General features: G+C 38.6%; 1 protein-coding gene across 6 annotated transcripts; it reads left to right on the plus strand.

Moving 5' to 3' along the window:
- The first annotated feature begins 9,922 nt into the window (after window positions 1-9,922).
- On the plus strand, window positions 9,923-59,523 carry MAP3K7 (mitogen-activated protein kinase kinase kinase 7). 6 transcript variants are annotated; one of them, XM_065681216.1, is made up of 17 exons: window positions 9,923-10,518; window positions 21,274-21,384; window positions 23,016-23,081; window positions 24,002-24,047; window positions 24,681-24,819; window positions 26,143-26,267; window positions 29,198-29,326; window positions 32,126-32,256; window positions 32,646-32,727; window positions 35,268-35,419; window positions 36,033-36,192; window positions 38,772-38,852; window positions 45,246-45,313; window positions 50,710-50,818; window positions 53,616-53,677; window positions 54,227-54,342; window positions 56,302-59,523. In XM_065681216.1, exons 1-17 carry the CDS (start codon window positions 10,429-10,431, stop codon window positions 56,480-56,482), a joined length of 1,848 nt encoding a protein of 615 aa, XP_065537288.1. In that variant the 5' UTR covers window positions 9,923-10,428; the 3' UTR covers window positions 56,483-59,523. The 6 variants fall into 6 exon arrangements, with proteins under 6 accessions (XP_065537288.1, XP_065537289.1, XP_065537290.1 ...); XM_065681217.1 differs by having other exon boundaries at window positions 45,249-45,313; XM_065681218.1 differs by lacking the exon at window positions 38,772-38,852.
- Window positions 59,524-72,089: the final 12,566 nt, after the last annotated feature.

Here is a 72,089-nt window from a genome sequence, read left to right on the forward strand (position 1 = left end):
TGCAATTTGGAAAATGTGATTTAAACTATAATGTACACGTGATGCCACAAGCCTCAGCAAAAGGATACCAAAAAGCCAGCTCAAGTCCTGTCATTAGTGGTGGCCTTAATCAGCAGCAGCAGCAGCAAATGTGGTCTTACTGCTAGGTAGCGTTCATATGCAGGAAGCAATGCCTCTGCACCCAGCTGCTCTTCTAGCATACCATGCTGTACAGACCCACCTTCCCTGCTCTATTCCCAACACAGGGAACATCTCTGTTCTCCAAACACATATTTCAGTTGGCAGAAAGACTTCAAAACTATTGCCTCCCTCTCACCAAGTTCTCCACCTGCATAAACCAATAACCTGAAGTCATAGCCTCCTTCACATTTCCCAAGTTCAGTCTCCACAGCCCTAGTCTTCATCAGGGTGGATCTGTCACACATCCCAAGAGTAGATATCATTCTACAAGAGCCATGGCTACTGCCATCACCTGGCACACACTTGCCTGCTGTGGCACTAGAGAACGTGATAGACATCTATGTATTTAATCTTTTTACAAAAATTTCCGTTCCTTCCTCTTCACAAGTAAGGGTCAATGGACACAGATTAAGATTCCCAAGAGGGCACAGGCCTCCAAGTCTCATCAAAGTAAATGAATTACGCAATTAAATGCCTTTGAGAATTTGATCTACCTGGATTCAGCAGAAAGTGATGCGGGCAGTGGTATCAGTTTGTATTTCAATGCAGACTCTTCCTGGATGCAAGAGAACAGCTGCAAAGCACCACGTAGCCAAGCAGTGGTGAAGTGGATTCACAGCTGCACCTCTAATTCTCCTTCTTCACACGACACGAGTCAGTACAAGCTTCTCAACTTGACAAATTAGCCACTGATCTGAAACATTTGCATGCCATATTATTTTCAGGGTTTTTAATTGCTCAGCTTTAATGTTCTGGTATATGGGTTTTTTGCAAGAAAATCAAACCAAATTCTGCGCTGGAATTACCAACAGCAGATGAAGAAAAGTATCACTGTTACAAGCTCTTATCTAATAGTTCAGTCACTGTGCAATAGACCATCATTCAAATTATTTCTCTGCCTGAGGGGGACTCAAACATTCATCAGACATTCATCTCCCAAAGATGTCATTAAATACCATTTTTAGTGCATTATGAATGGAGTGTTCTTCATTCTCTCTTGTTCCACTTTGTGTAAAAAAAAAAAAAAGTGAAAAATCAATTGAGTCAGGGAGTAACACCACATTCTCTGGGATCCTTCCCTTGCTTCAATAAACAGCAGATCATATGGGGTGGAAAAGCAAAAGGGGAATGACTGAGAGCACCTCCCATGTAAAACATTCAGTGTCTTTGGGGCTAGATTCTCCACTAGCAGGCAGCATCTGCAGGCTAAAATTCTCATGATTTTTAAAGAAATTGAGCCTTGTTGCAAGGAGTAAATTTATGGGCTACCAGGTATAAAAGAGAATAATAATTTTACATTCAGCAGCTTGACCTTCACTGAGAAGAAAAATCTCTCAAGTGTCGTTAACATCTAACCTACTGCTCTGATACCAAGTGATAGATAAATTTATGCTCACTGAAGAATTATATGTTTAGATACTAGAACTTGTTGAGGTTATGCCAAAAATTAGGTCTTAGCAAGTTAATTGGCTGAACACTTCTATCACATTGATCTGGCTGTTGAAGTAACGGCTACGGAAATGGCCTGAAGAATGACTGGCTTTATGAAACCGTCAGCTACTGACAGTGGACAAATACCACCTGACTGGAAGTTTCTAAAGAGGGAGGGGAAAAATTCTGGTGCTTTGTCACTTCCAGTTTTACTGTGACTTTTGCTCCTATCTGATCTCATTTAACTGGGAGCACCATGTGCCTTGTGCTCGCAGTAAATCAGAAGACAATGTCTGCTTTTCATTAACCAAACAAGAGATACAAGGATATAAACATCTTACTTTCTTCTTCTATGATCATATTCAATTTATTTTCCACTGGTGATAATATGTTATCTTGATTACAGATGATTTAGACTTACCATTTTTTAGGATACCTTCCAGAAACATATACCATCCTGGTGACATACAGGAAAGCACAGTAACTAGTACCTCTTTAAAAAGAGCCAGATCTTGGTGATTTTTATTTCACATTTCAAAACACTGACTTTTAGCATATTTGTTATATAACATGTGAATCAGATATCAATAAGAAATACAACTACTTGGTGGTGTCTTTGGGTCCTTTGTACACATACATAGACTGTATGTTTGCCAAAAACACATCCACAACTGATGAGCCCAGCCAGGCTGGAGCTGGTGGTCTGTGTTCTGCACTGGCACTACTGAGAACCACACAAGAATCAGGCTGCTTTCTGCAGAGATGTTTCTAGCCTGCTAGCACATTTCCTAGAAACATAGAACAGCCAAGGTTGGAAGGGACCTCAAAAGATCATGTGGTCCAACCCTGTGTGGGAAAGGGAGGCTAGATGAGATTATCAAGCACCCTGTCCAGCTGCCTTGAAAACATCCAGCAATGGGGATATCACCAAGCCCCTGGGGAGGTTGTTCCAGTGAGTGACTGCTCTCACTGTAAAAAATCTATTGAATCAAAATGAAACGTCTTCCAGCATTTGTACCCATTGCCCCTTTTCTTCTCCGTGTAGCTCTTCATGAAGAGAGACTCCATTCTCTTTCAGGCCACCCTTTAAGTACTCGAATAGTGTCATAAGATCCTCTCCTGAGAGTTCTCTTCCCCAGGGAGAAAAGAGCTAAATCCTTCAGACCTTCCTCACAGGGCATGTTCTCCACTTGACTTGCAGCTCTACAAGTTCCTCATTTCTGTCAGTTCCAGCTGGTATGAACCAGAAACTAAGCACACAGAGCAATTTAAACAGAATAATAGATTTTCCAAAATGTTAAAAATTTTAAGACAAGCTCTTCATCCACAGAAGCCTTAGTGTACATGCATTCGGCTACATTAGTCTTAATCATCATTACATGACGGAAGTCATCAACAGCCTTCCCCTCTGCTTCAAAGCCACTGCTTCCAGTGCTTTGTATACTCCACCCTTTTGGATGTCTTGCATAGAACATACAGGGCTGTCATCCTCCTTTTCTAATACTGCTTAAAAGTAATACCTGTCCTCACTCTGACTCTTGTGGTTTAAGCCCAGCCGGCAACTCAGAACCACGCAGCCGCTCGCTCACTCCCAGCCCTTCCTCTCCCACCCCCCAGGCCTCCCTGGCTCCCAGAGGGATGGGGAGCAAAATCAAAAGAATGTAACTCCCACGGGCTGAGATAAGAGCAGTCCAGTAACTAAGGTATAGCACAAATCACTGCTGCTGCCACCAATAATAATAATGATAAGGGAAATAACAAGGGAAGAGAATACAACTGCTCACCACGTGCCGACCGATACTCAGCCCAACTGAGCAGTGATCTAGCCCTTCTGGGTAACTGCCCCCAGTTTATATACAGGGCATGATGTGCTGTGGTATGGAATACCTCTTTGGTCAGTTTGGGTCAGGTGCCCCATCTCTGCTTCCCCCTGGCTTCCCCTCCTCCCTGGCAGAGCATGAGACTCAGAAAGTCCTTGGTCACAGTAAACATTACTGAGCAGCAACTAAAAACATCGGTGTTATCAGCTCTGTTCCCAGGCTGAAAGTCAGAAACACAGCTCTGCACCAGCTACTAAGGAGGAAAATGACTGCTACTGCTGAACCCAGGACACTCATGAGTGTGAAGCTTTAAAAGATAAAAATTACTAATATCCCTTCTCCAAGAAATAAGAGTAAAAATCCTCCCTTCCTCCAAACTTCACCTCCTACTTCAGGAAAAGGCCTTACTCACGTACTTCGATCAATATAATTTTTACTTCATCTTGAGAACCTACCAGTTCATTTCATTGTATACCCAGCTAAAGAAAGACCGTAAGAATTCACTGTATTACTCACACTTTTAATAGCACTTGTTTGGCCAACATACAATTGGAAGAGACCTCCTTAGGCAACAATTACAGTGCTCAGCTCTCACAGACAGTTACGACAGATAAATTATTTCACTGATCAGGCACCATGCAGTGAAACAACTTTTGCCCTGATGGCAAGAGACATTTTTCAGGTTTCCAATCAGCATGCCTCAGCAGAATTCTTGTGCCAAAAGAAGTTTCCTTTTGCTTGAACATCACTTTTCCATCAGTACTGTTCACCCAATATCTTTAACTTTCCAATCTCTTTAAAAAGAAGCAACATATATCCTCTCTTTGTTTTGCAGGATTAAGCATGCCAAGTTGTTTAATTTTCCCTTCTGTGGTAAGCCCTCTCTTATCCTGACCATCTTTGTCACTTTTCTCTGCAACTAGTGAGGTCTCAACTCATTTTCTTGGGGAAAAAAATAACCTGTGCTGTAGAGTCTTTCAAATGGGGTCTGCATAACCTTGTATTGCTTCACTGGATACATCATTCAGGGTATATAAGCTTGCACTTTTTTTAGGTGCATTATCTACAAGTCTTACAGTCCTCCTAAAACCAGTCAAAACATGCAAGTTGTATTCTTATTCATCTCTTCCCAAGACGTCTGTTACAAGATAGCAAGATCTTAGGAGTTCTCAAATGAATTCATGAACTTGCACTCTAAATACTAGCCATTTTATTTCTCTTGTCCTCCGAGTCATCTAATTTCTCCCATTTTGATATTCTTATCCTCCTTTCTATTAACTATGCTATCTAAACTCGTGTCACCAAAAATCACTGTCACTTTCCTAATTCTCTTATCAACATTGTTAATGAAATTATTAAGATTAGCAAGGCTGCTTTCAAAATTCAATCTTGACAGGAATCTATTAGTACCTTCATTTCAATACTTCCCTTTTGATGGTCCCTATCATCTTTTGACTACTCCCCTACTCTCTTTACCCACTTTCAGTTCTTTTAATGATTCTTATCATGTCCAGCTTAATTAATAATTTCCCACAGGGCAATATATCAAATACAATCAAGATAGTCATATCCATTCCCTTTGCCTAAAAATATCACAGAATTTATCAAAAATGATCTTTTGTTAATCTGAGATAATCTACTTTTGATTAAAAAGATGTGACATTTCATTCCATTTGCCTCCATGCTCTTTTTTTCTCCTAGACATTTCATTTTAGAGACTACTGAGAGCAGACCAACACAGATGCCTGGATCAGTTTTTGCACTTTTCTAGGACACATTTGCTACTTTATAGTTACCTGGTAACATTTCTGCCTTTCTCTAACACATCTTGTATCAGAAACTTCATTTACCATGTTTCAGACCTCCCAGTTGAAGATTAGCCAGTCTACTGCCATCTGTCTCCTTTCCTCTGTGCTAAAGTTTTATTATCTTTTCCCTCTAGTCACCTTGTCAATCAACCCCAGCTGCTGGTAGCTGCAATAGAGGAAACACGTCAGTTTGGTTTCAGGACTGTATCTAGATCATCTCTCACGTCTACTTTGTCCTTACTGCACAGTGGCTGCATTACTCCTCCTTCCTAGCTCTCTTGGTGGTTCAGGCTGCTGGAAAACTCTACCTCCTCATCTGCGGCATGTTATATCCCTCTAAGTAAGGTTCAGAAACACTTGCAACCATTTGAGCTCCTGTAACATTTATATAAGAGTATCATTTTTTTTCCTTTTAGCAAACTGAGTACAGTTCCTTGTATATGGCTGTGTGTGCTATTTACCAAAGCAGCTCATACATTTATTTTGCAAGGATTTTTTTTAACATGGACATTTTATTACAAATGATAAGGCACACCTAATTGAAGGAATTCATAGCCTTTTAGAAGACTTTACATAGCATGGAGAAGCCTTCCCAGAAAGGCAAGAAATAAATAAGAAAACACGAAGCATGTTGGGGCTTCTATCTCAGTGTATTTGGCATATGGCACCCTTGTGCTGCTTTGCAAGAGTTTGCAGACCACTAATGGAAGACAGAACTGGTGAAATCATTTGAGATTCATAGTGAAATCTGAAACACAAAATGTTGCAACTTGCTCTTGGGAAATCTTAAGAGCCAAAGGAGCTACATGAGAAGAGTGGATTAGGCAACAACTGTGCCATGCCGAGTAACAGCAATCTTTCAATATCACCATGGTGACTTGTCCTCATGAGATATTTTCATTGTATCTGCACTGGAACAAGAAGTGGGCTTCTCTGGGGTCAATCCTGGCTGGGACCTGAATTTGTGCAGCGCATGTGTTTTATGGTGTGCTCCATACTACTGGTCAGCAGGGACCTGCACTGGCCTCACACTCACAAGGCAGTGCACAAAACAGTTCACCCACCAGTTCTTGTCATTCAATCACCTAGAAGAATTCCTCTCCTTTTAATTTCTGCAGATTTCCTATGAACACTGTGCATTCAGACACTTTTCAACACAAAGGTGAGATGTGGCTGACCACTCACAATCAGTTCTACTGCTGGTGGCAAGGACTTCAAACACACAGGGTTCCCATGAACTGAAATGACATAACTTCATATTTACAAGACAATATTTAAGAAGAAAAAAATAGTCTTATCAGAAACCTGAACTGTTCCTATGCTGAGAACTGGAAGGGAAACTTTCTCATAAGTATGCCAGTTGCTGAGACCATCCAACATCGTCTACCACTGTTTTCTAGTATTAGTCTTCCATTCCTTCAAGTGAAATATTTTAACCAAGAGAAAAAAAAAAATAAAAAATTGCATATACTGAAAATACAACACAACCTGATTTATTTTTTTTCTAAATTAAGTTAGAGAAAAATAATGCTGGTTTGCTCTTCTAAAAAACTCCTACAACCGTTACACAGAATGATTTTAAGGGAGCTAGATAGAGGGTAGCCAGGATACTGTATCTGTACTTTTGTCAGTACTCATGAAAATGTATCCAAATTCTAAGCTGTAATATTCTGTATATGTTGGATAAATTTTAGCCAAGATACAACGATGCTAGGGCTGTCTCAGGTTTGTCAATCTCGCCATGTAGACTTACTTTATATTTTGCATAACATGTATGGCCTCATCTTCTGAAAAAAATATAGCCTGTAAACCCGCCCTATGACAGGAGCTACAAACAACTCCTCAGCAGTTATCTCAGGTTTCAATACTGCATGTGCTCTGACCATGGTATCCTGAGACTTCCAATAGTCTGTAAGTAGTCACCTTCCTGGCAGTGTAACCTCTTTCCACCGTTAAGAGACAGGTGACCGAAATCCAGAACATGGGTTTCCCAGGTTCCAGGGTTGTCTCCTAAACACAAAAGCAGATTTCCTCCAAACTGAACACAGTCTGTGGCAGAAGCAGCTTTTCTTTTCCTTGACCCTTCAAATGTGTTTAATAGATGTTTAAAATATTCTATATTGGAGGTGTATAAGTTATACCCAGTCTGTTTCAGTCAAAAAAAAACCCAAAAGAAGTAATACCAAAATTTCCACATCCTTAAAATCCCACCTCATCTTCATAAAAGTGACATTTTGATAATGATGACTCTGCCTTCACAAAAATAGAGCTCATTATTTTTGCGATACATATTTCTATATTAATTTCTGAAAGGAAATGAACCTTACAAGCAACTATAATTGGAATGCTCTCCTCTGCGCTCTTAATTCTCATGAACAAAAAAAAAGATAAAGGCAACAGAAAAATCTCACTACTAAAATAAAAAATAATACAACTGTCACTTGTCTGATGTATATTCCCAGGAAAGGTCTTTGAAACATAACAAAAAGCCAAATACTCAAGTTACTTTTACTAGAGATCACCAACTGCCACCTAAAGTACCACCACCCACCTGGCCATCTTTCTAAAAAGCACTGATGCAGTTCACCTTTCCCAATACGTAACGTGTCTAAAAAAGGAAAAAGAAGTTTTAAGTTCAGAATTCTGCCTGAAACCATGCTCAAGATTGCAACTAGGTATCAAGACCAGCAGTGACAGAATCTCACACGTCCTTTTTTTCTTTTCATTCACTCCTGTTCTTGGCTTCAGTTGACTTTATGTGTTGGCTTCCTTGAATATAAAAAGTGTTTCAAAAACTGAAACAATTCATAAAGCACTACAAATTTACCTAAGAAAAGTGTGGTTTTGGTCTGATCCACAGTTTCTCCATACCTCAGAAATCCATACTCTTAATCTTTCAAAAATCAGTGCATTGCACACTCAGCAGCTGAGACAGTAGCAACTGCTTACAGAGAAGAGATATGCTTTCCTTTAAGAATTCATCAGGCCCAGGTACAAACACAGCACTTTGTGACTCTGTCACAGAATGAGCAAGATGTGAACTAATGGTGGCTTTCATTAAGGTAAAACTCAACGCACCTTTAATAAGCAGGTGCTTCCAGAGACTCGAGAGCACCAGGGTCAGTATGACCATCCAAACTTATACAGAGCCTCTGGGAAACTAGGGGAGCCGAATAATCCCATTGCTAGATGAAGCAGGCATTAGCAGATTTCATGATACCTGGAACCTTCCCGTGTCTAACAGAAGCCTCTAGAGATATTTCCAGACCACATCTTATCAGGAAATCAGAAAGCAACAGGAACTCAACACATTCAGGACACGAGCCTGCTCCCCACGCACACAGACAGTTTGGGCAATGTAATTGCACCAACCCAACCTGTTCTGGAGACTAATTTCATCTTGCATGCAACAGAGTCAACTGGTACATGTACCACTACTGCTTGTCTGGGATTTCCAGATTGCCAGCCACCTGGAAATCCTAGTCAAATCACTGAAGCTGACAGAAAAAGGCAAGAGGGGAGCAAACACCCCCAGACAACAGCCTGTCAAATTGTAGTAGCTCTGATAGAGGCACTTTCACTTTAGCTTTTCTAATAGCAGCTTAGCCATCACAACAGGCCACTGCCCACGTTCATTCTGTGATCTTCTCTTTCCTCCTCAATTGCTTAAGCAGTTTTCTCAGGCTAGCTCTGTAAACCAGTTGTATCTCCCATTTACGATACTGCACTGGGAGGTACAGACTTTCACTAGCATTTTAGTGGAGAGAAAGCTAAGGAAGTTTACAGATCTACCAAAATGACATACTGTTAATAGCATTCTACAAAAAATAACTTTTTACATATAGCCCTACCTGAGGGTAAACATATCAGAATAAAGCATGGCTGTTTCACTGAAACACAGCAGCTGTATCTGCTTGCACCAGCACTGATTTCGCACCAAGGGCTACCCTTCAGGTGCTGGAAGAATGAGCTGAGATTCCCATTAACTGGTGACTGAAGAAGTGAAGCAGTTAAAGTTCATTCCCGAGTCCTAACCCCTCTGCTATGTGCCACTTGCTTAATTACCCTCAGCTTCCCCACCACCCTCCTACACACACTTCACCCCGACAAAGAGCCGCTCAAGAACACAGGTCACACAAGACTGCTCTGCTGCCTTCAGAGAAACCTTTTTCGCAGACGCGTGTTCCCCCACACGTATACTTTTCCCCTGGAGAAACACACTTAATACGCATTACGGAACGGTATATTCAGGACTGAGACGTGCGGCCCCACACCCGCACGGCGGTAACTCGCAGGGGGGGACGGTGGATCGGCCCGGCCGCTGCGTCGTGGGCCCGCCGGCCTCCTGCGGAGCGGAGGCACTGTGCGTCCTCGGGGAGGCCGCCGGCCTGCCAGCCTTTGGCCCTCCCGCCCGCCCCGGCGAAGACCCGCCGGCCGGGACGTCCTTCCTGCCTCCGGATCGGGCAACGCTGCCCGCCCCAGCGTCAGACACCGGCCGCCGGCAACTTCCAACCGGCCCCGGCACCAGCGAGCGCCGACCGGAGCGCAGACAGGAAGCGCGGCTGGGGAGGCGGCTGCGCCCCCTGGCGGCACCGGGCGGAGGGGCGGGGCGGGCCGGGGGGGGCGTGTCCGCCCCTGCCAGGCCGTGCCCGCCGCGGCCGCCGTCTCTGCTGCCCTGCTTCTCTTCCCGCCCCGTCCTGGCTGTTCCCTCCCCCGCCGGGGTAGCAGGAAGCGGCGCTGATGTCAGCGGCGGCGGCAGCCGCGGCGCGGCTCTGAGCGGCTCCTGTGCCCCCCCCGCCGCGGCCCCCCTGCCCGCTGCCGGGGCTGGCGGAGGTGGCCGGCTTCGGCCTCGGGGGCGCCCCTTTCTCCCCGCTGGCGACGCGACTCCTAGGCTCCACAGAGGCCGCGGCCTAGGGCGGCCGGCGCGGCGCTCCAGGGCGTGCGCGAGGGCGCGGGATGCGGAGCGGTGCCGCCGCCGGCGGGGCCTCTGCCCGCCGCCACTGAGGCCCGCGGCCGCCGCGGATGAGGCCTCGCCCCGCGCGGCGGCCCAGGCGGCGCCTCGGCCAGGCCCCCCCTGACCTGCGGCAGCGCCCCCCGCGTAGCCCCGGCCGAGGCCCTCGGCTGCCCGGCACCGAGCCCTCCGCCTGCAGCCGGCCCTGGCCTCTCCTTCCCCAGGTGAAAGAGGAGGGATGTCCGCTGCCGCCTCCGCTGAAATGATTGAAACCCCCCCGGTCCTCAACTTCGAAGAAATCGACTACAAAGAGATCGAGGTGGAAGAGGTGAGTGAGGGCCCCACGGCACGGCCGCCTCCCCCTGCTCCCCGGGCGCGGCCTGCTTGGTGGGCCGGAGGGGCCACGGCGTCCCCCGCTCAGCCCCTGGGATGGCCTTTCCCAGCGCCGGCCCCTGCTGCGGAAGGGGCCGTGGAGGCTTCCTGCATGTGTGGGGCTGTCGGGACACCCCTCAGTGTGCCTGCGTGGGGGTTCCCTTGTCCTCCGGATGCTACAGTACTTGACACCGGAGAACAAAGGCGGTATGTCTGGGAGCCGAGGTGCCAGCTTACTTTTGCTAACCCTGGTGCTGGGTTATGGGGGGTTGTTTAAGTGGGGTACATTTATTCGGGACTTTTAAGTTTTGAAGTTTCGCCTGCTGTTTGCCACCTACTTTAGTATGGGTGGCAAAAGCTCTTGCCAAACTCTGACTTAAGGGAGAACTGTTAATTCCGATACTTCTGGCTCTCTATTTCTGTATGCCCCTGCTTTCTCTTGCTACCACGTAACTGGACCACTGTATATATAATCATCATACCAGTGTTAATTATTTGTTAAATTAGAGGTCTCTTAGATGTAAGGCAATACAGATTTATTTTTTTTTTTATGATTTTTTTCTCAACATAGCCTCATGATATTTGCAGTCATGGATCTGTAACTTTTCATTTGTGACCTGTGCATGTTACCCAGGAAGTGACATTCAGTTGTCATATAACATAGCTAGAAGCAAGTATTTCTGATGTGGAAAGTTTCATAGTAAAGTTACTGTTTTAAATTCTTTGAGGCTGGAATGGGATTGGTAAAGTGCAGAATTTTGGATGTACCTCTCATCTGTCTGGATTTCCTGTGAAAGTAGCATGGGAGTGATGTAGGATAGCTTACATGCTTTACTACAAGGGCTCATTGGTATGCATATATCACAATGTTGTTTACCTCTCAGAATCACTAAAATAATTGCTGCTGTTGAATTTCTTCCTTCCCTGTTAAATTCTCTACAGGAATGATGTTGCTTCACACGGATCCTGATTTTGATGAAATCAAAAATCCACACTGAATTTGATGAGGCCAGCTTGTAGATGCTGGACCTAACAGACACCCAAGACTGCTGAAACTGTGTGCTTTTATTCATAGACTGACATAATTCTCTCTCATTATTAATTGCCCTCTTTTTCTTAAAAAGTTTATGTGGAAGTGAATTTAGTTTTGGGGTGTAGGTTTTGTAGGTATAACAAACAATGTCTCACATTTTTAAAAGGGTTTGCTAGACACTATTTGTTTGTCATTACTGTGCTGGGCTCACATGGCCTAGGGGAGTTTGCAGAACATAGAGTCTCCAATATTTTCATAGAACATAAGGGCACTTTGTTGTGTTCAAGTAGCGTTGCAGAAACTTTGAGTTTTCACCATAGCAGACACTGAAAGTTCTCAGAGGATGGTGTCTTCCAAAATATTGCCTTTTCCCCTCTCTATGATTATGGCAATCATTACAGTATCTGTTTCTAAGTCTAATCTTCCCTTTGTGCATTCAGCTGTTCTGAAGTGAGAAAATTTCACAGTGTTTGGGAACCGAAAGTGTTTTTGCGTTTGATGGTTTTGCAACACTTAGTAATGGACAGGGATCAAATCGCATGTTTTGAGAGAAATGGCCTTTCTTACCCAGAGAAGAAAACAAAGTTCATGTGAATTTATCCATCATAAGAAACGTGCCCTGTGATGGCTTGTAGAACAGAGTAGCACATGTAATATGTTAGGCATAGAACTTTGAATTAATAAAATGCTATACAAATCTTTAATCCTCATGACACCCTTGGGAAGGCTCTTAGCAAGGATTATATTGCCATTTTACATGCAGGAAATGTGGAGCTGTATAGTGTGTAATTGGTGTAACTAGAATTTATCATTCTCAGGCTTAGTGTTTGGAGCTTGTCTATGGCCTGCATACCTGTCTAGCACCCTCAAAGGCAGGGCTGTATGCACAAAAATGTATGTAGAGACAATGCCTAAACAGTAATTTGTGCTTTGTTTAATATGATTGTTGCATTATCCTCAAAGTAGTATTCTGTTGGAGATGACAAAACTCGTGGGATATAAGCAGGGGAGCTCTGATAAAGTGTGCTCTCCATGAGAAACTGATGACAGCTGATGTAGCATTTGAAGTTATACTCAGGGTACCTGTCCTACCAGAAATTCTTGTAGGCAATGGGGATATGGCAGTGCTGAACACAGTCTAAAAGTCATTGCACAGAGGAAAAAATATAAGATCTACTTTACAATAAAACAGGTGAATTAGAGACCATACTTAGACCCTGCTTTTCTCAACTGTGGGTTTTGACCTCTTATAATGCAGTTTCAGCACAAATAGTCAACTTCACAGTCATAACAAAACACATAGTTACTGAGGATTTTCTGTGCTCTCACTTGAGGCTTGGAAGTTTTCAATGACTTTTAAATGGCTGTAAGGACTCAAAATGGTCAGGTTTGATATGCTTGGAAAACTTCAGATATTTCAAAGCGGATTGTCAACAGACCTACACTGTTAAGAGCTGTAATGAATGCTTGTATAATTGTAGCTTTGCTGTTGTATTATCAAGGCTGTCTTGTCAGCAGATAGCAGTCCCACTCTGCCACTGGTTTATTAATAGATATTGAAGTTCTGGAATAGTTGCAAGCCCTGAGTACTTGCTAATAAATGTGAGATCTATAAGTGTGCTTTCGTTTAGGTTTGGTTGAACTCTGCTGGGTAAAACCAGGAACATACCATATTTCATTTTAGCTGCCATGCACATGACTAACTGTACCGTAGTGTTATTTCCCACTAGTCAAACATGTCTCCAACTTTAAGCTGCCTTTTCATTATTTAAGGTTGAAGTAAAATACAGAGAGAATTATTACGAACAACTTGGAGTCAAATCAAAATCAGTGTGACAGTGGGAGCATCTTCAAAACTAAAAGGAGAGAAACAGTATAAAACTTGTGTTCAACAGAAGCAAACCCTACTTTACTGTGGAAATTTTTGACTGTTACAATGTCGCCTCTGAAGTTTTCAGGTATTAGATAGACAAATCATTAGAAACTTCATAAATAAATTCTGCAGTTTTATCTGAAAACTTAATATCACTGAAATCAAGTTAACAGTCTGACAGCCCTATTTTAAAATCTCATATTTAAATCTAGGCTAAAAACTGTTGCCTTTTCCTCCCAGAGGAGCTTTCACATCTAAGCAATGAACAGACTATGGTTTTGGATTGTTCTGGCAACATGCTCCCTGCCACTCTTTCCTGAAAATTGCACAGCCTTTCCTCGGTCATGTAACTTGATAACAATCCCATACATGACCAAAACGCAGACCTCTTTATCACATGATATGTGTATGCCTTGGACTGTATGGCCAGAAGATACATGTCTGGTCATGTATGCTGTGGCCTTGCCCATGACTGTTTGATATCACCAGGTTGAAAACCATTGCCATATTTGTGTAATTGCAGGTTACTTTTGAACAGTCTGAAAGCACAAATTAGTTGAAACCTGTTAACGATCTACTGGTAGACTGTGGTATTCTGGTATACACTGAAATTTATTTCAGCAATCTAGTTGAACAGCACTAGTTAATTCTGCAGAGGTTTAGAGTAACTTTTTCTTTAAGATGAGCAGACAAACTTTCTAAATATTTTAGAAGCCCTACTTAAGGTGCCAGCAACTAAGGAAATGCAATTTATGGCATTTTAGAAACAGTTGAATAATTTCATTAGCTGTGCTGAGATCTGCATGTGTACCCTGCACTTACAGATCAGAGCAGTGCAGAGACAAGAGAATGAGGAATACGGTGAGACAACTGGTTTTTGCTCCCCTTTATAGTAGTTAATTTTTAAAAAGTTAATGAGATGCAGTGACTAATTAAGTTCGTTGCATTACAAAGTAGAGCAGATTTGCATTTGCTTAAGCTGTTGCTGAGCCTGGAGTTGTTACCACCTCCATTGTTTTTATGTCCTGGGGTATTGTGTCCAGTTGTAGAATACCAATCTTGAAGTTCGGATGAGAACCACAGGTGTGATTTGAGATCTGAACAATATTCTTGGATATCTGACATCAAATACAAAAGGCTTGGTTTTCAAGAGGAAAGGATGATGGTTAGGAATTCGTTTGAAGTCAGTCACCTCTAAAATTTCTCAGCCTTTTTCAGAAAATAAGCCTTCAAGATGCAAAGTTGGGCATCCAGGAGGGAAGGCAGAAAGTTAGTACATGGTGAAAATGTACTCCAGAATCCTCTGTGATTTTACTCTAAATACATTTCTGATTTAATTCAAATCACTGTTTAAATTTAGTTTAGTTATACCAGTCGAAGAGTCTCTTCATTCTTCTACAATGAAAAATAGCTGAAATGTCAGCTGGAATGTAAATTTATACTGGCGATTACACAACACCAATTTCATGTGGATGAAATTTAGTGTGCAGTAAGTGTTAGAAGATGGCTAATAAGCTTGTTAAACTGTTAACGTAAGACTTCACACTTATTTCTACATGTACAGATTTGTCCAATGAACCAGTCTGCATCCTATATAATAAACTTGTATTTTACTCTCATAAAGAATGTATGTGAAAGAAACCTCATAGGCTTTTCTATTATAGTGATGAAAATAAGATGTGTTATTTATGAGAAGGTCATAAAATGAAGTTCCATGTCTGATGCAGCAGCTAAGATCACAACCGAGTGACAGTGTAACTGCGATCAGAAACAGGAGTAGAAGGCCTTTTCCTAAGAAAAAACTAAAACAACAGAGCAAACTCTGTGTGTCCCTTATTTCTCCTACCCAGTGGATTCTAGCAGTATTGTAATGACTGACTGCAGAATGATTATTTGTTTTTCAAAGACCAGTATTTCCAGACTGTACCAGTCCAATAGGCTCAGCTGGTATCGAAGTCTTTCACCCTGAGTGCCTCGTAACCCAATATTTTGTGTCTTAAACTAGAATCTCTTGTCTGGGCTGCTGTAACAGAACAAATGGATTCATACTAGAACATGAGGCAAGTGTTGTATTAATGTTTTTAACTAAAGACAGATGTGTAAAAGGCTATCAGTATGTAAAAGCTGGAATGGAAGTATGACCTTGATAAATTGTTATCTTTGCTTGAGATGCATGCATTTCTTAGAATAACTAAACTATCAGTGCAAGGGGGATTGGTCGTGTGTTCAGAGCAAGCAAAAAATTTCTGGAAACACCCATAATTTTAGGAATATATGATGGTACTTTGATTCTCTATGACATGTTCTGAAGAAGTTGAAAAGAGAGCGATTTCTTAAAACATAACTACATTCAGATGACCGAGTTGCTAAATAATAACTATAGAGTGCTGTGCCCTAACAGATGATGCCCTAAACATGGACCAACTGTATTAGTTTGTGGCAAGCAGAAGTTATGTATATTTGTTGAGAATATAAGTTTCTTTTTAATAGCTGATTTTCATTCATTATATGGTGGGTTTTTTTTCCTATGGTCCTTTGTATAACTTTGAAGTTGAAACTTGGAAGCTCAATCTAAGTTATTTAGTTTACTTAAAGTTAATGGGATTGCTTATGGATTATGGGGGGATGACAGTCAATTTTGGGGTTTGGATTTTTCATTGCTGTATGAATCCCAGAAAGGGAAAGCAACATTTAGAAGCGTACAAATAAATCTAACAAGTCAAAGAACATAGCTGTAAGAATTGGCAGATCTGAACTCCTTCCTAAAAGTGCTGCCAGGGTATTGGCCACAGTCGTTTGTGGCATGGGGCCGATTTGTTTCAACCTGCTTAATAAAGCATAGCACACAAAGAGGAACCAAAGTTGGAATTTGAAGCTAGTTGAATAAATGGTAGAAAATGTAGGCATGTATTTTTAGGGGCTGTAAACGGTTGTTCATGGCTGCTTTTGGCACTTCTTTTATCTATATCCTTTCCATGTGTTATACAGGCAGATGTGTGAAAACCTGAAAATATTAGTATGCTATATTGGTACTGCTCGAACTGTGGTAGATGAAAAGAGTAGAAGCAACTAAGTTTAAAAATATGTTTCTGGTTTTGCAAAGCATTGTAGAACTTTGTATCTATTTACCTTTTTACTTACACGGAGTTCAGTTTGCATAAACCTTTCATCTGCAAGTATACCAAATGGACATTGATAATGAAGATAATTTAGAGACTGCTCTCTGTTGAGAAGCATGGGTTTTGTTTGGTTTGTGTTATGTTGGGATTTTTAACTCTGCTTGTCTTGCTTCTCAAAACTGTAAACAAACATGGCATGTGGGTACTGCAAATTATGAAGGTAATTCTCCAAAGAATCTGCTAACTAAGGAGCTACTATATTTTATTGCTGTCTTATATATCCAGCAAGGTTTTTTAAGACAGAAAAGTACTAGGTATCCAGCATGCAGAGCTAACTAGCATGGAAACTTCATGAACAGAGATGTAAACTTTGCATCTTCATATTTTTGAGTGAGTGCTAAACCTGTGCTCTTAATGCAAAGGTGAAATTAATTCTTCCTGTGTTTCAACATTTGGGAGGGGAATAGGGTACGTCTGAATAAACATATGTGGTTTTGTTGGGAGAAGGGGGGGGAGATGGTCACATCCCTTAGGACAAAATATGTCCTAAGATTGAAATGTATCTGCAGTCTTTCCTGCATTTCTAGTCAACATACTTACCAGTCAGTATAGTCTACATACTTGCAAGTCAGTATCATGTATCTTTGTTTATGTATAGCATTTGATACTATTTGTACACAGAGGCAGAGGTAATGTTGGTTCCAGGGCTCTTGTATGGTTCATATTCTTTAAATAAAACTCTAAATACATTATCTGGAAAACACACACTTTTCTTTCACTGTGTCACTTTGTTGCCCAGTGAAACATAGCTTTTTATTGGTATGAGTTTTATAGGGAGAAAAATAAATTTGTATATACTTTTCAATCTTCAAAGCTCTTTAAGCATTTTTGCCAATTTAAAATGTATCTGTTTCATGTACTAACTGAGTGGTTCTTGACAAACTTAATTCTGTTCTGTGGAAAAGTAGAAGCACTGGTGTTCTATTTCTAACTGTGTCATCTGCCCTGTATTTTTCTTTTTTCTCCTAGAAGATATTTAGAGGGCCAAAATCATTTACCAAAACATTGTGTTTATTTTTAGATCTTTTTCCAAACATACACAGTGCTACAGATCAACTGCTGTTTATTGATTTGTTGTGTCAATAATTCCATTAACTGTGCTTCATATAATTCAGAATATGCACTAGTGCCCAAACATATGGTGTGGCACCAACAGCAGGGGACAAGAAGGAATGAGTATGAAGAAACTAAAGTTCAGGCAGTGCCTCCCTCCTGTGCTATTAAATTACTTAGTTCCAGCACACGGTGTTGAAGTGTGCATAGTGTTTAAATTGTTCTGACAGATTCTAAGATTTTTAATTTTCAGGGCGTTAGTTCAGTGAAAACTTAAAAGGAAGAAAATAAGAAATCCACCATAAACTGCATTCTGTCAATTATAAGGGATGTTTTTATGATGAGTAAGGTACTTTTTCCAGATTAAGTAGGAAAGACATATTGGGCTTTCGCACATGGTAATCTCCAAGTTTGGATTGGATCCATCATTGCTTTTGACGGTTGCTCTTTTCGTATGCTGTCCAAGAGCTGAGCTGCTTTACTCAACAGCTCTTCTGTTTTCCCTGTATCCTAGGTAAATATTCAGTGCATTCGTGTCCTCTTCTCAAGTTCAGTCCTCCGCTTAAGCAGGCACCAAGTCACTGATAAATTGTTATGAAACCTTGACTGCATAGTCATTTATCAAGCTCTTTTCGCCAACTGTAAAATTTATATATCTGATGGTCTCTCACAACTTTCTGTTATGTAATTAAGATTTAGATTGCTTGGTAAGCTCTTCCTCTTGATGCCTGACATAGATAATTTTATTGTTGTTGTTGTTGTGTTTGTTATTTTTTTATTTTTATTATTATTATTGGTTTTATTTTCAGTCATCAGCATGACTTCATAAAGTGCATCTGATTGTTGCAATTTATTAAACTTTTCGACTAGAGCCCAAGTATTGTGACATTCATGGCACAATGTAGAACATTACATTGGAAGGTATACTCGTATATCTTAGTTTCTTTATTGAACAGAAATGTTATTTAAAAATGGATCAAAATTGGAAAATGACATTTTTCTCTAGTACATAAACTGGAAATACATGTATCATTTCTTGGTATTAAACTTGCAAATAGGGATACATCTTAAGGGGAACAGAATATAATTATATTGGCTTATGGGCTGAATTTTGAATTTGAGTAGAGAATCTTAAAACAATTTGGGTTGGAAGGGACCTCAAAGCTCATCTAGTTCCAACCCCACGGACACATCCTACTAGATCAGGTTGCTCAAAGGCCCATATAACCTGGCTTTGAACACTTCCAGGGATGGGGCATCCACCACTTCTCTGAGCAACCTATTCCAGTGCCCCACCATGCTCACAGTTAACAATTTCTTCCTAATATCTAATCTAGATCTCCCCTCTGTCAGTTTAAAGCTGTTACCCCTTGTCCCATCTCTGCATGCCCTTGTAAAAAGTCTGTCTCCAGATTTCTTGTAGGCCCCCTTTAGGCACTGGAAGGCTGCTATAAGGTCTCCCCATAGCCTTCTCTTCTCCAGGATGAAGAACCCCAGTTTTCAGCCTGTCTTCATAGGAGAACTTGTGACCCCTGATTTACCAAACCAGTGTCACTGGATTAAATGTAACCGAGCTGTATTCAGAACCCATGAAGAGTATGAGAAAAGGTACATTAAGAAATTGAGCCTTTAACAGGAGTCTCACTCAGCCTTGTACCATAAGGCCAGTTGTACCTAGCTAGGAGAAATCATTATATGCACACCTCCTTTTCCCAAAGGGGAGGGAAGAGTTTTTCACAGTTACTTGGTCAGTTTGGTTTCCTTCATATTGTAGGGGAGCAGCTTATCTTGGAACTGAATTGCTGGCAGTGCACTTTGTCCTACCAAGTTCCTCTGTGGCATCCTTCTCTTGTTAACTGTCTAGTCTTAGTACTTCCTAGGTGCGAGCAGAATGCTGTCTGAGTTATGTGTGCTTGCATGGTGGATGATTTCCATGTGGTCCGTATATCAGCGCTGCTGTGAATGGCAGACTTACAGCACAGACACAGAATGATGACATTTTTTCTTGAACTGTAGGTCTGGTCATTTTCTATGTGAGGTGGATAGAGGGCTTGTAATGGGCAGTTTTTGTGCTGGGGGCAGGAGGTTTGTCAAACCCAAGAGACTGGGCAATTTTATTCAAAATGTGGTCTGAGAGAGAAGAGGAAATACCAAGGGAGACTATTTGTACTTGGGACTTTTAGGTCTTCCAGTGACTCATTGTTTCCAATTTGTTTATATGTACTATTTTTGTAGGCTGCTTGACTGTCATTCATATGGCTTGGTGTTTCCAACCTCAGTTGTGGACTGCAAGAAAATAGTTGGTGTGTGTTATACAAGTGAAGAGTCGAGGCCCTCTACTGTAGGTGGGGGAGGAGGTTACACTCAGCAGGTGCCTTTTTACATGGGGCAGAATGGAACATGTTCTGTGGATCTGCTGCATATATCTTGTGGTAGACACAGTCTGTGAGCCCCTGTTGTGGGGAGTTAAGGTGAGAAGCCAAGAACTCCTGGAAGGCTAAGTGCATGCTGTAATGTAGAAGAGAAAATTTGTTATTCATGTGTAGTAAGGAAACCAGAAGGGGAAAATGCTGCTGATCACCATTGCTGGGCAGCGTCTCTCCTATCGTATGTAACACTTCAGAAATACTGAGCATACTTCCCCTTTTATAATCTGAGTGAAAATTCTTGATTATTTTTTCAGTTTTTCTTTTCATCCCTCTTCAGATTCGGCCCTTGACTGCAGGCTTTCTCGTATTCATCATGAAAGTTTAGCAGGTCTTGAGCTATGCACCTGCAGACTTTTCCACCCCATTCTCAAGGGAAATCAGCTTCGCTATTTATTTATTTATTCATTCATTAGGAAAGCATGTAGTGGGAACCTAACCCAAGCATGGTTTACATAAATGATAGTCAGTTTGCTTTGACATGGAGCTTTGACAAGTACAGTCTGGTGCTTGTACATTCCTAGCTACTGAGTTGGTTTCTCTGGATCAGCACTGTTAATTTATGGTCCAGATTATTACTATGTTGGGGGACATTAAAAATAAATTATTAAATATTATTCCCTCAAAGGATAAGCATTCAGGCAGCAGGCAGTTGGCATTGTTTTAGCATTGGAAATCTGTGGTCATTCACTACCTACAAATCACTTTTCTTTTAAGAAGCCATCCTGGTAAGGAGTGAATTCACCAGTAAGCCTATAAGAATAACTTTGATCACATTGAGCACCTCATCATGACTGTATCAGAGTCCTGTGCAATTGTTTGAATTCCTATAATTAGCAAGAATAGAAAAATACAGTATATAGGTGTAATTTCACTAGTGAAATCTATAAAACTAAATTTGCCATCATTCCCCTAATTTTCTCCTGAGCAAATCTTGTTTGAAATAATTAAGATCATCTTTTGCTGACATACTGTTACTGCGTGTTAATAAAATATTTGTGTGTTTTCCAATTCTTCTGTAAATGATCTCTGGAGGAAGCTTACCTAAGCGCTATTTCCAAGTTAAATTCTTTTCCGTCCCTGAAGTTCTGTGTAGCTAATTAAACCATTTCAAGTTATAACTCAAGTGTTTCATGTTTTGTTCTAGGTTGTTGGAAGAGGAGCCTTTGGTGTGGTCTGCAAGGCAAAATGGCGAGCTAAAGATGTAGCCATTAAACAAATAGAAAGTGAATCTGAAAGAAAAGCCTTTATTGTAGAGGTACAGTAAGTTTGCTGGAAAATACAAGGTTTGGTATTTTCTTAACTTCATGGGAGCATTCAGTACACCCACCTACAGACATTTATCTTGTCTATATTACAAGATAAATGCAGCCTGTAGTACCCAGTGTAAGCCTGGACCTCTTGTCTTGCAGAACAGGACACCTGTCAGAGCACATTGCAGCTCCTTTAGTTTGCTTCCCATAAAAACTGGAAAACAAGGGATGAGAGAGGAGGGCACACAGCTGGGGAAACACCAGTTCCTAGGTTATGTTGCAGTGCAGAGTCAGGGTGCAGCTGAAATACTCACCAAAATCTCAGAGCTGATTAACACTTCCAGGGGCTATAGCATGGGGTCTTCATACAACCAGGTCCATACTTAAAACTGTTTCTTTGTTTTGTCAACAGTTCTAATAATTTAATTCTTTTTTCTTATGTACAAGTTCATGAATGCATGTAATTCATTTAAGGACAATCACTCTTTTAATTCAATGTCTGCTTCTTCAGAAAGAACTTGAGTAGTTCAGATATAGTGATAGACTTTCCAAGATATGCAACATTTTCTGAAATCAAAAGTTAGACGTTTAATTTAAATGAGATATATTATGACCTACTGCTTGGTATTTAGTCAGTGAGGGTCTAGGATGCTCAATATATACAAAATATGTTTAAAAACAAATCTCAATTTTGGAACTAAGAATGTGAAGGGTTAAAGGAAGCATATTTGTAATAAGCCTTTGTGTAAATATTTATATGTTGTTCATTACCATGGAAAGTTTTTAATGTCACTGAGTCTAATTTAATACTGAGTAGATCTGATCAGTCTCTTACCATTTTTGTTAGAAAGAGATCTGGGAAGGTAATCCCAGAAATGCTTCAGTAGTTACTGGCATTCAGGATGCTGTACACAGTGCAAGATCAGTTGTACTACTCCACTCTGTTTTTTAAAACTTATGAAGTATACAGAAAAAAACAGCTCCCTAGACAACGAACAGCATTAGCTACCTCAGAAGTCTGTGTAAAGTGGCAGGGGGGGAATCCTTTTGATTTTTTTTTTTTTCCTGTCTACTACCTACTGGTAAAGAAAAATTCAGTGCAAAATAGATTGTCAATTAGTACAAGCAGTAGTAGGTTCTTGGAACTATGTCCCATTAGCATTAAATTGGCTGGCTTATTTTACAGGGGTTTGGTGGGGTGGTTCATTTTGTGGTTTGGTTTTTGTGGGTTTTTTTAGAACAGTATTCTGTATTGTGAATAAAGCCGATATGATTCAGATTTTTTCTGTAGTCAGGCGATCAGGATTCCAAAATTGGAGGTTCCAGGAAGAGCACAGAACTCAGAGAGGTCATAGATACACAGTGCTTATGACTTGGGTGGTTTTACTACACCATGAAAAAAATACTTTCTTTAAATTTAATTTCTTTGAATTTCTTTTCAAATACAGTTCCAGTTGGACACAACCCTAATCACACAAATTAAAATGCAGATAGTAATACCTAAAATCACCATCTAGGGTTATGTAAGTGTATAAAACTGTAATTGCTGTTGTGATGTTTGAATTACAAATGTGAAAATAAAGCGTTAGCCTTATTTTTTTCCATAGTTTGAAATTAAGTGTTATTTGTATTGCAGCTTCGACAATTGTCACGAGTAAACCATCCCAATATTGTCAAGTTATATGGAGCCTGTCTAAACCCAGTAAGTTGTATCTTTGTCAGTATGGCGAAGGTGACTAGTTCAATATATGCAAGCACCACTGAACAAGATGTGTATTCTATATACAAAAAATGTATATTGTGTATATATATACATATATATATATAGTATGTTTTAGCCATAATAAGGAAATATACAGATGCGTAGATTGGTTGATATTTTCAGGGGTTTATTTTTTTCTGTCCCCTGCTATAAGAAGTAAATTCTTTCAAGAAAACCCCACAGCTATTTTTAAGCACCAATTATACTTCAGTTTGTCGGAATGGCATCTGATGTATTAAATATGTAGTGTCATTCATATCTGCAGTCCTATTAATTGCAAATCAGCAATATGAAAATACATTTGCAACACATGATTCATAGCTTGTACATCAGTTCCTATTCTTACATATATAATTTTCAGGATTTGCTTTCTTTCTGCCACAGCTGAAAAAGTCCCACAAATTCTCAAAGCAGAAGAGCAAAGACTGTGACAGGCCAGATGTATCCTTAGCTATTCTAGTATGGGCGATTTAATTGGTTAAAGTAATGCTGCATCTCTCGTTAGTTGGTACTAGTGGTATTCTTTTGAAATAGTGTTTAAAGTCTATTGTAAACCACTAAAGTATAAACAAATGAATTGCCATTTGAAGGCAGTGTTTGCTTTTCAAGCCTGAGGAGAGGGAGGTCATTCTTTCTTAATTTACAGTGGGTACTAAATATAAAACTGATTTCTGTTTCTTATATGTAAATATGTACCATTCAAACTGACTCTTTATCCATAGATAAATTTTCCATTAGCTTAGATATGGATATTTTGCAGTTCCCCTTAGAGAACTTTTCCTTTCAGTTTACAAAAGCTGTTTTCTGCCCCTACATTTAGAACATTCCTTTTTTTTTTTTTTTTTGTCCCCCTCTCCAAGGTGTGTCTTGTTATGGAGTATGCTGAAGGAGGTTCTCTATACAATGGTGAGTATCATTTCAATGTAGTGACTTCTGCTAGTGTTAGGGCAAGCACGATCTAAAATATGTGTTATTTGATACATATGTCTCCATCCTTGGAGATACTCGGATGCCCCCTGGACACAACCTGGGAAACCAGCTGTAGGTGGCGTGCTTGATCCCGCTTGGTGCACCTCCAGAGGTCCTTTCCAACCCAAACCATTCTGTGGTTCTCTAAAATTCTTAAAATAATTTTAAGGAGATTGGAGTCCACCGATTTGTTTCTTGATACTACTTTGTTATATTTTATGCAACTCATTTAAGGTTTTCCAGTGGAACATCTGAAAAGATTCCTCCTTAATTTGTAAAGCCCTGAGCATTTGCTTAATATCAACTTTACCAGGGGTAGCTGAGAGCAAGCAACTCCTTTCATACTGAATTTTAACATAAATGAATATGAATAACATACTAAAAAATTGAAAATGTTTTTAATACTTCTATTGTTTTAACAGTCTGCAGAAGGATATTTTCAGCTTCAGTACTGAGGCATTGATAATTACTTAGATCCCGTAGAACTTTCTGACTGGTATGTTGTTAACTCCATTGTATCTGTTGTAATATGCAATAAAGTTCTTTTTAGTTTGTGCCTTTGTTTTGCAGTGCTGCATGGTGCTGAACCTCTGCCTCATTACACTGCTGCACATGCCATGAGTTGGTGTTTACAATGTTCCCAAGGAGTGGCATATCTCCACAGTATGAAACCAAAGGCTCTAATTCACAGAGACCTGAAACCACCAAAGTAGGTTTATGTCTCATATTTCATATTTTCTTACAATTGGAATTTAAGATCATTTATAATAATTTCATTGCATTTGAAAGAAATACCATTTTTTTTGGATGTACTGTATGTATGTGGGAGTGATGAGGCACTGGAACAGGTTGCTCAGAGAAGTGGTGGATGTCCCATCCCTGGCAGTGTTCAAGGCCAGGCTGGATGGGGCTTCCAAGGCTCCAGGGCCCTTGGAGCAACCTGCGCTAGTGGGAGTTATCCCTGCCCATGGTGGGGGGATTGGAACTAGATAATCTTAAGGTCCTTTCCAACTCTAACCATTCTATGATTCTATATTCTAAATGAAAGCCGTGCGTTTGAAACTTCAGTTACAGAATGATGGTGCACACTACAGGAAATGAACTGTACTGTTCTTTTCTGTTAAAACAGGAAAATCATCCTGCTTTTGCCCTGCATCATGGAAGAAGATTTTGATAGGGGTAGGGCTTCAAATCAGAGGCATTTGAAATGCCCAAAATTTACAGTGGCCTGTGGTGTTCCATGTTAGGTGGGGGCAGTTGTTTGGTTTCTTGGCTTTGACATTATATTTAATCAGATATATTAGAGCTGTTTCCCCACATGACATCCTTTTCAGTGCTCTCTGTCAGCCTGTTCCACTGCCCCTGCCAGAATCTGCCATCATTTTCTACGGAAACAAAAATAAATAGTTTTGTGCCCAGGCAGTTTGCTGATCTGATTCATTTTACAGCTTCAGATCTGGTTCCACTGATTAGGTGGAAACAGATTTGGGGATCAGCAGGGTCATTCCCATTTGGTGGTAGCCTGCAGATATTACCAGCTAAAATTACAATGTGAAGCCACCCTTTAATTCTTTTCTGGATTCCCAGTTTTGATTTAGAGAGCTGTTAACATGTAACTTCAAGTGATTTCATTTAAATAAATAGCTACATTAACTGATGTTAATGGGAGTCTTGATTGCACGTCTTTTAGTAAAACTGTTGCAGCACTTGTTTTGCAATCTCTGGCATCAGAAAGACTAATTTTGTCAATTTAGCTTAGTGATTTATTGTGTCTAAAGATGCTTATTGAAAAATCTAGCATGTAGAAATATTAATAAAGTACAACATATTTGATTATTTTAAAATGTCATCTGTTCATATTAGTCACAAGTGACCCTACTTATTTCTCAGATTGTGAAGCTAAGCACTGAGAAGCAAAGCCATAGATATTCAATTGTATTAAAATTATAATCGTTGGGATAAAGAAATTTGGTTTACTACCAGATTATTTAATCCAATGATTAAAACTTTATTTATTATTTTTCTTTGACAGTTTGCTCTTGGTAGCTGGGGGGACAGTTCTAAAAATCTGTGACTTTGGTACAGCCTGTGATATTCAAACACACATGACCAACAATAAGGGAAGTGCTGCTTGGATGGCACCTGAAGTTTTTGAAGGTAACAATAATCTACAGTGTCAATATTATGTGTTCTTTCTAGGGATGCAACTATAAATTAATTTGGTGCAGGAAATAAGTTCATCGTGTAATCTTCCTTGCTTTCCATCAGTGTATTAAAGTTTGAGGTAACAGCTGAAAGAGTCTTGGCAGAATTTATTTACAAATCAGTATGATTGTGTATTGCCAAATCATGATGCAGAGTTTTGAAGAGCAGCACTGAATTGACTCTATCATTTTAGTTAATTACATGAACATTGTGTTATTGCTGAGATTTACATAAGGAACACCTTTAGACAGCAGCTTTTGTTTTATAAGTAAGTAAAACATAGCCAGAGGGCTATTTCCCCATGATTATGCTATTTCCGAGATTCTTCAGTAATTTCAAACTCTTCTGACATTTAAATATACTGTCATTACTTTAACTCCCTATTCTGATCAGCTTTCATCATTAGAATTTTCCTGTTAGTGTCTCTAAATTGAACATAATTGACTTCATTATCAGTCCTCTACTTTCTTGTAATTCCATCTTCTTTTTGTGTAATCTAGAGATTTGATGTGCTTCCTTTTTCCTGAATACTGAGGAACTTGGATGTTAACAGTTAATTTAGTTAAGTAGGAAAATAAGTTATTTCTTGGAGTGTAGCTGGGGAAAACCGATGACACTTGATAATTAGATAGGTGTAATTGCTGCATGATTATCAGAGAAAAAATCTAGTCAATATTAGATTGCAAATTAAACACCTTTTAGCCAGTCAATGCCTTAAATTACCACTGCAATTAGCAGAGTGGCCTGGAGAAGTCATCTTCCTGCTTTAGGAAGCAGGTGTCCTGGCTTTGATATAATATTTGGCAAGTGCCTCTGTGCAGAAATGGTTTCCCAGATTCTGGATCTAAGTGGCCTCTTTTACTGTCCTTATTCTGAAGAGGAGCAGCAAGTTATATATGTCCATACACGGTTGTAGGAGGTGTTTTCTCCAGGACACCACCTTTTGAATTCAGTAAGGCAGAACAATGAATTCTTTTATTGCAAATTTATTGTTGGACAGAGCATAAGCCTTCAGTTTACAGTTGGGTTTATGTACTTTTATCTGAAAGCTTTTACTGATAGTGACACAAATCTTTACACAAGAACAAGAAAGAAGCGAATTTAGTAGCTTCTGTGAGGTAGCATATCAAATTACTCTTGAAACAGTCATTAAACTACTACAATAATCACGCCAAATATCAAAATTGTTAAAATTTGTTTGTTTGTGCTACTGCATCAGTATTCAACAATGGAATAAATGGTAATATTTTAGTACTGTTCTAGTACTGACATTTTTAGATAAGAATAATAAAGGCACAAGAAGTATTGTTTGTAGGTGGTAAAGGGTTCATTGAAGTAGTTGCCCTAATACTAATATTTGTTCCCCTCCACCTACCCCCCGAGCCCTCCTCCTCCCCCCCTATATTAAATATTAGGGCACCTAAAGCTTTGTGCAGATCAAGCAATCTAAATTAAAATAATATTTAGATCAGGATAAAGTGAAAGAGAACAAGTGTCCAATCTGGGAATTCCATTTAGAAAAACTATTTAAAAATGACTGGGATAATAAGATAAATCGAGGATTGACTGTGTCACTGTGTCTATCCTACCTTAGTCCGTTACATAATGAAACAATACAGAATACTCTTTCACTTCTTTTGGACTCAGTTTTCAGAATTAATTCAAGGCTTCTCATCAGCAAAATAAATTTCATTGCTTAAATAGGAGAATAACATTTCACACATTCATCTACTTTGATAAAGGTGTAAGGGGTTTTGGTGATGCCAAGTTCTTAAATGATTTTGTAAAAGCACTAGCTGTGAGAAGTACAAATAAATGCTTTAGAATTTGTGATTTATGCTGCAGCCCATCTCTCCTGTCTGCCTTGAAACTGGCTGGTCTGCAAGAACTGGCCTGAGAACATGCTGCTTTCCTTGCACAGTTTGTCAGAGGTATGGGGGCAGAGGAAGATGGCTTACAGGTAGAGCGCAGGCTGTTGCAACTGTATGCTGTATGGTGCATATCCACATGAAATTAGGCTTCTTTAATTCTGCTATTTATTAAATTGTCTTGATGCTTTCTGATTACATATTAACAAAAATATCTCCTGGCCATTTGATGCTAATTTGATCCTTGTTTGAAGATAGATGAACAAATCTCTATCACATTCACACATTTATTATCCTGTCATTATTCATTCACATTTCTTTTTAGTATGTGCATAAGTTACGGTTACAGAGCATACATTCTTTCTTTGCAGTGTCTGAACATTTTTATTCATTATTCTATATACCTACATGTCTTCTGCGTCTTCAGTGGGAGTCTTAGAAATATTGTACTTTTTGTTGGAAGAACTTTTAGTAATGACATGACAAAAAGAGTAAGAGTAATAAATAGGGAGGAAATAAGATGGTGAGGAATTGAGGAGTCTGCCAGTTTGTGCATATGGTAACTTGCTAGTTCTGCTAAAGACTTGTAATAAAGAGCAGTGGATATGACAGAGATGTTATTGGCTGGCGTATTGTGACTAACATGGAAGAAGTGAGTTGAAGAATACTTAGAAGAAGCAAGCATAGTCAATTATCTTTGAAGAGATCTTTGAAACTTAATAAATGTTATAAATATGATATAAGAAAACTGACACATTTTATCATTTCAGGATGAGTCCAAGTGAAGAGGATTGATTTCCAAATTTCCAGAGAGAAGCATTCTTAATGATCCTATGGTTAAATGATTTCAGATTTAAGTTAGCATGAATCAGCCATCTTTAAAAAACTGGTTTTTCTCAGCAAAACAAATGAGAAGTGAAAGGAAGCATATATAGAGCTATTTATCAGCTCAAACTGTTATTTTTAATGTGTTATATAAAAAAGAGACAAATTATATTAATGGCTTTCTTCCAGGTAGCAATTACAGTGAAAAATGTGACGTTTTCAGTTGGGGTATAATTCTCTGGGAGGTAATAACCCGTAGGAAACCTTTTGATGAGATTGGTGGTCCAGCTTTCCGCATAATGTGGGCAGTTCACAATGGTAAGTTGAAAATACCTAATTGCATTTGAACTTGTGTATTTGACCTATACATTTGCTAAACACTCTTAACTGTGTAGCTTTAAATCACTAGGTATTCTATTTTATGCTTAAAATACGCATTTTTCTCATAAAGACTTAATGGTTAGATACCACTATTTTTGTGTCAGTGTGGTGTTTATGTTATTTGGCTGCTACAATGCTTGCATTTCCTGCCCCTGTAACTAGTGTGTGAACAAACAAGCAAAACGAGCATTGTTCTTCTTTTAATGATGCTACATTTTAAAAGTGATCTGAATCATATGCTAAGAAATACCCCCACAACTCCTCTGTTTGGATGAAAATTTTAGTAGCCAAGTTGTCTGCTCTTTTTCTTTTTTCCTTTTGTTTTTCTAATTGGCCATCTGCAGTAAATGTGTGAGTTTAGGTAACTTGACCTGTCTTTAGAAATGCTAGAAAATGTCAAACTTCTGCAGGACTGGTAGGCATTGAAAATGTTACTTTGTTTTTCATCTGTTTTTATCTTTGTCCTGCTGTTTGAATTGTTTTACCTTTTTATCTAGGTACCTGCAATCATGGAGCAGGACTCTACTGTGCTAGGTATTATACAGAACAGATGCTCATAAGCTTAGAATATAAACAGGAGACAATTGTTGGAGTAAAATGGACAATAGAAAGCTATCTTCATGCTAGTGGTGTAACTTTCTTAATAGTGTGGTGTTAGGTACCATGGCAAAGCAGTTTTCAGAAAAGTAATGATAGTGAAGTAGTTCAGTAAATGTCTGCAAAGAGTTTCTGCCATTTGTGAAATCAACATCAAAGAAAGCACAGACTTGTTTGAAAGATGTAATGAACAAACAAGTAGTGAGGGCCTGTACTCTGCCTGTCATTGCTTCAGTACTAAATGATAAAAGCATAAGGTGAGCACATGCATCCTGTTTGATGTAGAAGAGAAAGGAGCAGTGTTGCAGATGGAATGATGCACTTCACTCATAAGAGAGAAATAGCATTATGTTTATTGATATAACCAGTTTATTTAACAAAGTTTGATATTAAATACAGCAGTGGTTTAACAAGATTCACTTGCAAAGTACACTCAATTACTTACTGCATAGAGGGACAGTCAGAAAAAATTGTCAAGGAGATATTCCATTGAATCATGAGGTTCAGAAAGGATCTCCTTGCATTCTAAACTACTTCTCAGAGGTGAGTTTAGGTGTGGCTGAATCCAGACTTGGTCAATGGTTTGTGTCTAAAAGATTATATGTGCGCAATCAGTCCTTTATATCACTTAGCTAAGATTTCAAAAGTTTTGGCACACTTATTCCCAATTCATCTTTTCAAGTATCTGACATAAGGATTCTCTCAACCTCAAGGAGTAACCTTGAGAGACATCCCTACTCAAGGGGAGATCCTGGCACGCAGCCCTCTGCCATGCAAGAGAGCTCAGTGAGCCCTGTTCTGTCCACTACTTACGGAGTAAGATGGTTGACTCGTAGTGATATTTGCATACTGACTACAGACGTTGGTTTCTTCCAAACTTGGAACTTCAGTTGCACCTTGACCAACACTCTGGTTAGGTGGGTGCATTGCTTAAATTAGCCCTTGGCTCTTGTGGTGTTACCAGTCTCCCTTGAATCCACTTTGAGTCAGCTGCAGTCATCATGACCAGACACATCCAGTATGTCCGCTGCTGTTGGTTATCACTTTAGTGGAGTTACAGGAAATAAAGGTTAGGTTGGCGAGGGATCACACAATCACAGGCAGACAGTGATAGGTTGGATGAGCATTATAGTTGTAATAATAAACAAAGATAGATGTTTGCAAATGACATTTCTGAATGAAGGAACCGATTCTCCATTTCACTGAGTCATTGAGGTTAAGAGTGATGAACGCCTTGCATAAAAGCATTACCTGTGCAAGGGAGCATAAATGTAGTTAGTAGTCATAAATTGGAAAGCTTTGGTAAGGTGTGGGAGTATCCTTTAGGGGAAGACAAATTACCTGTCTGTCCTTATTTTTGCTTTAAAAAATTATCTCTCTTTTTTTACCCCTCCTGCAACTTTTTTTTCCTTTCTGTATTACTTGTTATGGTTAATACATTTCTAAATACTCACTGTTTTCTATGCAAAATGTCACTACATCTCATGTGTTGAACACAACTGGATATCTACTAATTGTAATTGTACTCATTGTTGAAATAGTAAAAAGAGTAGAAACTTGAACCAAAACACAGCTGAAAGTATTTTACGTTAAGCACTGTGTAACAAAACTAAAAATATGTATAGGCTGTGAAAAAGTCACCTGAAATTGGTACTTCCAGTGCTTAATAATTTTTCAGGAAATTCTTAAGAACAAAATCACCCCTTAAAAATACATACACCCTCTTTTTTCTTTTTTTTTTTTTTCTTTTTTTTTTTCTGTATGGCATTAGGAACCAAGTTGCTACTTGATTCCTAGTTTGGTCTAAAGCTTTATTCTTTAGAAAATAATAACTTATTCATTAGCCATGGTAATATGTTGTATTTGGTCAGGTCTTGAATTTATTCAAAACATTACTGAAGGAAAATTTGATTTTCCTACTGTTTGTTTGTAGTAATTGTAACTTGTATGAAATACAAAGGAACTTGTGTGAGGTTTTTTGTTTGTAAGAGAGAAAATCAAGTACAGGCCAATTCTTTGAGACTACAATTAACTATTTGTTTTTCTATATTTATTTATCAAAATACCAGAGAGGGATCAGTCACTGTCAGTCATCTTATAGTCTGTTTAACAAATTTTTTGTTCTAATTTAACTTACAGGTACTCGACCACCACTGATCAAAAACTTACCTAAACCAATTGAGAGTCTAATGACCCGTTGCTGGTCCAAGGATCCCTCACAACGACCATCCATGGAGGAAATTGTGAAAATAATGACACACTTGATGCGGGTATAAAAATTTTAGTATCTTAATTTCTTAATCTATGAAGTTTGAAAGTTGAATTATAAAGGGCATGCCTTTTATCACACTCAAAAAGTGGGCTTACATATTTTCTTTCTCCTATCTTTTTGATAGAGATTATCAAGTTACTACAATAAAAAAGGGAAATCATTCCTCTGTTTATGGGAGAAGTATACTAAATCATAACAGATTTGGGGAAATTAATAAAAAGAGTCATAGATGTATTTAAATGCATTACTAAAAATAAGTAAATTTCTTTCTCTTCTAAATAAATTAAGATGTAATTTATATTAACAAATTTTATAAGTTACTATTTAAATAATTTCAAAACAATTGTTAATTACTTTTTTTATCAAATCATTGCTGGTTTTTCACAGTACTTTCCAGGAGCTGATGAACCTCTGCAGTATCCTTGCCAGTATTCAGATGAAGGCCAAAGCAACTCTGCCACTAGTACAGGTACGCTTGTATAAATAAAAGAACAACAACATGAAATTATGCAGATGGATTATAACGCACATTCTCATGCTGATTGTGAACTCAAACAGGGAAAGGTAACCTTTCCAAAAACTTAAGCATTGGCAAAAATCTGCTGTTTTTGAAGACCTCATGCCACATCATATTTAGTGTTCTCAGCCAAGTAGTTTGATGAAGTGTACCTTTACTGGAGAATTGACAGCTTGGCTTTGCGAGCGAAGATTTAGGAACGGCTTTACCCACACTTACTACAAGCATGGTGACCAAGGGCATGTGGAATAGGCAAGTCTGTTTGGAAAAAAGGCTGCGTAGGCAATCAGGAAGTTTCCGACCAGGACTGTCATCTGCTGAGGCAATCTCGAGCAACCAAAGTCCTGATCCGCCCACATGCAAGGTTGGATCTGCAGCTTACAATGCACTTTGTCACCTGCCGTTTCAACCCTCTCCTGTCACTACAGACAAATGAGAGTAAACCCTTCCAGCCTACGCAGTGGATTTTTTAGGTGAGGCACAGCATGCGCAGAACTGGCCCCACCCTTTACACCTGAGGTTTAACTGCCACAGCCTAGTGAGCTAGGATGGTGACAGCAAAGTCCTCAGGTCATAGGTTTTGTAAGAGTGTCCTCTTAGATGGAAGACCTTACAAGGCTAGATGAGCTCCATCTGCCTGGGTTTGAAGTTAGGAGTTTTCCCTCTTCTATGAGGATGGCTTGTCTTTGCTAACGAAGATTCAGGAAGGGCTTTACCCGCGCATTCTGAGCAAGACTGTCATCTCCTGGGTCAATCTTGAGCAGCCAATGGTGCAACAGCACAACATCAAACGTCTAAGCGCGATTCTGACTTAGAGGCATTCAGTCATAAGCCTGCAGGTGCAACAGGACATTGTGGGCAGCTGCCTGAGCTGGCAGGAATTGGTGGCAAGGGTGGCTTTGGAGGATATACGCTTCAAATGCTGTGCTTTGGTTGTTCTGGCAAGCTCATGACTAAATCTGCTCTAAACTGCATTTTTTTTGTGCAAATTGAAAAAGCTGGGGGTTTTGATTAGGGAGATGATAGTTAAAGCTGGAGCCAGGCTGCAGTGCGAGATTAAACAAAGCAACAGTGTTTTTACCCACACGCTGTGGCTGTGGAAGTCAGTTTTGGGCTGATCCTGCAGAAGTAGGTCATTCACTTTTCCCAGGGTGAGCCTGTCTGAGGTCGGTGTCACCTGTGGTACTGAGCCCCCTCACTGCTATGTCTCCATTACTGGAGAATACACATATAATAAAAGCTGTCTCTGAATGTCCAGGTCCTCCTTTTTTATTTCCCCCCCCATGAAGGTTGCTAGCAGTTGACACAATTTCATTCACATGCAGTGTTTAGGAGCTGGCATTTTTAAATTTTTTGCCATTTTTGAAAACTGCACCTGCTTTCAATTATGTTCTCCCCAATTTAAACTTGCAGTCGTTTTATGTTCAGATGCAGGAAATGCAGTAATTTAAATATAAGTGCAAGGAAATCCCTAGAAAGGAACAAATTGCAGGATAGATTTTTTGGGTAGTCTTGCCCTCAGAGGAATTCTTTTAATAATAGAAAATAAAAATTATTTGATCTTCTCACTTTTTTAGAGTACAGTTTTCTCACTTCAGTTGTTTTTAATCATAAGTGTCTTTACCTTCCACTGCTTGGCTGTGCTTTTTTTTATTTTTTTTTTTTTTTTCCATCTCCAGACAGATTGCTGTTATTTTGGTTGATTTGGCTAGGAGGGTAAAATTCTGTCTGGGGGGGGGGGGGGGGGGGGGGGGGGATGTTGAACTCATTCGGTGGTGGTATCGTATTCTCTTGTTATTTTCTCTTATCATTATTATCATTGGTGGCAGCAGCAGTGATTTGTGTTATACCTTAGTTACTGGGCTGTTCTTATCCCAACCCGTGGGAGTTACATTCTCTTGATTCTCCTCCCCATCCCTCCGGGAGCGGGGAGGGTCGGGGGGTGGGGGGGTGGTGAGTGGAGGAGCTGTGTGGATCGGTTTAAACCAGGACAGTTCTTTTTGCAACTATTTTGCAACATAGTGGCCTATATATTTCAAAATCTTTTCATCAGTAACATTGTACTGACTCTGCTAGCTGTTCTCCAGCCCTCAGCACGTGACTTCACGATACAATTTATCACTTGAAATTGTGAATATGTATTACCTGGTATTTTTCAGGTATTTGTGCTCCCTTATGGTTAACGGTGGGCGTTGTTGTTAATTGTGAATTAGATTGCTGGCTGTGTTGTTACTATAGCATCTACCAAAACAATTTGAGAGCAAGCTAAAGATTGACTTTGGAATGTCATTATAGTACTTACTCATGTATTCTTTTTCATTCCTTTTACATTAATGGATCTGTTGCAGTCTTGCAGCTTGCCTTTCATTAAAAGTCTTCAAAAGCCGTGCTTTAAAGCAGAGTTAGGCTTCTGAGAATGCTCAAGTGAAGAGATGTACTTTGGTATTTTTAATGGAAATTCTCAAATATTTTTCCATATTACTGATTTTTAGGTTCATTCATGGACATCACTTCTACAAACACAAGTAACAAGAGTGATGCTAACATGGAACCAAGTGACTTCCAAGGAGCTTCTACAAATGATACTATTAAACGTTTGGAGTCAAAATTGGCACAACAAATGAAAAATACAGCTAAGCAGCCGGTAAGCCAACATGTGCAGTTTTGAACTATAAAGATGGACAAAAGTGCTGTAACATCTTTCAAAAATACTACAAAATTGGAGCCAGTTAGTTATAAGAAAAGAACATGAAAAGTGATGAAAAGTAGTGAATGATTTCAGAAAGGTAAGCTGGAAGTCTCTAACATCATCTCAAATGAAATAAAAAAACCCAGCTAATTTTAAAGGGATTCCTTAGGTTAAAAATATATAATATATGTTTGAAAATTACTGCCTTAATTTAGAGTGAAAGTATTAGTATAATATGAAAGGATTAAAGTTTTGTGAATTTTGAAAATACTATATTTTGTTTTCAAGTAGGATGAAAAAATACAAAGATTCTCTTGTGACAATACCAGCCTAATTCTACGCTGGTTTTATCTGCATAAAGTTAGATTTTTATGAGCATTGCAGATATTTGGTTCCTGCAACTAGTAGTTATATTATTACCATTTATTGAATTATAAATGTTAAATCTTGTCACTTTTAACCAGCATATTATAGAAATAGATTTTAACCTACATACTGTGCATATCATGGAGGGGCTTCTGCAAGTTTGGGGTTTTTTTTTCTTTTTAAAATGTGACTTTTGAAACAGGGTGATGCTGGCCGCTTGAGTTTACCCCCATCTCGTGGGAGCAGTGTGGAGAGCTTGTCAGATGTTCGTGCACGACCACAGTCATCCCTTGTTTCAGGAGAAGCCAAAAGGATGAGTGCTGACATGTCTGAAATAGAAGCAAGAATAGCTTCCATCACAGGTAAAATTAAAGGATTTGGGGGATAGACTAAGGAACTGGAAGGAGGGAAATGAGACAGGAAGATGTAGACTGTGCATAGTCATAGAGAATGTTCATACCATTCACTTTTCATGTTGTCTTTACTGTCCTTTATTAATTGTGGGGAAAAATGACTTCATTCATGGTTGTGTGGTTGACAAGGTTGAGTATTGTAGTTGAATACTTCCAAGATTGTGGAAGAGATTACTTTTGCTGAATTAGACTTTCAGCTTTTAAAAAAAATCATTATAAGACTTCTAAGTATCAGTCCTATTTCAAATGCAAAACTTTCTCCTTTGTGTCTGAAATCATGTTATACCATTTCTGCTAGGGTAAATTATTTCTAAAGTAACATTTCCTTCAAGGTTATTCCTATAATATTTTGAAATTGAGGTGGGTTTAAAGTTCAGCGTGTTTCCAGATAAGTTTTAAAATTCACTTTGACAGATTTCAGGAAAAGAAACACAGTTAAAATTTTAGTGGTCAGATTAACAAAGCATTGGTATCTTTTGTTTAAAAACAAAACAAAAGCTACAGGTGTTTTGCCAGGTTTGTTTCAGATATTTATAAACTGTTGTGTCTAAACATTGAATCCTTGAGTGAATTGGAATTGATGTGTAAGTATAAATACATACTTTTATGGTGAAAACAATCTTTATTCTTCCCAGAAGAGCAAGTTAATAAAAATGTGTATACTTGGCAAACACTTTCTTGTCTCTTTTCTTCCTCAAATACATTGTTTGTTAATTTATGCAAACTCCAGGTGACAAATTTCTTTTATGAAGCTTTTTTTTTGTTATGGTATGTAACCACAGAATATGAAACAAAATTTCTTTGGTTATTCCCAGGTTATTTAGCTGTTCTAGTATTTTCCTACCAATCTGAAAATTATGGTAATCAAGGAGCAGTAATAAGGGAATTTACATCATATTCTGGCTTTCTTGTGCACCACAACTGTTTTATTTTTGTCATTGGTTGTATTATGATTACTCCAGAATCTTGTTTTACTAAATACTGGTTACTCATTAAATAATATTTATCTTAGCCTAAAAACACTTTTTACTTTTATGTTATTATTTTAAAGCCTTATTTCAAGGTTTTTCTTTTGTATTGTCAGTCTTTGACTGGGTGATTGTGTAGCACATCTCACCGTGAATATCTCTAAGGGTTTCCTAACACAGAAGGCAGCTGTGTACTTACGTGATAATAACAACATGCTGATTTTATTTTCAAATATGTCAGGACTCACTTTGGTCACTGACACTCTAAAGTCAATATAAGTTTTTTACCTTAGTGGAGTTAACCTAGCCCTCCGTTGTGTGAGTTTTTAATTTTCCTGGTTTGTCTTCCTTAAGTACATTGTCCTGAATAGTAATTATCATCTCAGAATATGCTAAGGTTTGTTTATTTATTTTAATTACTGTAGGGTTTCCTTTTCTTGAAGCAAAATTATATACTGAGCATACTAAATTGAGGGTTTTTCTGTGGGGTTTTTTTAAGAAATCACTTCAGGCCTTAGTGGACTACTAGAAATGAGGTCAAACCCATCTGACTAACATTTTCAAAAAGAGCTGAAACAGCACTCTAATGATTTTCCTTTGGGTTTTTTTTTAATTCTTGTTAACTGTGTAACAGAAATAATATGCTGCAAAACTGAAAAAAAAACCCAGTTGTGTGGTTAGGAGAGTAATGAGCTGTTGTTAAGAGTAAATCAGATCAAAAATTATTTAGTCTTCCTGTTCCATCTATTGCTAAGTGTAAAAGTAAATTAGATAATGCACATCACCTTTACTTAAGTTTGAGGTGGATACACTGCAACATTCTAAATTTGGGAGATATATTAAGACTTTTCTCTAAATGGGAACTATTTATCTTAATCTATACAAGTAGTAAAACAAATAAAAAATTTATTATTAGATTTTATTAAGAGTAGATGATGTTTCTTGAGCATCATTCAGAAATTAAAAGGTTGCTAGTGATACCCAGTTTGAAAAACAAAACTTCACTAGTAAGTCAAAAGAATGGAAGGCAGGAATTATTATCAGATGTAATTATAGAGTATGCACTTTTGCAGAGACGGATAAGATCTCATTTGAAATGAGGAAATCTAAAGAAACAGAAGTACCCAACTATTAATACTGTTTATCAAATAGTTTGTACCCAACACTAAATAGAAAATGTTAAATAAATTCAGGCAATCAAGAATTTATTCTGAATATGCAGGTGATCTGAAATAATTCAGTATGTTCTCTTTTTGGATAGTTACATTTGGTTTTCCCTTCCTTATTGCCATGCTGCTTTCTGTGTTTGACTTTTGTGTTGCTAACTATAACTAATTACACAGTGTTGTAATGATGGCTAGTTCTGCATTTTTTGCTTTTTAACAGTTGCTTTACTATGCGTAAGCATGAGTGGAAGGCAATGCAGTTTATTCTGCATGACATTTTTGCATGACCTATAGTTTAACCAAGTTTATGAAAAATGCAGTATTAGGAATTTAATAATTTTGCTATTGCTATTTTAGTGTTTTGCATGTGTATTGTATATGTGTATTTTTTCAGCCTATTCCAAACCTAAACGAGGCCATCGTAAAACTGCTTCATTTGGCAACATACTGGATGTCCCTGAGATCATCATACCAGGTATCGCAGACCAGGTGAACGGGTCAATTGGTTAAGATGCCGGAATAATGATCAGACTGCTAAAATACTTCTTGCTCCAGTTGCTCTAGGACAGAACTAGGAATTATCCCACTAATTTTTTTCAATAATGTCTCTATGAAGAGGAGCATGATATTTCACTATAAATCTACTTTTATCAGTAAAGGATTCAATCTTCTAGTTCAGATTTACTTGTATTGATGAATGATTTTTTCCTTTCTGATCTCGTCAGAGTCATCTTGCAGAGCAAAACTATACATGCAGTCTTTTATTACAATACCACAGTTGGTGAAAACAGACTTAGGTTGAAAATTGCCTCTCTGGGTAATTATCTTGCCCTGATTTTTGTTGTGTTTAAGCACCCATTTTTAACCAAATACTAATAGAACAAAAAATTTAAATACATTACGTATAGAACTTCAAATTCACAGGATACTTGTGATTAAATAAATTAAATCGTGAGACCTGTAATTCTTATATTTTACTACAGTTTTCTACAGCTAAAATGTGGTTGCTGAGGTATTACTGTTGTGTTTAAGTTAATGCAAACTAGAATTATTAGGAGAGGCTTCTGTCAGGAAGAAAATCAGTATAATGAGACACCCTAATTGATAATTTAAGTTGGGGCATAAATGAATAATTCTTATATATCCCAAGTCTATATTTAGTTAGCAGCATATCATTTTCCTTTTGCATTCTTTCTTTTTATTATTTTTTATTTTTACTATTAAAGTGGATTTATTTCCTTCAAACCCTTGAAATTAAGTATAACCAGTCCAAAACTGGTATACCATTAGCAGTATGCAAGTTGCTTCAGAATTGTCAGAGGCAGGAGATGCAAGTGATACTATCTACCACTAGTCTAGAGATACATTCAAAGCTGTAGAAACCCTATTCTGAATTTGTGTCATCTGAGGAAGTTTCCTTGTAAATCTTGACATTCTTTGGTATTTTAAAGTAGAATGCAGAAGATAATTTTTTACAAAAGTTTATTTTGTAAAACAATTTTATTTTGTAAATAACTTTATTGAAGTTTACATATAAAGACACAGAATGTAAAAAAAAAAAGGAAACAAAACAGATTCCAAAGAACAGTAGTACTACCCATGAAAAGAAAACTGACTTGGCATTAAGGCTAACAAATCAGTTAGAAAGTTTACTAACGTACTAGTTTACAGTGTAGCTTTCCACTGTAATTTTCAAACAGTTCTGGCCTGCCATGACGTAAAGAAGATCCTAAGAGAGCAAGTGAAGAGATCCATCAAGTTTTGCAGCGTCAACATTTGAGAGCCTCGTAAATAAACTCTAGAAGCTGAGTGCCTCTGGTCTATGCACAGTCTGCTGCATGTAACAGCACTGAGGCTTCCAATAAACCTTGAAACTTTCAGAAAATAATTAGTGAAATGGAATGCCATGTTGTTTTACTTACTTAGGCAGAGAAAGTCAATTAGATATTCTTTACCTGGGTTATTTTAATTGAATTTGACAAGATGGGAATTCCAAGGTGAATTTGGGAAAAGATACAAGAGAAATAGCAACCTGTAGAAATGAAAGAAGGTATAGGATTGGAGCAAGTATAATAATGAATTTTCTCAAAATTTGCTCTTAAAGTATTTAATTCTTATGTAAGTAAGAATGAAATTTAATGTTAATGCTTTATCAGAAGCAGCTATTCATAAAGAGGAGGACTTCTAGTATCGCATAGAGTAAATTTTGTTGTGACTGGGGAGAAAAAATAGAAATAGGGTAAAATCCAGGGTCATGCACTGTGGGTCATAGACTAGCAGCAGTTTCTTTTAATAAGATAAACATGGGACCTTAGCAGATGTATGCAGGTTAATCCCAGGTAGTATAAGCTACTAATGCAATACAGCTATGAAAAACTGAAATCTTACAGTTCATTTCCAGGAAAGTTAAGGAAGTCTTAATGCTATTTACAGGCTGTTGTTGAGGTTTCATCATAAATTCAACATACTGTTCTGAGCAGCCATATGAAAGAAACGTGTGCTCTGAAATACTAGCAAGAAGAGCTACTAGGATGGTATGGACAGTAAAAAGAAGAATGTGAAGGCATAGCTTTTTCAGCCCACAGAATGAAACCTGAGAAATGAATAATTATTTTCTATAGATGAATTTGCAGCCAGAGACTAGGAAGAGAGAGCTACATAGGCTAAGAGACAGTACTGGCACTACAGAAAAGAAAAAAAATGTAAATTGTCTGCAGATAAGTGTGGGCTGTATATTTAGTTTTCTGGTTGTCAGAATAGCTTTTCCATAAGAATCCCAAGGCCAGAAAAAAAAGAGGTTAATAGTTATGTGGCAGGGATGTGATCATCAGCCCATTAAATTATATTTTTCTATATACTTAAAGCAGTTATCCATTAGTACATTGCTCAGTTATTCTTTCAGAGACAGTATAGTGTTGCTAATTTCTCACTTCTCCTTTCCTTACTCTCTCAGCACAAGGCTGTCAGCCTTGAGCTTTTTAACATGCTTTTTTCCCCTTTTAGTTATACTTCCAAGACCCCCAGAGAAGTACCTCCATCTCAATCCCACCCCATTATGTTCCTTAGCACTACTGCCACATACCCAGCTCCCCTTATCTTCCCTGGGTATGTCTATTAGTGAAGCAAGCAACTTATCTTCCTCCTTGGAGCAGCACAAGAGCCGACCTAATAGTCTCTGCTGCTGCCTGAAGTTCTGCTGAGCACATGGTAAAGCAGCTGCTTCCCAGGGAGGGGAGGCACCACACAGGCATGTTACCATGAGTCAGCTGCTTTGGGGCAGGGCTATTTTAGAAGTATGAGTACTACATCTGCTATCATTGGGGTTTTTCGTAATGTGTTGCCTCAGCTGCTTTTCATCCATGAACTGATAGGCTACCAAGGTCATAAAATGCAAATTTTGATCAGTTGAAGGTAAAATATTGGCAGAACTAGACTTTTTTTAAAATATTTGATCTTTTTTCTGTTCACCCTTACTTAACCTTCCGTTCATTCAAGATGCTATTTTATGTTACTAGCATGCGAAAGTTAGAAACTGAAAAAGGGATCAACTAATTCTGTTTTGGTGTAACAACTTGGCAAATGAGTTTTTAGTCGTGGTATTCTACAACCAGATGGTAAAGTGAAGTATCATCATTTAGTTGGCTGGTTTTCAATTTATAATATATAAAATATGTAGTATAGATAATAAGAACCAACATTTATATATATAATATACATATATATATGAAAAATAAAAACCCTAGTAAGTACAGAAGGCTTAAATAGGTATATGCTTAAAGAAACAGAAAAAAATCTAAGTATAATTTGTAATATGGTCAAGAAAAATAATCAGAGCACCTTTTTGATACAAAGCAATTAAGCAGCATCTTGCAAATACACCTTCAAGTACAGCCTTTTCTTCACTGGCAACATCAGACATCTCATGCATATAGCATGCATTTGCCGTTGTAATTTTGTCATCTGAAGCTGTGCTACAGCATTAAAATTTTTATAGCATTGACACTGCATAAATGATTACTCAGAATAGACACATTTTGTTGAGTGTCCTTAGAAAGTGGATAGGAATTACAGATACTTTAGGTCTGTAAATTTTCTGTCTACTTTTAAAATCAATAAAAGCCAGAAATCCCACCTTTGTCTCCCCAGATCACTTCATTCTTCTGAAATTCAGACCCATGTTTTAACTTTAAAATGTCTTCTGGCACTGTTATGTTCCTTGATCATCCTGCACTGTGAGAGAAGTTTGGGTCTTGTAGGTGCATAAGGAAGAGAGAGTACTGTGCACAAACAGGAAGGTGTAAAAGGAGACGCAAGTATCTGCTAAAGGGCAGGGAGAAGAGTTCTTGGCTGGTCTGAATATTTGGCAGGGGGAGTGATCAGAAGCCTTAAGAAGTCATAGAATTTGGTTTCTCTGGAGTACATAGGGCAAGGCAAGGTAGAATTTTCCTGTTCCTTTTGAAATTCGTTGTAGAAAATAAACAACAGTATGTGAAATGCATTTGGTTGTTGGGTTTGGGGTTTTTTTTTTGAGGCCATGAAGTATGTTTATGATGTTTGATCATCTTTTTTTTTGTTATCTTAAACTCCTGTAAACCACTGAAATCCTGACACAGTGCATCAAGCTACCGTATCGTCACTTCTGTGCATTTGCAAATCTCTTAGTTTATATAATGAGAAAAAAAATGATTTTAAGGAGACATAGAGGTAAAAACAAAATCAAAACTGTGAAAGGAGAGCATAGATAAATAGCAGTGATCATTTCTAGAATTCTGTGATTTCAAATAAAAATGATGTATTGTATAATGTTGCAATTGAAATTTGCCTTGAATCTGGAGCAATAAGTATTCGTTGATTCGTAGTCTGTTTCTGCTTTGTCTAAGCTATTTGCCAGATGTCTGCAGTAGTTATACTAATTAAAATGGCATTGCCTAGTAGAGCTTGCTGTTCTCTCATGCTACTAATATGAAGATATTTCATTTAAAGGTATTCATTTATTACAACACAGTAATTTTGGCCCCTCTTTCCCTCACCTCCCCTCCCCTGCCCCCAGAGCATTTCCTTTTCTTTCTTGCACCCCACCCTGATTATTTTAACTTTTTGGCAGCCATGTCTAATATTTCAGCAGCACATGTCCTGGGTTCTTTAAATTCACAAATGTTGCTAATCTGAAATGAGAATTTCAGATATTTTTGCAAGCCTATTTCAGCTGAGCTAATTTTGTAACACTGTTGTTGAATGAAATGTGCACATAATTTTGTATCAGTCATGGGTGGATCACCCGTATCTTGAATATTGAAATGAGCTGTGGCAGCCAGATGAAGTATCCACAGCACAGAATTCTATTAAATGTATAGTCTTGTTTGCTAAATGATAATGAAAAAGTTCACCGCAAGTGAACAAGTTCAGAAATTTTTATGTAGATTTGTCATTCAGACGATCTCCAATATCAAAGTATTATACGTAATATAGACATTGTTGCTTAGGTAAGTATATACTTAGCCTGAATTTCAAAAGCAAAAGATCAAGACCACAGAGAAGTTGCAATTCAGGTTTATTTGTAGTCAGAGCAAAGAAATATATTCCTGTTCTAGAATGCTTTTTGATTGTCTCATATGCTTGTTTCTGATAGTACTCTTTAATTTTAGACTACAAAATGTCACCACAAATTGTTAAAGTGACACTGAGAATTTTGTATTGCTGGTTTGTGGTAATGTGTTCCTGCATGTAACAGTATCTGTATTTAAAAATTTAAAGTATGATGACATTAAATGTATTGATTGCTATTAAATAGGCTTACATTTTAGTAGTAACTGTTGCAAATCAAAACACCTGTCATGATAGGCTGTGGAGTCATATGGAAGTGATTCCAGATAGGAAGTATCTAAAAGGTTAAAAATGAGATGCCTGTTAGAGCTGGGTTGTTTGCTGCATGCAGGGTCGCTGGGCAAGGGGCTGCCATGGCTGCAGTACATGTTTCGGATGCTCCCCTCCAGCAGAAAAGTTATGTAATGCAGAGCTAAGAGCAAGAATTTTGAGCATTGTCAGCTGTTACTCAGAACGTTTTGGTGTTTCCTTTTGGACAGCTGACCTGCTCGCAAGAGGCACTATAAACAATCACCGTAATAAAAATCAAAGTAGCAAGGGGGATTCTGTTGCATAATCTCCTTTTATTTTTAAGGAGACTGTTTCCTGGAAATGCCTTTGATTGCGTGTCAGTGTGAAAATTTAAACTGTTTTATGTAGCTGTCACTGGTGGATAATTGCTAACAGGTGGAAGGGAAAAAGGAAAAGATTACAGCATTGTGCTCAGTAGGTTGATGGTGAGATGTGATTAAGCCAAGCAGTCCCCTTTTCACATTTCTTGGAGCATGAATATAGGACGTAGAAGGGAGCAAAGACCAGAAAGGAACCGTTTTCGCTGCTTGATTTTTGTGAGGGGAACGGCACATGGGCAGAAGTCGTTGCTGTGTTCCTTTAGCATGCCAAAGAGCAACAGGTTAAAGCTAGCAGCCTGTTATCTTTGCGGTCTAGGTTTTAGAAATCCCCATAACGTAACGCACTTGAAATAGATGTCGTCATCAGCTCCTGCCCTGAGTACTAAGCCTGACCAAATACATGTGACAGAAGATGGTGGAGTAGAGTGCAGCAGCTATTCATGTGGTAGGAGTGGTTATTGTATTAGGGTATACTTTTTGTTGACAGGCCAGCATGTTTTGAGTTAAAATTCTGCAGCTGTCTCTCTCTCCCCCTCTCTCACTTTCTCTCCGTGGATTTGTACAAATTCCAAGCTCCTCTGCAACAGTCGCACCCTTCTTATTTTGTTCTGAATAGATTTCACTGGTTTGTTTTTGTTTTGTTTTTTTCCCAGCAGGAAACGGACAGCAGAGGCGTAGATCCATTCAAGATCTTAGTGTTGCTGGAACAGAGTCCAGTCAGGTAACACCTTTCTTGTCTCTTATCTTTCAGTAAAGTCAGCACTGAATCTGTACAGGGAGATTGGTCTGGAAATCTTCACCTTTGATGCTTTCGTAGAAATGATGTGGAAGCTTGGCAGACTGCAACGTTGTTTGTATTGTATTTAAATGAGATTCCATGAGGATAATCTAATGAATGAGCTTCAGATGAGAAGTGTTTTCTGTATAGCTCTTACTTTTTTATGTATACATAGCTTTTGTCTAACAGTTAATTTGGTGAAGGGCAGATGTTATGCAGGAAAGCCTCTTCACCTCTCTCCATGTAGGAAACAATTGTAATTGCTACTTACAGTTTTCTGAAGCAGTTATACATACATGAGACTCACTTTTTTCATAAAAATAAAACACATGTACATCATTATTATAAATGTTTTTATTATCAGTCTCTGAACCCTGAATTGTAACTTACAGTATATCTCTCCATTTCTTGTGAAAGGTTTACAGGATGCTGTCACAAAGTTTTGTTTAAAAAAAGACCTTCTCAGTAGGATATTTTATAACAACATAACTTCTTATCTGGTATTGTAACTGCCATGGTAACAGACACAGTGGTACAGTTCATAAAATCAAAATTAAACTAAGAACAATTGAACTAAGAAAACTTTAGATGAGAAAAGTACATCTAATGCTTCATTCCGATGTGTTTATTTTGTGGGGGTTTTTTTAATTGCTTTGTTGTCTGTTGCAGTAGTTCACAGAGGCTATTTGGTCGTTAGTATGAATTGGCGATTTTGAGATACCTACTGTTACTTAGATGTAGAAAACCAGAGCTTAGAATATTCATCAGGTTATTCAGGTTTCCATGTTAAGCAACCTTCTGCAGTAATCTAAAATACCTGATAATTTTGGGGTAAAATACATGTAGTTATCAGGAGATCAACATTTGATCCTCCTTTATTTCTGTTGAGTGTGGTGCCGCAAAAACCTCATCAATTCCCCAGGTATTATTAGAATTTACAATGTACAGCTATCAGAAAATAAAGAATTTGTCCTAAACACATTTTAATATCTTCAGAGGATACAGGTTTGTTAGAAAGAAATGCAACTGCAAAATTAGGTCGGATAGGTTAGCCTATTCAGTTAATTGTAGCACTAAAATTACGGAAGACATAAGAAAAAAAATATGTGACAGTGCATCAGTTATACCAAATGTCACTGATTGATGTATGAATACATTTAATGATAGCTTTTTTATTCTAAATGTTTCATACTGTTAATTTTAATGAATAGTTAATATTTTAAATATATAATATCAGCATTTACTTTCGATTTAATAACTATTATCATACTCTTTATTTGAAAGCTATTCTACTGCTTGTCTAGATGTTCTAGCTAAATTGTTCTTGTGACTAGGAGGATGCAGAAAAGGTTTTGTGTTTACCTCACTGAGTTCTGTTGAGGGTCTGTAGAAGTACTAGCATCACATTCTGTTTTCTTGCTTCTGATGTGTACATATTGGAGATCTAAGCATAGGAATTACAGTTATATGCTTCTATCTTGCAGGTTTTGAAACATTCTGATAAAATCTAGAAAACGTAATATTTTAACAGGCATGAAAAATGCTGTTGGGAAGAAATTTTTGCACTGTCCCTGTAAACAAATAATATATTTTCATCCCCTTTTTAGTGTGAGAAGAAATAGAAAAGTCTGCTGAAACTAGTGCTCACTTTTGATGTACATAGGTTTGTATATTAAAAAAAAAAATTGGAAAAAAAATGAAAAAAGCAAGCATGATGTAATTGTGGCAAAAGACTTAAGATGACACTTTATGGGTTTTTGTAGCTCTGAACTGCATTGCCTTGAATTTATTAAAAGTCTTGAAATGCCATCCATATACGCAATCTACTAGCCAGAGCAGAAAAAAATGTGAGTAGTGTAGCTCTGGTGAGTTTATCCTGTCTCCCCATACACACCAGACCATATATAGGTTATCCTATCTAATGTGAATATCCTCTTCCCCTTCCCTCCCTTCATTGCAAACATCCTTCTTCCCTGTACTACGTGCCTCCACTCCCACACGCAAGCCTTGTAAGCCCCTATCATGCTCAACATTAAAGGACTGCAGTGGTGCCACTTTTCTTTTTTTTTTAAACTATTTGATTGACACGCAAAAGCTGATCAGAAATCTTTTTATTAAATGTTATTTTCCTGAAAATTGCTGATGTGTTGATAGAGAATGATTCTGTGGCAACTAATTTAATTTATTTTTTTTATCAGGAAGATTTTTCCAGTTTGGAATGCATTTTTTTTTTTTTTTTTTAAGGCAGATTAAAGCACCTCTTCGTAATGATACCAGTAATATACTGCTAATAATAAATATACCATAGTTTGGATTGCTTACCTGAAAGGGTAGACCAAGACTCTCGTCTCCCTACTTAACTGCTGGTCTGTTTTAATCTGACCTTCTTGTATGTTTTCTGATAGTGTGTGTATTTTATTTCTGTGTACTGTTAGAAGAAATTTTTTTGGGGGGGTTTTGTGGCTGGTTATTACTGGGTTTTATGCTGTTGAGACACTTAAGGCATTTTCCACCATTGCTCTTACTCATGTTATCAAGTGCAGACAGTAATAGTGCTTTGCAGATGTTTTTACTACTCCACTGAGCCTTTTACATCAACAGTTTGGATAGGAAAATACGTGAAGCCAAAGGTTTTCTGTCACTGGATCAGCTTTTGGCGTGGTTTAGTGTTGAGAGCATGTTTAATTCTGATTTTTCAGACTTCTCTAGTGCTTGATGACCTTAGACTGTAAGTTACTCCAGGTGACATTAAGCAGCATTGACTCCAGATGACAGCAGCACTGATGCAACTGTCTCTGTCCAGTCAAATGCTACATTTCCATTTGTTTCAATCCATGTGTTTTTCTATTCATTTTTTTCCATCAAAATTGTTTTTTTGCACTGAATTATTTCTTCCGCGTTTGTTTCCCTGTACGTGCATTTTAAAACATTGTGTTGTGCCGCCTGTCCAGCACTACTGCTCCTGCCTAAACACCTTTGTAACACAGATGTGCAGATGCTGAACTGCAGCCATAAAAACCTTTTGGGGCTTGAAGGAACACAGGAAACTGCTATTTACTCTGAATAGAGTCTTTACAGGATTTGGTATTTTATACAGGTACTGAGATTATTTGGCATAATTACTCAAGGACTGCAGGTTATGGTCAGGTGTCTAGTAAGGTATCCATGTCCTTGCCTGTGAATCTTTTATTGGGTTAGTTGTTTTGGTACATCTTCCTTCAGAGCACTACAGTTAATACCAAACTATCTCCTCTTTCATGTTTTTTTTTTAGTAACTGTTGCTGGGCCTTCATAACTCTTACAGTTTACTTTGAAGTGGAATAAAAATATATTTAAAAAAAACACATACTTTATTGAACAGTTGAGAAGCAAGCTTAGAATGCACATGCCCACATGCATGCAGCCTAAGTGTGATATTTTAGGGGATCTGATATTATGCAGATGAATCATTCTGTCTGCATCATTTTCAGAACTGGTCACAGATACACTTTTTTTTTCTTCCCCTTTCACAGTGAGATAAAATCCTAGCTGAGGAGAGCTAGTAACAGTGATTTCTTTAAATTGGGTTGCCCATTTAAATTAAACTGGGGCAAGATTATTCCTCAAAGTGTGGCAGCTTTTCAGGACTGGAAGTCTGAGAAATGGAAGCTAACGATGTCATGTGGGTTTGGCCACCTGGCAAAAATTACTTGAGAATACCTGAAAACAAGTCTGTTTGAGTGTATTGAGACACCTGGAGGAAGCAAGGGTGAAAGAATACCCGTAAAATTGTAGCAGAAGCTGGTGGCTGAAGAACAGGCTCTGGTTTACCTGTCAGAGGGGCTGGTGTCTAGGAGGCCTTAAAGCAGCTCATTTAACACACGCTTCAACGCTGTAATCTAACAGGTGTTCACTTTGGGCAACTTCCTTTGAATTTTGCAATGCTTTTTATATATGCTTCAGATACCAGTTTTTTGTACCTATCTCTAGTAATTTTGTCTAAATAATGTTATCAAGGAAAAGGGTTTTTCTCCTGTTGATGAACAAAGACTCCAAGACAAAAGCTTTTTGAAAATGTCTGATGCCATCATCCTGATAATATCATCCATTGGAATATTTCTACAATAGCTTGTAGCCCTTTTTCTGGCTGCTGACATAAAACACTGAATGGTTAATAAGAATTACAGGACAAGCATAATGCAGTTGAAATAATGGGTATTTCGGTGTGTAAAATCTTTTTATTCTTTGGATTGTTAGTTGCCTGAAATCCTGACTTTTAGAAGTCAAATTAAGATAGGATATTAAGAAATCAGAGTCATGAAGAAATATGGTTTCTAGGTAATGTATATTTGAGTGGTTCTATTAAAAAATAGGATCTTTAATCATTTGATGATAAAAACACCATATTGAAAATAGTTATATTTTAATAGCATCTTTTTACTTCCTCTTTTTCTGTAAGACTCACTGGGGTTTGTAGTCTAAATTCCTTTACTGTGTTACTTTTGTGTCAGTGAAGGGGGTATGTGAAATACAAGAAACTGTAACTAATAATTCTGAAAAAGCAGCTCAGTAGAATAGTGAACACTTCATGATAGGTTTTTGCACTTTTGGTAAATGAAAGGTTTAGAGAAGTCAAGCTGTTATATAAAGGAACTTCTTACATAATTTTATTTTAGTTCTTGATTTGCTTTCTGAGAGATAATGTACTTATTTTCTAATTGCTTTGATTTCTTGATCCTTGTTGGTTAAATACTGTTTTTCATGTTTTCTGGGGATGAATCACATAATCCCTGGGTTAACTTAAGGACCGTAAGAAAACTGTAGATTCATATACTGCAGTCTAGTATAGTTACTAAGCTGCATTCGTTTAGTTGAATTGAGTTCCATTTGTTGATTAAACACTGCAAACAACCTTTATTTCTTCCTAATGTTACAAAGTTGCTAGATTTCACTGAATGGTAGTGTAAAATTGACTAGACGTCATGTCACACATTTATATAAAGGTCTTGAACATATTGTTCAGCACTGCTTTGTATTATGCTGAATAGCAAAATTATATCCATTTATTTTTTCTGGTAAAGATGAAGCAGAAAGGGAGATGGGATTGTCCATGCAATGCATGTGAAGTTTATCAGACTACCTGGAGAGCTTTCAGGGTAAAAGCTTGTGTAAGGGAGTATTTGGTAGGACTATAGGTTCAGGTTTCTTCACATTTATTTTTCAGTTATTAATGTTTTGGGGGTTTGTTTTTTTGTTGTTGGTTTGGGTTTGGGTTTTTTTGTTTGGTTGGTTGGTTGGCGGTTTTTTAAGCCTTAAAAAAATCTTCTGTTAACTTTTGCCATTTTATTTTACCACTTCAGGAGAGTAGAAACAGCAGTAGATCATCTAGTCCTAGTGTGAGAATGATCACTACCTCGGGACCAACCTCTGAGAAGCCAACTCGTAATCCATGGACACCTGATGATGCAGGTACTCCTTTGTTCATTAGTTAATTTTTTGCGTTTGAAAAATAGGAAATATTCATTAGATTATGGCATGGGATGTGTGCCTAGACATTTAACAAAATTAATTAGTGAAAGTTGCAGTCTTTTAGTTCTGCTTTAATTAAAACATTACTGCTTTGTTTTTCACACTGGCTTGAAGGACTTTTTTTTACAGATTATAGTAAGTTACATAAAATTGCAAGCATTTTGCATTTAAAGTACCGTACATACTGTGATAGTAGTATTTAATGCAGGTCTTTTAGCATGAGTTTTTTGACTGTAGTGTGGTTTTAGGGAATTAAGGAAAGAGGTTTTAGAGTATTTAGTCTTGTGCAATTGTAGTATGAATGCACAGTTAAAGCTTTCATTGCTCTGACTTCTGGAGTGAAATGCTATGTAGGTGAGTATCAGCTTGGTTAATTCTGTTTTTGATCTGTGTTGTAATTTTGCTTATGCAGAATGTACACATGCAAACAGTCTTACTGGGTTTTAAATGAACTAACGTGTCTGCAGAAGTATTGTAAATATTTCCATAGCATCGCTGTTCTTTTGTTATGAAATTGCATTAAGAATACATGTAATTTACTTAGTACAATTTAAGAAGTCATCATGCACTCCATTATGAAAATAACCAGTACTGTACTGCATGAAAACAGTGGATCCCCACAAATTTTTCTTTTTAGAAACACAAATAAGAATTACGTTTTTGTCACTAGAATGTACATATTGAATCTTAAACTCAAGCTGGTACCTCATAGCACCTCAAATTTTGAAATCTCTTTCATGTGATCTGCATCATCTTTGGCTGATCACTCTTCCATTCTTTTCCTGTAACCAACTGTGAAATGGAAACTTTCATGTGGACTGACTTTTGCACAAGCATGTATATACACACGTGTGTGTGTATATATGTGCATGCTTGTATTTTACCAAATATAAGATGACTACATAATGTGTACTTTCCCCTTACCCTATTCTAGTGGGAGAGAGCAACATACTTGTGTATTTTGCTTCTGTGCTTTTTTCTTTCTATCCATTGTCACTTTACCTGATCACACACTATGCCTCATCACTCGTCATTTCCCAAAACTCTTGTCCACTGCTACAGCCCACCCTATTCCCTCTTTTGTGTAGCATGGGTCCTGTGTTGCTTTAGGCAGTGAGCACTTAACGGCAGTTGCTGCCTTATGTGGCAGCAAGCTCTTACCCAGCCAATAGTTCACTGGGAACTGAAAGTTGCTGGTTGTATGCCAGTGTAAAGACAGTTTGCCCCAAGTCTTTGGCCTTATGTGCAGCACTGCACTAGAGCTTAAAGTCAGGTCCATTTTCTGACCCACAGAAATTACACACCTTATACTCAGGTAAATAAAGAATGTACCACATGTATATTTTTTCTTGTTAGGTTTATGCAGTCCATGAACAAAGAATTGTTTGAATTTCTAAAGAGAGAAGTAATTTTAGTTTTCTGTAGAAGAGGTTCCGTTTTGAAGTTAATGAGGCAAAATGATGAAACTGGGATGCGGCCAAGACTGGTCAATTGCAGGTGGGGTTACAGTTCTGTGACGCAGTGGTGAAAGGCTCAGGAATGTCATCTTGAAGTATTTTGCATGTATTGATATATTTGAAGCATTACGCTAATTCCTTTGCTATAACGATATTCCAAATGTGGTAATAGTTTCATGTAGAGAAGGACTTTTTATACTGTTCTCACTTAAGATACCTCAGTGATTAAGTCTCTGGTTTTAGGGTTATTTTCTTTTTTTTCTTTTTTCTTTATTTTTTTTTTTTTACCACCTTCCAGTTTCCTTACAAGTGTACACTTAACCACTTTTTCTTCATTTCTACCCTCTTATTTCTGTTTCCTTTTGAAGCTGCTCTTGGAGATAGCATAGTCTTTGAGGGCAACACCTTAGTTTCTCTACCACGACTACTCTGTGGCAGGTGCTATTGGGGTATGGGTAAGCAGCCCCTTTTTTTTCCCACCTACCCTCCTCCATGTAATCCTCTAGTAGCGATAATGCAGCTGTGAAATCAGTAGTTTCTCCATGTGTCTTTACTCCTGTATCTCTTAAAGCTTAACAGTAACCCTGTGATCCCCAGATTGTGGGCTACCAAAGATAGGATCTGTAAGAATTCAGAACCATGTTAAATCTGGAATGAAAGAACTGGAGAAATACAGAGTAATTGCAATGCAAGAAGAGAGCAGCCAGGCCCAGCAGATAGATTGGTTACTGGATTCCTTGCTACCCACAAGTATCTCTACAGAGCAGAGAAGATGCCCTAGAGCATGTTGTGAGGAAGATTCTAACAGAGTTCATTGGGAGCAGGTTTCAAAACTGAGCAGGAGGTTGTGCTTATTTTGTTTTGGCAGAACTGGTTTGCACAGCTTCTAATTTTAAAATCATTAGATGCATGGGCTGGCTGGCTGATCTTTCATAAACAAGAATGAAATGACAATTTTTTTATAAATAGAGAGCATGATTGCAAACTGCATAAAAATAGTATTTAAGAAATCTGTATGCTGTTACATGGCTTTTAGAAGTGTAGGCTGATAACATTAATCTTTATTCCTTCTTGGTGTGACAGACCATACTTTTGAAGTTCTTAACTTTATCACAAAAAATGATTCATCTGCCTTGGGATTGGAGCGCTGCTATTACCATTTGCCTTTTCACATTCAGACTGTGTATTGTGGAATTACTTAGAATTCTTGGGTTTTTTTTTTCCTGTAAGAAGAGAATTAGCTCTCAAAATACATTAAAATTTTCTTGATATTGTTACAGAGACCAATGGGTCAGATAACTCCATCCCAATGGCATATCTTACATTAGATCATCAATTACAGGTAATAAACACATGCTTTATTAGATTCTTTATCTTTTACTTTATTCTAATGTGTGAATTTTGGGCTGCAAAATACAGTGCTACATATTTACCTGTGTTTATATTCTGTCTAACTTTTGACCAAGGCTAAAAAAATATGTTATGTAATCTGAGATTGGTTGACTCAGATTTGATCAAGCTATTAAAAACAGGCCCTGGGAAACATGATCCCTAAAACCAAATATAAGCCGAGTTTGACTGTCAAAATAAGACATTATTTGCTGAGTGTTACTGAATTAAATTGTTGTATGCACTTTATTTATTGTGTGTGAGGTTAAATACTACTGTGGCTTTTGTGATGGAGAGACTATTGGGTCAATAACTATAGATTTGGGGTTTAAGTCAACTTTGACATCATTGCAGTAACATTTTGCAGGGCATGGTTTAACACTTATTTTTAAAAGCTTACTGGTTTTGAAAAGCCTTTATAAATACACTGCAGAGACATTCTAACACACTGTATACTAGGATGTCGGTTCATTAGTTTTTAACATGTCTGATTTATTTTCAGCCTCTAGCACCGTGCCCGAACTCCAAAGAATCTATGGCTGTGTTTGAACAGCACTGCAAAATGGCACAAGAATATATGAAAGTTCAGACAGAAATTGCATTGCTGTTGCAGAGGAAGTAAGTTAAATGTGTTTAACCTTTTCTGTTCTTCTGCATGTTTCTTTTACACCAAGTCTGTTGTCTGTAACTTATTTCTGGCTTTATGAAGTAACATTTCATAGAACTACTGAGCTGTTCAGTACAGATAAGATGCTTAAAGAAGGAGACTGGAAGTTTTAATCAATATCAGGACTCTTCTAGAGAAATCATACTTCAAAGTCTGTTGCACATCTGTGTATTTAACATGCTAGTAATATTTGTATCATCTCAAATGAAGAATCTGGACTGTCAAGGAATGTTAAAATTTTATTTCCAATACTGTCCAGTAAGAGAGTTTCAGTTTTAGTTTGTAGATAACCACTTGATTAATGAATTATAGAATTTTGAGTAATATGTCATTTTACTCAGTTATATCCGACTTCAAGCATTACCTTTGCAATTATTAACACACAAGTTATGTTTTTCTACGGGGGGGGTGTAGGACCTACTACTTAAAAGCCATTATGTACCTTCTCAGCCTTGTGCACCAGAAATAAACTCTTTCCTCTTAGATTTTGTTTGTCTGTAAGTGAAGCAATTGCATGTAATGCTGGATTAAGGCCAAAGTTATAGCGGTTTCAGAACTTCAGTTGTGCTTCTTATAATTTCTGTTTCCTGATGCTTGGGAGCAGCTCTGAGAGGTCATATATACTTCCATGCTAGACCAAGTAATCAGCTTGTTACCCACCAGTGTCTGAGCCACTGCAGGCAAGCAGTTGTTAATGAGGAGCTTGTGTTGGTGTTTGTGGAATAGCGAGTGAGAAAAATGTATGTATAAACCTCTTCTACATTAGAAATAGCATACAGAATGGCGGGGAAAGTTACTGTGAGATTGACCTATCATCTATTTGCTTTTGGCTTAGCATCCTTAGTTTTCAAGTGCAACTAGAATTTTTAGATTTCATGAGGAGATGCTGAAGCTGGCTTGAAGATCTTCAATTTGGTTTTATTTCCATTGTCTCTGAAGGTCAATAAATTACATTAAAATGTATTTCTGTTTCAAAACTGTTAACTTGTTACCTTTAGATTCCTACTTTATCTTTTTGTCTAGGAAGTTTGCACACATGTTTCTCCCAAACTGTTTTTTCTTAGACCATAATTGCTATAGGTGTTAAAACAAAATAACAGTATTGTGACTGATGAATTTAATGCTGGTTAAAGTAGTTATTAGTTCAGTCTTTATAGAATGATCAAGTTTTCTTTAACTGTAATTACAAACCATATGGCAACAATTAATTAACATGAACTTTCTCCTCTACTATTTTGTTGCTAAAATATTGCTGGCAGCTTGCCTTCTTGTCACCTCATAAACAAATAGTAAAACAAACTGCTACATCAGTTTTGCAGGATAATTTATAGTAAATTTATCAGTGTGTTTGTTCCTCTCAAATTGTTGCCAAAAAACATATTGAGCACTTATGGCATAAATTAAGTGAAATGGCAGTTATAAAAATAATTTATTTGATTCTGCTTTTCCACTGCTTTAAGAAGTTCGAGTCCAAATAGAAAACAGCACTTCACTAGAAAGTTACCAAAATTACTGCTATTTTGTCTTTTTAAGTTGCCTTTTGAATTTTTAAATACACTTGTAGTTCAGCAAATTTAGAGTTGAATAAATCGATGAAGCTCTGTGTGGATCCTTAGCTGTTTTACCGTGACCTGTAGAATTACATCTGAAAGACATTATATAAAGGACAATTTCAGAGACTGAGGCTATGGCAAGCAGCTATTTTAAAGTTTAAATATGGATTTTATTTGGAAGAGATTTTTTTTTTTCCCAGACTACAGTAAAGAATAAGGTTTTAAATTTTTTTGCACAAAATATCACCAGCCATTAGTTCAGACTGATAATCAAATATTGATTTGAAACACATGAAGTCATCTTACAAATAGAAATAGCTTCTAAATGACAATTACTTTTTTATTACTTTATTTTAGACAAGAACTAATAGCAGAACTGGACCAGGATGAAAAAGACCAGCAAAATACATCCCGTCTGGTGCAAGAACATAAAAAGCTGTTAGATGAAAACAAAAGTCTCTCAACTTACTATCAGCAATGCAAAAAACAATTAGAGGTCATCAGAAATCAGCAACAGAAACGGCCAGGCACATCATGATTTCCTGGGACCTTTCGAATGAAAAATATGCACAGAAAAGACTGATATTTTTTTTTATTGTTATTATTATCCCTTATTATGACAACTCATGAGTGTTAGCTTCTTGGTGTGATCTGTATTTGTCTGCTACACTTACCATCGTTTAATTTTCTTTTTCCTATGGTGGACATCCAGTTCAACAGGTTAATCGAATAAGGTGAGAGAACAGTGACTTGAATTAACCAACAGCACTCAATTTAAAGCAAGAACAGTGGCTGTATGCATGCTCCTTGTGTGAAGGCTAGCCTAACAAGTGTTAAAGTGGCTGCTAAATTGTAAGATCTTGTTTTTAGTTTTTGGTATTACCTCGATACGAGCAAAACAAAAACTTCCCTGTTTAAGAATGGTTTTGTTCCAGTGTCTCATCTCAGACTGTTAATATGACAATTATTTTCAGGACTTAAACATGCATCAAGCTGCAGAAGTGATGCTGGCCCAATAGAGTAATTCATGATGCATTAGTAATGCCTTTCACCTTTAGACATAGTGTATTTTTTCCACATGCAAAATGGTAGGCAAACTGATGCCAGCATCCTTGGTTCAGTGCTTGATAAGCCCTGCATTTTGACTAATATATTTCTTGTAATCTTGCTTTCATAAAATATTTGAAGTAAAAGTCTGTATTTTCTTTACTTTCTGGGGGGAAATCACATGCAGTTTCATTCAGTTACTGGGCAAAAGTTAGGAAGGAGATTCACTGGGCAAAGTTGTTCTCTTCTATAAAAGAGAGGGAGAATCAAAATTGTGTGAAAGTGTGTTTGAGACCTTTAAAGCTTTTGTCCCTACAGCATCTTTGGAAGAAAATTCAGACAGCAAATTAATACAAAACTTTAAGTACTTGCTCCCTCCCTTATACCACTTCTTGGGTTTTGGTTGTTTTGGGTTTTTTTCTTAAACCTTATTTGCTGAAAAGTACTTACCATAAATGTAAATAAGTTTTGTTTAGCTAGGGAGGAGAAGGGTTTGGGGAAGTGAATTTATTTTAAATCAAATTATGAAATGGAGTCGAGTATGCAAATAGCGGAAGCTATTAAGAGAATGAGGGAAATGGCTTAGATCTCCATCAGGAATCTCAGTTATTCCACTCATTTGAACATAGTTGAGAGGAAGTCCATCACAGAATGCCTGCTGTCTTCATGACTGAAGAATTGCTTTTAATGAGCTCAAACAGAATATGTAATGATCAGTGTCATTATTTACTATTATTACGTGGGAGAAAATAACTACTTGTTTACATTGCAGATTGGTTATTTAGATTATGAATTAACTTTTAACTGGTGCAAAAATGAGGCACTTCTTAATATAATGAGAAATTATTCCTTACATAAGCTCTCGGTGTGCTCAGTTGTGGGCAGAGTTTTACTAACAAACAGTCTTGCAAAAGGAAAACAGAAAATTGCTGTTTAGCTGCTGAGCTCTTGAAATACAAGAGAAGTGATCTGAAATTGAACTTACTACAAGTGAATAATTACTCACAAAAGCCCATGAGCAGAACTTGGAAAAATATTAAGGGTAAAAAACTCACAGTATTTTTCTCTTTCCCTTCCTACCTACCAGACAAAAAAAACATCAGTACTATTGTGCTTATCTGTGGACAAGAAAGATGACGAACAGTTTACTAAACAGTGTCATCCTGTCTTGAAAATAAATCTATCACTGGCAAACCTTTGGGAGTCAGAAACCCTTCCCTCATTTTATTTAAATAAAGGAAGGGTTATCATTCCCAAAACCTTAGCAGATAATTTGATTAGTTAGCTGAAACTGATATTGGGATCAACTTAAGGGCACACATATTTATAGCAAAATGTAATTGGCAGAGAAAATAACTGTAGTATTAGGAATAGCACAAGTTATCCAGAGCATTGCTGTTCACATACATCTGTCCTACCAAAATGGACACACGCAGTGATCAGCAGCTTTCTTAACACATGCTGAAGCATGAAGTAGGGCAGCATAAATACTGATGTTCAACTTCACATGCATGGTTGACAATTACATACACAAAATCATTTCCCAGGACAGTTTTTGCAGTTTGCTTTGTCGTAAAACACAGACGCTGTTTTCAGGTAAATCAGTATTGTCTATGAAGAATCACTTTATGGCAAAGTTAGAGTAATGAAAGCAATGCTAACTTGATGGTACATAATACAGAAGTCTTTTCTAGCGGTTGCTTCTGACTTGCTAGGGTTTACATTGAAAAGGGTCTCAGATTGTAAAATAAGTACTGTGCTACCATGCACTGTTGAACTCTGCTCCAGCCAGTAGGTGGGTTATATTGCTCTCGTTCAAGTTTTCAAAGGGAATTTGGAGTTTGACCTTTGCCTCCAAATTGTCCTTTTCTTAATTCTACCAAAAGTTGAAAAATTATTTGCCCAAGTTTCGCAGTGAGGTGTTCTGTGTGGCCAAGTCTCTGTATCATCAACAAAAAAAATACTCTAAGGGTAGAATGTAGTGGTTTGGGCTAAGAAGAGTTTTAACAGCTTGACTTTCAATGACTTTTAGTATTTTCATAAGGCTCTTGTTTTAAAGTTGTTTACAAATGTACTTTTTATTTTTGTGTTAAACTATCTGGAGTTTTCAGGAATTTTTTCATGGTTTTGTAGGGGTTTTTTGTTTTGGCTGTGGGTTTGTTGTTTTTTTTTTTGTTTTTTTTTTTTGTCCAGTTAAAGCTGCTCCTCTAATAATGGAGGTGAAACACCTAGTTTTGTCTGGGCACTGCCTTTTCAGAAAAGGAAACAGGCTCTGCTTTTTGTTACAGTATGTGTTCTGTAAGATATTGTGTAATTGAAAGTATGCTTCTGTACACTGTGCAGTTCCGCCAAAATGCTCTTTTTAGGGGTTTGGGGTTTTTTTCGCATAAGTTGAAGATTGTAATTCAAAACTTGTACATAAAATGGTGAATGATTTCATATGATTCAGGAATGAAGAGTGTGGCTTTCTGCTACAGGGTTTTACTGTGTTGTCAGGAATCTAATTAATAAAAGCTGAGAGACTTCCACAAACATGTAGTAATGCCCCAGCACTTGCCAGGGCATCCTTGATCTCCGATGGAATCCCACACTGGGTGGGGAATAATCATCATGCAGTTGTTCCCACCACCAAAAGAAAATTCTTCTGCTATTAGCTCTTCCCTTGCTGTGTGCAGAAGTAGGGTGTAGGATGAATAGTCCTACTCATAACTGAGAATCAAGATATTTTAAGAATGCCACATCTTTAGTATGCGTGTTCCACAAAAAGATAAGCACTCATCTTTCATTGTTCAGTTCAGACAAATTCCATTCCATGGAACTTCCCTATTTTATTTGTAATGGATTTTACTGCTTGAGAGTTTCCACTGCCATACCACAGACACACATCCCTCCTTAACTTTCTCCTTGCCTGCGAAGAACACAAAATCAGGCTTCAGATCTGTTCTGAGCTGTTTTGAACAACTAAGCTGTTTCAGGTGCCCTGGTCCAAACTGGGAAGTTTGAAAGGGTAAGTGCAAAAAGAGGTGTGGCACACTCAATCCTCAAAATACAGATTGTCCAGTGGTGAACTGGTTGAAGAGGAGGATCTTACAAAAGTAAGTCTGTGTATGTGTATACACGCACGTATGCATGGTGTTATGTACTTATGTGCATAGGTGTAGAGAGCTGGATATATCAGATCAGAATTGATAAATGTCTCTATTTCCAAAATCTGAGCTTTAATAGTTACCTTTAATGTCACTAGGCGAGTGGTGCTCTAAGCCTGTGAGGACTGAGCTCTGTAGAGACAGATAAATACAGGTGTGCATACATGAGAGTGCATCAGCTATTTTCTGTGCTTGCAGAACCCTTTCCTACTTGCAGGGATGATTCGTATCTCCCACTGCACTTGGACAGATTCGCTGGAAATGTTTTGACTTTGAACCTGTATCCTGATTGTGGGTCATAGATTTGCCCTTAATGAGAGGGCAGAACTGAATTTAGACTAAATACTTTGGGTTTAATTAGTAATTAATTTGTATCTTAAAATAATTGAAGAGCACTGCCAATCCTAAGGCTTTAACCTAAACAAGCATTAATGAAAAAGGTTTTTATTAACAGCTGTGTGCTTTACACTAAGTACCTAAACATTTTAAATACTCCAAGGGATGAAAAAAGGCTTGTGTTCACACAATTACACGTGTATTGTTGATACCCCCATTCTAACTTGGACAAAGGCAGCCCAGTTACTCTTACACTTGGGAATTATTGCCTTTTACAGATAGAAAGAGCTGCAGATCATTGCAACAAGTTAAAGCCTATCCAGTCTCATGAAGCAAAAAGCACAGGAAGAGGGAAACCTGGAAGCAGATGGAGTGGAGAGCTTTGGCTTCCCTCAGACCTTTTCCTGTCCTTAAGCAGTGAGTGCTCCCTGTGTAAATACAAGTCTGCTAATGCTGACATGTAGGCTGGTAGAAATGCCATAGTTTTCCCTTTTCCCAGCTGCACTTTTCCCTCCTGTTGGTGTTGAATGGGAGAGGCTGTGGAGCAGCTGCGTGCTATTTAGGCAGAGGACCAAAGAGTAACTTGCATTCATATAATCTATGGGCTGAGCGTGTGGGATGGGGCACGATTTTAGCTTATGACAGAAAATTAGAAGAAAACAATTCCTAGTTGTAGGAGTCTTGAAGGTAGATATGCCTACGAGCAATATCTGGGTCTGTTCTTTTTCATGAGGAGTAGCAAGGTGGACTTCACCTGTTGGGCAATGCGCAAAAAGCCATTGTGACTGTCCTGGTAGCTCCTGCAATGTGAAAAAAAGTGGTGGCCAAAAAACTGCTTAAGAAAAGGAGAGCTGTTTGCACTGAACCTCCTGATGCAGTATTGCTGATGTCAATACAATAGATGTTTAAGACCACTCAGACTCAGTTACAAAGATGAAGCTAAGAGAGGGAATGAAGTGTCCTGACAACCAAGGATGTCCGTATTTGCCAAGCCACCACTGCAGAAATGTTCCTGTGAACGCCTTTGTTCTCCAGGTCCCCAAAGAAGCCTGCCTGTGCCTGTCACCATAGGACTCCTCTAACAGCTGTCTTCAAAAAGTTAAACCTGGTGCATGGAAATCAGAGTCCTATTATATCATCATTAGCAATGTGTCTAGAGCATAGCTGGGAATTGTTGTGAGGTAGGAGGTGAAGCTAATTTAGCTCATCCTCTGAGGTCTGTCAGGCATAAACTGCTTCTGTCAATGAACTGCTCGGGTAGGATCTAAGAGGCAGAGACAGCACAAGGAGTCATTTTGGTCTGTGCAGCTGTTCCTTACATCAGAGCACAGTGTAATGGCCAAATGTTAGCAGGCATGCTGGTGAGAGCCGTGCTGCTGGCCTTTGTTAGAGGACTCCAGGCACTGCTCCAGATGTGCTTGCGTGCTGGCAACACGCTGAAGCTGTAGCAAGGTGTGAGGTTTAAGGTGATCACCAAATGATCACCATGATGAAGTGGTCATTATGCTCATCAAAAACAGTAGATACCAAGGGATGGCTGAGGAGGGATTTTTGCGCTTCATTTTGGGGGAAAAAAAAAAAAATAAACTAAAACCAAGGGTGCTGATCATTGAGTGCACTGTACCTCAACATCTCTGGATCAGGGAAACCACCCTTAGTATTGGCATAAGCCCTCTGTGAGTGCACTACCAAAGGAACCAAGCAGTGAAATAAGTGGTGTAGTGGCAGCTTTCGTGGCTGTTCTCCTGAGTGCTCTGACTTCTCGAACCTGAAAAAGAGGAAAAAGCCTCACCACACAGCTGGGGATCTGAATGTGGCTGGCTTGTTTGTTTGGCATATTATGGCATGCCCTGGCCAAGACATGCTATAGGTCAAATTGGGTTTTCAGTCTCAGCTGCTCTAATTCAGTGGTTTTAGGACCACGTATCCTGCACCAACTGGGCTGCTGCTCTAATTCAGTGGTTTTAGGACCACGTATCCTGCACCAACTGGGCTGCACCTCAGCCTTGGCTGGCTTTGAGCAGGTACAGACGAACGGGCTAGTCCTTTCCAAGAGCAGAAGGAGCCAGTGTACTCATGTGAGAGCTACCAGCAGCAGCAACTTCTTTTCTCCAAATCAGTGATTTCAGCAAGGTGGAGGAGCAGGTGAATTTGTTTCTCCATAAAGCATTTTTTTTATCTGACTATTCAGGAGCAGGACCTCAGGCTAAGAACTTGATTTCTTTTTAACAGAATCCTATTGTGATAAATCATGAAAGAAATAAGTGAAAAGGGATGAACATTAAGAATCTAACTTGGTTTGAATTGTCTGAGAGCTCAGATTCTGGGGACGTGTTCCATCTCTGGTGCCCAGACTCAGAGCTGGAAGGGGAGCTAGCTGATGCAACACATCGCACATTTGTCTGTATTCTGTTCAGCTCCTACAAGTCTAGTCTCTGCCACTGAGGCTCATGTACAGAGATTAGGCAGTTGCTGAAGAAAGCCATGAAATCTGGTTACAAAGAAGATGGCTCTAGGGAAGTTTAGCCTTTACTTGATTTATTTGGGAGCAAATTTTGTAACAGTGCAGTGAGTCATTTTCAGAGTATCTTTAGTAGGGAGAACGTCAGACTAATGGCAGGTGTTGGTATTACAGCTTTTTAAGCCGTGCTATGTCTGAGTGCTTGCTTCTAGTCTGTGTATTGAAGTGGCTGGGAGAAAGCAGAGCTTTGGGTTCATAGAAATTGAACCTACAAAGTCCCTTTCTGAAATCAAACAGAATGCGGAGATCTCCAAAATTTGCAAGAAAAAATAAGGAGACTGTCATGTGGAAAGCGAATTTGTAGTCTATTTGGCATGTTAATTCAGCTGTCTATAACTGGCTGGGCAGGGAAGCAAATGGTGTATTACCCTCACACCTGCAGGAGGGAGGTGGTATTGCAAAAAACTGGCTTTTCCCAGCTCTTGTCAGTTGGCCGGAGAGGTTATTACTCTTCCAGCAAACCATGCCTGGCTGAGACCCTTTCTCTGTCACAACCACAAACACTGTTGTGCTCTTCGCTCTTTAACAAACATCAAGCTCTCGGGATGGTAGCCTTGATCTGTGCAGGGGCAGGAAGAGGGTACGTTCTTCCACATTTCCCAGGGAAGTCTCACTAGTGTCACAACAGCAGCAACAATAGCCAAGTTTCTTGGGAATGGTTTGTAGTGATAAGCAGCTTGCTGCTTTTAAGCTTTCCTTGTTTGAATTTTCTTCTTGCACCAAAAGACAGCATTTCTCAGAATTATTTATTCCCCCCCCAAAGAAAACATAAACAATTAAAAGGTGATCTGTAAACTAATACTGAAGATCTTGGTGGTGGTTGTTAGAAGAGCTGTCCACTGCAATATAAAATTATCTGTAGTGCTGCCAGGCTCCAAGAGCCCTTTTTGCTTGCAGGATAAATGAGCTGAATGTTTTAAAAAGTGCTCAAAAGAAGTCTGAAAGTGCTGACTGATTATGCTCTGCCTCAGTGCCCCTCCTGCTGTGTAATGGACAAGCGTGCGGTGGCTCGAAAATATGCCTTAAATACAGAAGCGTGCAGGCAAGGCATTTATTCATCTGTATTCAAGCCCCCACAGCAGCACTTTATGTTGTAAGGATTATTGCAAGATCATCACGGGAGATTTCTCAAATCTCACAGCTCCATTGTCTGCCCTGTGCTCCAGCCTGTGGTGTCCAGAGTAGAAAAGTAGCTGTTAAAGCCAGTTAAAAATTGAATGTAACATCAGTGTTATTGCAGTCAGATGCATAAAATATTGCTGTACAGTATGGCAATGAATCGCTGGTTATGATGTTCACTTACTGACGTGGCATAAATACAAATCCCTTAAGAACCAGATGATGAACACTAAGCACTCTGAGCTCTCCTGAACCTTTATGATCCAGTAGTTGGTATTTACTTGGACAAATGTTCCCCGTGGTATCTGCTCAGATGTAATCGTTGTTCTGTGAGTGATGATAATGCACTAGTGCTGCCTCCCCTCTCTTTCAGACACAGCAGAGTTCAAAAATTTTCAACATGACTGTAAGCAAGCCTTGACTCTGGTGATGGCTTTTGAGTTGCTCTGAAGAGATGTGGGAAAGAAAGCTGCAGGTTTCTCTTTATTTTCAAGAGCTGAGTGTGCTTGTCAGGGTTGGAAAGCCTAGCCACAGCCTACCTGCGAATGGAAGAAGTTCCTGTGAGCTTGAGGATACTCAGCCTTCCCTATAACAAGGGTCAGGGTTGTAGGGGCATGGTGCTGTCTACCCAGTATATGGTTATTCTTCCCCTAACAACCATTTTCTCAGAGCTCAGTTTCAGAGCAGGTAACTGGAGGGGTAGTATAAGCATTCACAAAGACGCTTTCTCCTACTTGTTTTAAAGGCAAGGGAGAGACGTGTTCTTCCACAGTAATTCAATATTTAGGCTCCTGAAATAGATGACACAGAACATACATGTGTCTGCCTTGCAAGTTAGCCTCCCCATAGGATACACAGGTGAATCTGGGAGAAATCACTCTCAGATGCCTTCAGCATATGTTAATACCCCAAAAACTCTTTATTTGTTAGCAGCTGCCAGTGAGGAAAACCAGAGATGATACCTACATCCGTTTGACCGATCTATTGTGTTTGTGCTGCTCAACGTGTTCTAGACTTTAAAATCATTTCATAGACAAATATGCAGTTGACCTGCAGTTCTCCCAGTAAGAGTGCACAGCATAACTTTCCCTGTTATTTGAATGAAGGCTAGTGTTTGACATATAATAGCTGGGTGTATCTAAATATGCCTAGAGTTAGTAGTATGAAAAGCAGCACAGGCCACGTGTAGCTTTGGTGTGTGCCTGCACCTAGGCTGCAGAAGGACCTGTGGTACAAGAAGTCTTGTAGTCACCACAGCTGCTCACCTCAAAGAGCAGCAGGGGTGTTAACTTGTGGCAGTGTTTTTGCAAGGTAAATGCCTATAATCTAGGCTAGCACAGCCATTTCGTCCTGTGTTTGCCACCCAGCAGACAAATTAATGGTGTGAGTCATTGTTGACTCCTACTAAATAAACCAGTGACCTAGAGATGAAAGGCTCTGTACCCAGATTGTTTTCATTAATTGCCCTGTGGGGCAAGGATAGATTCCATTTGAAGGACAGGAATATTAACCTCAATTCCTTTCCTTACTTGAGTGTGAAGAAACAAGAGGTGTAAGCAAGGGAAGCAGAGAACAAGGACATGGGTCATTAGCACAGTCTTCTGGTCTCACCGGCTGCACCATGCTGTAAAAAATGTCATCACAGCAACCAGGAGTCAGAAGCTTATTTAGCAATGTGGAGAGCACAGGTAATGAGAAAATCTCCACCAGTGACTGGATTTTCACCAGTATTTATATGCACAAGTCTCAGCACAGGCTTATAATGATAAACCAGCAACTGGAGCCCATCTCGCAACGGCTCATAGGGTAAAAACACCAGTAAAATGCTGCAGGACAGTCTCCGTGGGTGGTGCTGGCCAACAGGAAGCATGCAGGGGAGAAAGCTGTGGTCATTAGGCCTACTTTTATTACTGATGTGTAACACTTGCCAAGTATTTCTCACCTGAAGGCTTGAAATCACTTTCCAAAAAGCATGATTACAGGAAAACAGAGTCCCAAGGGATCATAGCTGACCTTCCAGAAGGTCCATACCTAATCTGGGAGTAATGTTCAAGTTTCCTGCCTGTTCATCCAGTAATTTAGGTAGCGGGCCCCAGAGAATTTGTTGCTGATGAAATGTGCTGTTAAACTGATGTTTAAAGAGAGGTTTCCTAGATCTAGCTTGGCCAGACAGTTCATCCTTTTAGTTTTAACAAGGATTGGATACTTCTTATTTTATTTTTAACTCAGTTTTTTATTATTATTTTTACCTGGATTTTGCAGCTAAGGTCGTTAAACTGATACAAATGAAAGCAAAACAAATACAAACCAGGTCAGCTCTCGTGAAAGTAGGATAGAAAAGAATGAATGGGTACATCTTTTGGATGTGCATAGCAGGATGATGAAGTTACATCGTGATGTGAGATAATGTGTCTCCTACATATAAAAAAAGCTTTTATTAAAGACCATGGTTTGGGGGCTTGCTACAGACTAGCTGACTCTGCTTAATCTTGCTCAGGATCATAACTTTTAATGAATGCACCAATCTAAGAGACAACTTTCTGGTAATGCTCTGAAGAACTTTGTAATTCAGGGAGCGGGTAAAACATTCTAAACCAAACACATCGTTACTTGTTAAAAAATCTGTAAAAGTATTTAAAAAGTATGGTATCCTTTTTTGTTGAAAGGCAAAAGAGAGCTTAACAGAGATCTGTTTATGTCAGGATTGTCCTTACAAGTGACTGTGCTTAATTACATTAAAACGCTGTGCAGTCAGGAAGGAATGTGCCTGAAGCCGTATCTCCACATGCCGTGCTCATCAGAAGAAAGAATTTCTCACCAAGCTCAAATTCTTTCTTTTCTGCTATGTAGAACGCAGGAAATGCAAGATCAGCTTCCTTTCACAAATCCAGCAGTGACTGCATAGGCATAAATAAAAAAGTATTGCTTTCTGGTGACACCAGTGAGCGCGCAAGCAAAACTTAACTAAGTGCATGTTTCACTTATATCCGGAGAAAACCTCTAAAGTGCTACATGATAATAAATTCTGCTAGTCTCTTGACCAGCTCAGTTACTCCTGGCTCCCTGGAGGCCCATCATTTTGAGAGAGCTGTGGCCTACTTGGCTTGAGAAACGAGGCCAAACCCTCTTTACTTTAAATAAATAAAATTTAGTGCCAGAGTTTCTTTCAGTGATCCGGAAAACGCAGCTGAATTCAGGAGGGCACAGCCAAAACCCAGCACGCTCCAGGATGGCACCGTGTCCTGTGTTTGCTCTCAGCGTGCCGTTGCTGTTAGCGAAGATCTGACTCGCTGCCTCTTGCTGGGGGGATCGCCTTTCTGAGACCTGCACAAATCTGTATGCGTGCTTTGCTTGGGGTGCTGCCACCCCCATGGGGACTCTTGCCCAGCCCCAGCCAGAGAGCCAGCCAAGGCAAACACCTGTCCAGTGGAGTGTGCCCGAGATCTGCACCACCAATACCCTAAATTAAGATTGACACGATCAGTCAATGTTTGTGTTCGATGGTTTCTTCATGCCCAGCTTAGGGTTCTTTTTTCCATGTTCTTCATCACTAAAATTTAGGCAAGTACAGAGGTCTTATGCAGTCATCCTCTACTTGTAATCTCTGTTGTAAGGTTGGCCATAGGCATAGAGGGGTTATAAACTTCCTGCTTACAGACCTTTTTTGCCAATGTATAGAAATACATGATAGATACAAATTGGTCTCTAAATTCAAGCAAAGTGAAGAAGAAAAATGTGTTAGTCCTTTTTTATTGTGCATACTAGCAGACAGGAGCAATATATATTCACTATGTAAGTGGTAATAAATACATGCGGTTTTTCTGCAGAATTTCTCAATGTCAGCTTTGCGGTAGCCAAGACACAGCATTTACGCTGGATCTGCAAGAAACCACAATAAATTTGAAGCAGTTAATAAAACAATACTGAGACTGCCAGCAGAGGCTAAATTACGTCATGTATAACCTGGGTTTCCTGGAGGACTTCTTCTAAAGGAGGGCTGAACAGCAGGAGAAAGCTTCTTTTTAGAGCTGTATTGCTCATGGAGCCCTTCAAATCATGACTTTGTGCTCTGTAACTGTGATGAGATCCTGAATAAGACATGGCAACAGAAAAATGGTGCAAACTAGGCCTCGTAGTCTCATCTGTGCAAGGCAATTTCTCCCTGGCATTAATATGTCAGAGCACTGAGCACTTAGTTCTTACTGAGGCTTTTTGTTTTGCCATTTCCCACAGAGCAGTGAATTTTGTACTACTGAAAGCTGTGATTATGCAAAAATATGGCTTGGGTTTTTTTCCCCTTGCCCCCGGAGGAATATCACTGCTTTTGAAGAAGCATCTCTGCTCCGCAGAGAGAACAAGACAGGCCTAGTAAGTTAAAAACGTGATTGTCAATGAGCAAGTCTCCAGTTATGTGCGCAATTCATTTCAACACAGTGGCCTGGGAACATTCCTGAGCTAATTAAAATGCACTAAGTAATCATCTGTGGTGCTGAGAGTGGCTTTACAGCTTGGAAATGGGAATTGCAGTGGTATGGTACCCTCCTTCTGGTCTAGAATTTGAATTGTAGGGAAGGAATGTCGAGCAGAGCCTGTTCAATGCACAAAGCCTCTCTAATGGGTACAAAATGGTTTTGTGTCTGAATTTAGATATTGTTCATAATTGAAGAGCAAAGAAAATGTGCGCTTGGGGAAAAGCTGGGGTTTGCAGCTACTACAAAGAACCTGCTTAAATCCCAGGCTAACTCTGATGGCGGCTGGACAGGCTTAGACACAAAAAAGAAGTTGGGATTATAGCAGTTAAGAAATTAGCCTTTATTTACTTTTAATAAACACCGTGGGTGGCACTTTTGGTATAAGATTTCCCACATTAAAAAAAAAAAAATCAAAAAGAAAAAGAGCAGCACAGTCCCTGAGTCACCCAGATTGATCACTAGAGTAGCCTTTGAAATGACTCCAGCAGCCAGAGGATGCTTGCCGCGTGTGCAGCTGCCAACAAAGAGAAGAATGACAAGTGCAGAGCTCTTCTGCTCCACGTGGTGACTGCTATGGGTAAACCCTGGCATAAGCCTCATACCCATAGTGGCTTCTTAGCTTTAACCCTGAAAGGATTCAAAAAGTGCTTGCTGGAGTCCAGCTTCTGCTTCAGCAGCGTACAGGGCTCTTTGGAAGGCAGAGGTGTGGCATTTGCACCACTCATCCTGCTAGCTGGCACAAAAGATGCAGACTTTGGAGATGAGTGCAGGCACTTGGAGATGAGGCATCTCTGTGTTCAGCTACAGTCTGCCTCTTGTTTTTCTACAGCAGTGCAACCTTTCTAAACTTACCAGTGATTTACTTGAGCATGACAGAAAGGAAAACAAGGTATGGTTTTGCATTTCCTTCTGCCAGATGAGCATGCAGTCTCATGGTCACCTACGGAAACTGGCGTGGTGGAAGAGTGAATTTTCCTCCTCTAGTTGCAATTTAAAGAAAGTATGTGGAAACTATTTTGGTAGATCTGCAGTCTGTATCTTATTTAAAATTGAAATTGTCCATTGAGTAGGTTTCCACTTACTCTCACAGACCTCTGGTGATTTGCATCAGTTAAGAATCAGCTCATCATTTCCTTTAAAGTTACTTATATCATTCTGTGGTTATAAGCATTCTACAGAGCATCTTACCTGCATTTTTAAAGATAAGAAACTCTCAACAAGCTTTCTGTTGCAAATCCAAATTTGAAGTGATATTTCACAGTGAAAATATGGTTAATTTTCCTCTTCCAGAGGCTCAGCACTGTTTTAGGTATAATAATCTGTTTATTATGCCTAATAATAATCCAATATAATAATCTGGAATGTTTCATCCTGTTGGTCCGTATGTCAATTTGTACTTTATATTATGTTTTACAAAATACCATTATCACAAGCCATTTTATTTAAACTTAGCACGTTAAACATGGCTTTCCTGAAGCTCTGATGTACTATCAATTATTTAATAAGCATGAAGTTTACAGCTTAGCTAAAGGTTGTCATCTATAATAGGTACATCTGCTTGTTTTCCCCAAAGCCATGTGTTTTGACCTTTTTGCTATACAAAGGTGTAAACTGTTTCTGTGTCTGTACTAATTATGACAAGACTGTGGTTTTCCTCTTGCACTGCTCGCTTTACATGATCTTGAATTAAAAACATGAAAAGGATAAGTTACAGGAGGTTTACACAGGGAAGTAAATACAAACACTGCTGTACCCTCGCAGACATTGTCTTAAACACTACATGAAAACTAATTTTGGGCACAGAATACACTCCCGAGGACAAAACTCCTTTCGGAAAGATTCAGCTTTTCTTGCAAACAAGGCCATTTCTAGGAAGACAACACTTTCTCAAAAGAGCCAGATGACTTATTTATCTGAGCTGCATGCTCAGAAGAGATGTTTAGCACCTTGGTATCTAGGTTTCCACTGAAGTCAATGAGTCTTAGTTTCTTACACAACCAAGTTGCTTTTGAAGATGAACACTAGTTGGCCAAATCATTTTGATCTGGTATCATAGTGCTGTAAAATTAACCAGGTTGTTTTGGCATCAATAGATGCAAGGCCAAGACCACCTTGTTTGTGCTCCTTCTGTTGTCACTGTCTTCCCTGGAACTGATGCCTCTGCATCGCCTTGGGGCGACACAGGACACTGAAATTTGACAGCTGGTCTTCTAGATACAAAAGTGGGCATTACTGAAGAGTGGTACAGCAGTACCGTCTTCAAAGCACATACTTTTTTAAAATGGGACAAAGGCTCTTCAATCATTTGGCATACATAAAGTTTTTAGCCTGCTCCCACTAGAGTTAGAATTTCAGAGACACATGGAAGAGTTTTGTGTTTGTAATGAAACCCCAGAGCTGCTGCATTTTACTATTTTGAGGGTATTTTTGACCTCTGCCTCCCATTATTCATAACATAAGGAGGAATCTCCCCATTGGGAAGGAAATTGTCTGGACTGATTGATGCTCAGTGCTGTGGTACCTCGGAGTTATGTTTTGGATGTGGTCATTTGAGATGTTTCTCTGGCTTCCTCCTGAAGGAATACATAGTTGAGGCTTCGTGGGAGAACTCTCTTTGTTCCTTCCATGAACCTGTACTGAAGCAGGTAGGAAACATTAAGTGATCCATTATTTTAACAGAAAGATTGTTTAAACCAAAATGCCTGGAAGCACCTTAACTCTAGACAACTGGAAATAATTTTCTAAAACCTCTTATTCAGTGAGAATCATTTAATTCTTTGAAATGTAGGCCATTTTCAAGTCATTTTCTACAACAAATGGGACCAGCTCAATCTGCTCGTCACATTTTAGTAATTTAAAAGGACATAACTGAATTTTACTTTAATGGTAATTGCAAACTCATGCAGAAAATGTAAATGCACACTTCCCTATTAGCTTGCAGCATAAACCATGGCTTCTATTAATGTATTCCAATTTGTAATTCTTTGCACAGTATGAGATTTGAAAGCTGTGATTAAAATTAATTAGGTTAAGTAAAGTTTATCCCCCCTGAGCACTGCTATTTGAAGAAAGAAATAGTAAAACACTAGCTACATCTGGCACCACAGGAGGCTAAAGCATCACAAGGAGTAGCAGCATTGCTTTTTCAGAAGAGTTGCATGCTGCTTTTTTGGAGTACCTTAAGCACCATGTATTCTTTTCTAGAAGCTAATTGGGAGCTGTTAAGTTATCCTTTGTCTCATAAATGCTCTGGAGCTACTACATCTGTACCAGAGTCTGACTTTTTGTAATACAGTGGATGACACTAATTTACAAGTGGCCTCATGCTACCTAGACACATCTACCATAGGAAATGCCTCTCAAAAGTTCAAGAGGCAACATAAACGTTATCCTGAGGGAGCTCCTGGAATTTTTGCTTGCTGGTTTATTTGGTTGTTGTGGGTTGGGTTTTGACCAAATCCTTTATAAGGGACGTTTTTTCCAAGGACAGAGTATTTGGATAAA

This window comes from Lathamus discolor, chromosome 5 (assembly GCF_037157495.1).
Source record: "Lathamus discolor isolate bLatDis1 chromosome 5, bLatDis1.hap1, whole genome shotgun sequence".
In the NCBI taxonomy this organism is placed as follows: domain Eukaryota; kingdom Metazoa; phylum Chordata; class Aves; order Psittaciformes; family Psittacidae; genus Lathamus; species Lathamus discolor.

Coding starts and splice junctions, on each gene's coding strand:
- MAP3K7 (XM_065681216.1), top strand. CDS start 10,429: ATGTCCGCTGCCGCCTCCGCTGAAATGATTGAAACCCCCCCGGTCCTC. Junction 24,820..26,142: donor AGAGACCTGAAACCACCAAA/GTAGGTTTATGT, acceptor TTTCTTTGACAG/TTTGCTCTTGGTAGCTGGGG. Junction 45,314..50,709: donor CTGGAACAGAGTCCAGTCAG/GTAACACCTTTC, acceptor TTACCACTTCAG/GAGAGTAGAAACAGCAGTAG.